The sequence below is a fragment of the Thalia democratica genome, chromosome 2 (genome assembly GCF_965202585.1).
Source record: "Thalia democratica chromosome 2, ktThaDemo2.hap1.1, whole genome shotgun sequence".
Lineage (NCBI taxonomy): Eukaryota > Metazoa > Chordata > Thaliacea > Salpida > Salpidae > Thalia > Thalia democratica.
Genome location: NC_139166.1, coordinates 70,713,304 through 70,785,392, shown reverse-complemented (window position 1 = coordinate 70,785,392; position 72,089 = coordinate 70,713,304). Strand labels below are relative to the sequence as shown.

General features: G+C 25.7%; 1 protein-coding gene and 2 non-coding genes across 3 annotated transcripts; 2 read left to right on the top strand and 1 right to left on the bottom strand.

The window, feature by feature from the left end:
* The first annotated feature begins 13,514 nt into the window (after nucleotides 1-13,514).
* LOC145828906 (mitogen-activated protein kinase kinase kinase 19-like) lies at nucleotides 13,515-25,499 on the top strand. Its single transcript, XM_082936652.1, has 7 exons — nucleotides 13,515-13,605; nucleotides 13,895-13,983; nucleotides 14,399-14,550; nucleotides 15,745-15,924; nucleotides 21,069-21,184; nucleotides 21,402-21,519; nucleotides 25,337-25,499. The coding sequence occupies exons 1-7, from the start codon at nucleotides 13,515-13,517 to the stop codon at nucleotides 25,497-25,499; spliced, it is 909 nt and encodes a 302-aa protein (XP_082792778.1).
* A 1,177-nt stretch (nucleotides 25,500-26,676) lies between these two features.
* Nucleotides 26,677-26,749, top strand: Trnaa-agc (transfer RNA alanine (anticodon AGC)). Its single transcript has one exon. It is a non-coding gene; the product is annotated as a tRNA-Ala (tRNA).
* Nucleotides 26,750-36,383: 9,634 nt separating this feature from the next.
* On the bottom strand, nucleotides 36,384-36,456 carry Trnaa-agc (transfer RNA alanine (anticodon AGC)). The gene has a single exon. It is a non-coding gene; the product is annotated as a tRNA-Ala (tRNA).
* Between the last annotated feature and the right edge of the window lie 35,633 nt (nucleotides 36,457-72,089).

The window sequence follows — 72,089 nt, the reverse complement described above, 5'->3', positions numbered from 1 at the left end:
TTAACAATAAAGACAAAAATACAAATAAAAAAGCTCACAAGTGGTTATAAAGAACATCATTTATGCATTAAATAACTTAAGAACTTTTTATAAATTTGTTTTTAACTACTTAAAAACACAATAAGATAATTTATTAGTTACTGGTTTGTAATAGGAAATTTTACAGCAGTTTAGCTTTACAGAGTTTAAGTGGTTCAATTGTTTAAAATTTTTAACAATAGTAGCAATTAAGTTCTCAGACCAAGATTTTTTGCTACAAGAATATTTAGCTCCATTTTATTTTATTTATAAGTCTTTCTAAAGGCATAGTTTAACTTTTTTTTTATAAAGTCTAAATGCTCAAACTTAAAAGTATTAATGTTTATAGAAATTAAGTCTATATATTTCTAAACAACGAAAATTTGTTTAGTCAAATTTTAGCTTTTATTTTTTGTAAGTAATCAGCTTGTAAAAAGGTTATAAATTAATTCAATTATTTCAAAAAAAATATTTTACTTTTTAAATTTGCTCAAATTTGTCGTTGTTGATAACATTTTGAAAAAAATATTGTTATAAGCATTTAAACAATAAATCGCACAACAAGTTTTACTGTTTTTGAGTTTGAATACTGTGTCATTGTTTAAAAGCTAACAATAAAATTTGATTTTTGTTTTACATAGCGTATAAGCTTAATAAAAGCCAGTACCAATAAGCCTTTAAGATAGACAAATATAAATATGTTTTTCATTCGTTTTATTTAAATAACTTATTTTAAAATGTACACACGTTTCAGAAAACTGTAATGAAGTTATTTGTTCATCTGGTATTATTTATGATATTCATTTTAAAAACGTGCAATACAGCTCCATTTGATCAAGGCTTTCATGAAAGTTTCCATACAACATTAAATACCAGTGATGAAATTTTGGAAAAAAGTTCAAATAAATCTATTAGAAATAAATACAAAAACAACGAAGTTAACAGCAGGTATCCAATGCAATATATAAAATCTTAAGACTAACTATAATTGGCAAAAAAATAAAAATTTAAAAAAGCAATAAATATAAAACAAATAGTTGAACAGAAAATAAGTATAATAACTTTGTATTAAAATAAAACAACAAATGTACTTACAAATTTTTCCTAACAATACATAAGTTAAAAATATATACTATTGGTTTATTTTAAATTATATTTTTGAATTAAGTTGATTAAAGTTTAATTTTCTTTACTATAAATTTAACGTTATAAACTTGTTTGTAAAGTTACACAACAGCGACATTTTGAACAAAAATAAGTACCGTGTTGAACTTAAATGATCAAAAATAAAGCTTCAAGATTTTTGCATTTGTTAAATCTGTCAGATTAAACAAACTAACTTTTAAAGTATTAATCTCATTTAATTACTTAAAATTTATCTAGACAACTTTGCTTAAAAAAAAACAAATCAAAGTTTAGAGAATTTAAAAAGGCTAAAAAGTAAATTAAAACTTGCTTTATAAAGCCATTTTGTTAAAAAAATGTTACAGGATTGATTTTCAAATCAAAAACACAATGCTCGTAAATAATAATTTGTATTGGTTTTCAATTTGCTATTTTTATAATTGACATATTTCGTACTAACAGGCGAAAAAGGTGGTCATTTGGCTGGAATCCATTCGACTGGAATTCCGGTGAAAAAAAAGAAACGACCAAAGTTGGTACAAATGATGAGTACAAGGAAACCAGCATTGAAAATATGGATGATATTGATGATGACACATTTATTGATGATACAATCGATATTTATAAAGACACAAGTATAGAAAATACAATTGATACTTATGATTATACAGACTTTGAAAACACCGCTGGTGAATATTATTACACAAATACTGAAAACACAACTGATGAATATGATTATGAAAGTAGTGAAAACACAACTAATACTTATGATTATGCGAATATTAAAAATATAACTGAGAAACATAATTATAAAAATACTGAAAATACAACTGATAAATATGACTTTACAAATACTGAAAATACGACATATATATATGATTATACAAATACTAAAAATAAAACTTATAGATATGATTACACAAATACTGAAAACACAACTGATGAATATGATAACATAAATACTAAAAACACAACTGACAAATATGATCATACAAATATCGAAAATATAACTCATAAACATGATTATTTGAATACTGAAAATACAACTGATTCTTATAATTATACAACTAATAAAAATACAACTGACAAATATGATTATTTGAATACTAAAAATACAACTTATAAATATTATTATACAACTACTGAAAATACAACTGAGAATTATGATTATACAATTATTGAAAATATAACTGACAAACATGATTATACAAATACTAAAAATACAACTTATGAATATGATTACACAAATACTAAAAATACAACTGAAAAATACGATTATTTAAATACTGAACATACAACTGACAAATATAATCATACAAATATTAAAAATATAACTCATAAAAATGATTATTTGAATACTGAAAATACAACTAATTCTTATAATTATACAACTAATAAAAATACAACTGATACTTATGATTATAAAAATACTAAAAATACAACTTACAAGTATTATTATACAACTACTGAAAATACAACTGAGAATTATGATTATACAATTATTGAAAATATAACTGACAAATATGATCATACAAATATTGAAAATATAACTGACAAACATGATTATACAAATACTAACAATAAAACTGAAATACATGATTACAATAATAGTAGAAGTACAACTGAAATCTATGATAAACGAAACATTAAAGGTACCACTTGTAGTTCATCTTTCAACAAAAGTTTAAATACTAACAGCACAACTGCAAGCTTTTCTACAAGTAAAATCACGAGTTCAATCAAAACAAATTTAAACTCAACTGAAGGTGAAAGTTTGGATAATGAAGTTATAACTCTAAGCACTCTAACAAATCAAAATCATTTTGCAGCAATAATTTCTTCAGCTACAGAAACGAATAATGTCAGTACTCCAAGTCAAAGTCAATCAACAGAAGAGGACGTAGATACAGATATTCCGACTACAAAAGATAATCTAAATGTTGAAAGTTATATTCTTAAAGAGACTAAAGAAGAAAGTTTAGCTAAAGTTAGGACTACTATAAGCCCTATTAAAGAAAAAAGACTAAGTAGTAAAACTGATTTTACAAAAATCGGTAGTTTAACAACCAACAGCAACACGATTACAAATCCGAATTCTATAATTAAACAAAGCACAACATCAATAAGTTCAGTACATGATGTAAGTAACACAACAGCAATAAACCCAAAAAATGTTTTTACTAAAAACACTATTCTGACAAGTGATGAATTTTCATCTAAGAATACTAAAGAAAAAGTACATTCTACTACAATCAAAAATACAACTTCCAAAATGGGAGAAATTGAATTATTAACTATAAAAAAAGATTCTTATAGATCTATAAATGCAACTGATCGTCAACATTTTTCATCAAGAAGTGAAAAAAATGCAACTGTCAGAAATACTGATGATAACTTTAATAGTTCAGCTACATAATATACAACTTCAAATCCATATAGTTCTGAAAAAGCAATTGTCGTAGGTGACATCTCTAGTGTTAATAATGGTAAGTATACAACTCAAAAGCATGTTGCAGCAATAAATTTGACTAGTATCAAAAATGGAAGTTCAACGAAAGCTTATTATGTTTTGAGTACAAACTATGTCACTACTGCCAACTTTGTAAGTACAACAACAGTTCCTAAAATATACGCTAGTAGCACTATTCATGATACAAATAAAACTCATGAAGTTGAAACATTACCGTTTAGTAATTTTAGTTACAACTCTACATCGAATCAAAGTAAAACAACTAAAACCTCAAAAGCTTATCTTAATAGAACAATAGATTTATTATTGAAAAATAGCAATGTTAAAAGTGTAAATAGTTCTACATCTACGATTAAATCTACATTAAAACCAGTCAAAGATCACACTGAAAGCTCAAATGATTTCAGTTCCACTGATTTTGAGGGAAAAGATACTTATTCTACAGTAATACATAGTACAAAAAGAAATGCAAAAAGTTTTAACTTTGAAAAACAAACCGAAAAGTTAAAAATTGACGAATCAAAAAGTATTGAATCAATTACTGGTACATCATCGTTAGATACGAAAGTTGTTTTTGCTAAGAACAGCAATAGAACAAAAGAAAAAGCAACAGTTAACCCTACCTTCACTGAAAGCTCAACTTTGAATAAGGGAGGGAGCGAACTACTTACTACAAAAACCGATGCTTATAGATCTATAAATGCAACTGATAGTCAACATTTTTCTTCAAGAAGTGAAAAAAATACAACTGTCAGAAATACTGATGATAACTTTGATAGTTCAGCTACAGAATATACAACTACTGCAAATCCTTATAGTTCTGAAAAAGCGATTGTTGTAGGTAACATATCTAATGTTAAAAATAGTAGTTATACAACAAAACAGTATGCTACAAAGATAAATTTGACCAGTACCAAGAATATTAACTCAATGAAAGCTGATGATATTTTTAGTTTTAAAGATGTCATCTCTAATGTTGACAACGATAAGTATAAAACTCGAAAGTATACTAAAGCAGAAAGTTTGACAAGCCATGAAGTTACAACCGAAACAAAAGCTAAAAATGCTTTAAGTAATAAATATATGACTTCTGAAAACTTTACTACAAATCAAAGTAAAACCACAAAAGGACCTAAAACATACTTTAGTAGTAATGACAACCCTACTGGTATAAGTTCTGCAAATAAAAATTGGCATACGAATAGTGTTACTCATAGTTCTACAAGTGAGAAACGTACAACTACTGTAAGCTCAGCACTTAATCAAATTAGTACTACGGACCTTGCTTTGAAAGATAGCAAGGGTGTTAAAAATAAAATTAGATCTACAGTTGTTAATGAACTTACACTAAAACCGGTTAGAACTCACACAGAAAACCTGACTTATTTTAGCTCTTCTGATACTGTGAGAAAAACTGTTTATTTCACTGAAGTGTTTAATACACCTATCAATGAAAAATTTAAAGTTTATAACTTTAAACAGAAAAACAAAAAGCTAAACACTGAAGAGCGAAAAAATACTGAATTAATCACTGTATCTAAATTAAGACACATAGTTTTAAAAACAGAACATAGAAATACCCAGTTAAAATCAGTAACAAAAATGCTACTAAACTTTAACCAAACAATGATTACTTATAATGATTATGTAAACAGCTTTTTAGATGAAGAAGGAAAAGTACCGGAGGGCCCACTTACGGATGAACATCTACATAAGAAAATAATCGCACTATCTGTTGTTTTTGTTATTTTCTTCCTTATACAAGTGTTGATTTTGAAAGAGTTTGTTTGGGAGCCTTGCATCGCACATGTTTAAATGTGATATAATTACTTTAAATACGTTCTTACCATTTTATATGATTATGACCACTAAATGTAACTTTAATAAATTTTTCAAATAATTTTAGTGAGATTAAATTATTTTTGGTTTCTTTTACTGTATGTAACTTTATTTCATTTTACTGTTTTAACTAATTTAGTTTAAATAAGTTGCATGAAAAATATTATTTTACGCTTTTTATTTGTTGTTGCAATGTATATAGTTTTTTAAAAAGACTGAATCTATAATGATTGTTGTAATCTTTTTAACTTATTTCAAAAATTAAATATTAAAAAACGGCAAAAGTTACTGAAAATTGTAGCAAAAAAATTAATTTTAAAGAACATCGAGAAAGTATTTTAAAATATCAAAATAAAATATTTACCTTCTACTTTGATAGTTTAAAGTTTTTTTTTTCTAACTAGATTTAAACAACAACATACTTTTTTTACATCCTTAAAGACAATCAGTAAAACAAAATTTACTGCAAATATAATTTCTTCCATAATACGTATCCGTAAAAATATTTATTATTATTTATTTTATTTAATGAACGAATACATAGTAAGTGAAAAAAGAGGAATTAAATATATTACTTAAAAAAATTCTAAAAAACAAAGTTTTTTTTTTTTTACATTTTTTAATTTTTTTGTAGATCAAAGGCCAATTTAAAGTACACAATTGATCATTTTTTTTAACTAGAAACTATAAATTTATCTTCTAATATTTATTTTAAGTAAACTCTTTTCAACTTTTCATGCTTTAACAAACATTTTTTAGGAATAATCTTTTTTTATTAGAAAGTTAAGTTCTTTCAGTCATACCTAACTTAAATATATGTAGAAAAGTAGTTCGTTAAAAATATTAAGAAACATCTGCCTAACCGTTTAATTTTGAAAAAGTATACCATAAAACTTAAAAACACTACTAAACGGGAAAAAAATGTTATAAGACAATCATTAAATAACGCCGTTGTGTACCGCAATTTAATTGAAAGCATTTAAAAACATTTCTTAAAAAGAAATCTTCATATGTTTTGATTTGCTCTGGTAGTTTTGAAATAAAAGTTTTGTTGCGCTGTTAGCGATCAGGATCCGGCGCGCTGTATCTTGCCAATTATTGGTTAAGGATAGTAGTTGGCAAACTGCGGGCTGCGGGCCAAATGTGGCCCTCAAAGCTAAAGTCTGCGGCCCATGAGGTAGTTTTCAACTTAAAACATATCTTTTTTAAAAGGGTGATAAGAAAAGTTTTGTGATAAAAGCTTACAATTAAGCTCTTTATAATTGTTCATTACTAGCGCTTTACTATTGTATTATAGTTTATTGAACAACAAAAAAAAGACGGTCAAAGAATTTGGTCCTAGGACCTGGTGCACAAAGAACTTTTCGGTTATCGAGTCGTACACCACGGATACCTTCTAACGTCTTGTCCAGGACTGATTGCTTATAAAATTGCTTATCACATTTTAGTTTTAAAGTATTATTTTGTTTTAATTAATACAAATATTTTGGAATACATGCGTTAAGTGGAACACTTTATTTGTAAAGTTCGGCTCGCCAATAAACCTTTTAGAAAGATTTGTCTGTGACTTAAAAAAAGTTGCCTACCCTTGGTTTAGAAGGAGAAGAAAGTTTGGAAAAAGTTTTTGTATTTAAGTAAAGTTTAGTTACAAAACTTGTCTTTTGTATACTTTAGGAAAAACTTTTTAAACAATCTCTTGTTCATAAAAGCACGTTTATTTTTTATATTTGAGGAAAAACAGTTGACCAAATACCTTACTTTTTTAGATACAATATTTGAAACAGAAATCTAGCCGCACTATAAAATAGTTTTAAGAAAAACTTGTTTTTAAAAGTCATTATACCACCAAAACTTTCTGCAGATAATAAAAATACAATATAGTAAACGTAATGTGAGCAAAAAAAAATAATTTATGTCATTTGTAGAAAAAATAAATTGCTCTTATACAACAACTCATCTTATCAAGAACATCAAAAAAAAACAAGGAGCAGTTAGTTGTGTTTTAGTTTTCAATCAAGTACCATTTTGTCAGGATTTTAACGAAATCAATTAAAGTGAAAATTTAACTTGGAAAGAAGGTTTATAACCGTTACGAAAAATTTCTTAAGGTGATATTCTACAACCTTCTTGTATTATCGAATATTACAAGTTATTAGTAATGTAACGAAGTCAGTTGCAAACTTTAAATCAAAAAATCCTTTAAATTTCTTTATTAGATGTACTATTTAATAAAAGAAATGCTGTATAGAAATACAGTATAGTTATAACAAAGTGTTTCTGTTCTTTAAGTACAATTTCATCATTTTATGATTTGTTATATTTTTCAAACCTAAAAGAAAACATTTTACTCTTCGTTATTAGTTTATTAAAATTATTTTGTTAGAAAAATCTTTTTATTTATACAAAAAACTACATAAGCTTATAAATACTTAAGTAGTAGAATAAATTTACCAACATATTCTAGTAAATAATTTAAACCAAATAATTGTTTTTCTAATTTCTACTACATTTCAACTTTTAAAATAATCTTAACATTTTAGCGAGAAAGAAAAGATAAAAACAGGTTAAAATATATTTTTAAAAGAAACTAAAACTTTAAATTTGTTTTTATCAAAGTACACTAAAGATTTTCAATTTAACTTATTTTTTCGTTAAGTTAAAGTACTATAATTTTTTAATATACTTTACAACTAGTAGCAAACGTTTAACAACGCATAATGTCATGGTAAAACTCACAAATGAAGTCTTTTAAAATCATGATAAGTAAAACAAGGAAAATAGAAAAAACAATAGATACGGCGATTATTTTCTTATCTAAATGTTCATCTACCACAGGTTTTTCTGTTATTTTTTTCTGTTCTTCTAAAAACTTTTTCATGAAATCATTATAAGTAATCGTTGTCAGTTTTGAGTTTGTTTTGGCTACTGTTTGGCTTTTTTGCTGGATATCGTTCTTGTTCGTTTCAGGAAAAGTTCTTGTTGGTTTAGCACCTTCGGTATCAAAAGTTTGAGAATTTTCGTCAAAGTAAGTAGCAATCGCAGGTGCTTTGTTTGATAAAGTCTTATTTGTCGAAATTTTGGCAGATGGTGGTTTAGTTTTTATTGTGTTAGCAGAGCTATTTTTGTAAGAATTCGCAGTTAACATACTATTAGTTGTATTTCCAACATCAGTAAAATATTCTTTTGATGATTCTGTATTGGTACGTTGTTTAGTTTTTATGCCATCACTAGAATTCGTAACTTTGCTTCTTTGCAGATCGTTTTCATCTGACAGATTTCTGTTAAAATAACTTCTTATTATTGATACACTTAGAGAATCTAAGATTTTTTAACAATGAGATGATAAATTTATTTCAACGAATAGTCTTTATAGTAATCCGCTATTCTATATGAATATTTAGTTTATGTTTTATCGAAAAATGCGTTTAAAAAATTTCTTATTTTCTAAAATATTAACGCTATTTTGTTTTAAATATTTAAAATGTTACTTTTTAAGCAAGAAAAGTTGCACACATTGCTTTAAATTAAAAATATTGCCTATTAACTTTAATTGGATTTATTTTCTAATTTCAGCTTATTTAAATTGTTAAGTTTCTCAAAATAATGACTTTTTTAATTTCAATTTAAAAAATGAGATAAAATTAAGAATGTAGATTGTAAAGGATGCAAGTTTTTTGATATAATATTATAATATGTTGTAACTGTTTTAAAATATAATAAATCCATTTTCTAAATAATTATTTTTTGTACTTAGACAGTTAAATTTTTTATGATAGATGAACAGTAATACCTAAAGTTTATCATATATTTTTTGAGGTAATCATAATGCTATAAAAAAGTTGATATTTTTTTATGATACTAAATTGATTATCAAGTCTTGTGTTTAACGTTTGTTCTTTTAATCACTAAAAAATGACATACAAATATAACACTTCAAGAAGTGAAAGCTATAACTTAATATACCACTTTTTTTCTAAATATACATGTTTTTAGATTTTAATAATCTGATAAATTTGTTATTTTCAACACACCCGATTGCTTTAGCTTTGTTCTTTTTCATGAATATTTCTTTGCTTTTATCTAAGTTACTTTTTCTTAAATGTCTATCGGAGTCTCCATATGTTATCGGTGTCAAGTCGCATGAGTTAAGGAGAAAGAATAAAAGTATTGCAAATAAAAAGAATGATTTCATTATTATGTGCTAAACATAAGTAAACACAGTTTTAGTTTATAAGTAATAAACTAAACTAAAAATAATAAATAATATTTTCAAATAGAATATAAAAAAACTATTATTTCGTTATAACGTGCTAAAAGGAAACCTTAAATTTAGAAACTGAAATAAATTTTTTTAAACACCGTTATTTAAATAAGTTCAAAATGAACCAAATAAAGTTTAGTTTCCATGTTTTAAGAAGAAAAATTAAAAATATAATAAAATAAAATACTAATTTCATCGTTACTTGCTAAAATAACTAAAAACAAATTTAGTTTATAACTGAGTAATCAAAGTACATTCATTTTAAATTTTATTAAAAACAACTAACTTGATTCGGATGTTTCAATGAAATATGTTTAATAATAAATTAAAATAAAACAATAATCACATTGTTACTTGCTATAAGGTAATTTTAAACGTCTAAACTGAAAAATACTTGATTTGAATTTAATTTGAACAAAAAGGGTTGAAAATAATTTAAGTGTTTAATACATTTATGAAACAAAACATTCATTATCACTAAAGTATTTATAAAAGCTGTTTACATTTGAGAATAAAGCTTTCGCTTGTTTTTAACTTTATTTTAGACAATACCAATTGAAGTCGTCTTAAATAAGTTCTTTGTTATAAAAATTGACTTAAAATTGATACTTCTTTCAGTCTAAAAAAACTATGAAAAATTAAAAATAAAAACTTTAGGCTATTTTAAAAGTTTATTTAAAAATAGTTTAAAACATATTTTAGAAAAAAAGAAGATTTTTTGGTAATTTATAAAAGTACGTCTACTAAACCCCGAAAAACTAAAACTTTTAAAATTTCTACTACTTGTAACTTTACAAAAAACTTAAGTAAGCGATTATGCTTTTTTTTTGGTTATTGAATAAATTTGTTAAAAAGTTGTTCATCTTATATTAATAAGTGCTAAAACAGTGTGGTTATTTTACATTTTTAGTTCATGAGTTAATTATCATTACAACTGAGTGATTCACTCTTATGTAGTGAAAGAATTTAAATGTAATTATATCTCAAAAATTTAAATTTTATGACAGACATGTGTTAAACATTTAAGAATTTATGTTAAAAAACTAAAACTATTATTTTATTTGCGCAAATATAGTTTTAATAAACTAGTTGTAAATTTTGATATATAAAATATAAACGTAAAATAAATGATAATTACATAACTATAATTGCTATCACTAATTAAAAGCATTGTAATCTTTACAAAGGTGATTTGCTTTAATGTTATAAGAATTAACAAACAGTTAAAGAAAAATTTAATTTCATTGTTTTAAATAACTTTAATATAATTCAAATAAATTTATAGCTAGTATGTAAAACAATAAACAACTAATTTATTTTTCTTTTCAATTTGTTAAATTTTCAATTTGTTAAAGTTTAACTGATAGAACTTGTTGTGTTCTACAACCTTTAATTTTACTTTATCCTAGAGATTACTTTAGTTTGTTACTATATACTATATTGTATATACTAAAGTTAAACTATACACTCTCATAATAAAAACCTTAAACTGAAAACAAGCTCGAAAACTATAAATAATATAATCTGTTAAACAAATTAGAATTAAAACACTTTTTAATAGTGATAAGTTAGTATAAAAAAATTACATATTACCTTTTTAGTAGTAAAGACGAAATTTATATAACAATCTCTAATGGATTTGTTAATTAAATTTGTTATGTATAACACTTTTTATTCTTTTGTTGAATTAAATGTTTCAGTAAACAAAAATATAAGTAAGCTTTTGAAAACAGTTAAACAATGTATATAAGACCAAAAACAGCTAACTACTAAAAAATGCCTGATTTGTGCAGCTATTTTTTGTTGATTTTTAAATATATGCACCGTAAAACAGAATAAAAGTTGCAATGCTTCACTAATATTCATCTTAAAATGATTTAAGCATATGATAAAATCGAAAACACTCAATGTTAGAAGTTAACGTTTAGTTTTCTTGTAATATCTATTTAGACTCAACTTAAGATTCAGCAACGTTTTATGAGGAACAACAGAAATTTACTAAAAGTAAGTTGTCTGCTACCAGAATTGAAAGAAGGCTTAAATATTTCTACTTTAAATTAATTTATAAAGAAATCATTTTGTAAAAAAAATAAAACATGTAGCGCAGTTTAATAACAAACAAAACAAAATGTTAACTGTTTGTTTACAAATAAACGTAAATTTACTCGTTATTTTTAGCTTAAAATTATGTCGCTTGCAAAAAGGTTTTAATTGGTAATATTTGATCTGTGAGCTCAATTAACCAACCCTCTTACCTGTAAATACAATAAAGCAATCAAATTTAAAAAAATACAAATCTATTAATATTTCAGAAAATATAACTACAGTTAAAGTTTATTTAAATCATATAAAATGTAGTAACCTTTTACAAAATTTGTCAAAATTGCATCAGCAAGTGGTTTTACACTTACCAAGTATAGACTTACAATTTTACATATAAGAAAAAAACGTGTGTTCAGTATTCAGAACTTTATATTTTTAGAGATTTTTCAATTTTAACTAACACAAAACAGTAAACAGGTGAAAATGAGTAATACACAAAAATGATTAAATACATTAAAAATACACTTTATAGAAATATAATTATTTTTACTTTAGTATGTTACATACAGTTTATCGATTTGAATTTATACTGAAAAACGGTACAAATTCTTTATAATAAACAGATGTACAAAAAAAAGTACAGTGTTTTTTAATTTTGTACGATATAGACTAAAATAAATTTTAATTTTTACTTTATCACTACTTATTATAAACTTCCGGAAATAAGCGTTTCCTTTTTATTTTAATCATAAAAACTCAATTTTACATCAAGTTTTATTGTATTTTAGCATAATTTTTTCTTTATTAATTAACTTTATTTTCTGTAGTTTTATTCTCTTAAGTTCTCTGTCTTTATTCACAAATATAAGCACTTTTTGTAGCTTACCTAATGTTTGTAATTAGCTGTACTATTTTATTTATTTTGATCTTTTCATTTTTATTGTTTTGTGTTCTAGCTTCTTTATCTTACTTGGCAAGTTTTAAATTTATAGGCTCTGATGCTCATTAGAATTTAATTTTTTTTGAATACAAAATGTAAAACTTTGTACTCATTCAAGCAATTCAAGCGAATTCAAAATTTGTGAAACTAATTGCTATTACAAGCATGAACTTAGCTTAAGTTCATTTTTTAAGGATTTTATAGAAATGTCTAAACTTAAGACCCAATTATTTTCTTTATCTTAATAGCTAGTTAAATTTTTTTTTGCTATCTCCTTTGTCTTTAATATAAAAAAAATCCATTGAATTGAAGTTTGACTTTTTGAAGGGGGGCCCCTTTAAAAATTTTGAGTGATTTTCTATTTTGTTATTTATACAAGCTTTTCTCTAAAAATAATAATAACATTTTTTTTTTACAAGTTTATTAAAATGAGTTTAATGATGTTGTAATTTTTTTTTTCAATTTTTTTTTATACCATAAGCCTATATAAATTTTTCAGAAAATTTCCAATTTTGCACGATTTTTTGTTTTTCAGATATACAGCTTATTATTCAAAAATAAAATATTTTTTTGATAATTTTTATTTTTAACAGACTTGTATAGTTATTTTTTATGATGTTGTGATATTTTTTCCCAGTTTATTATTGTTTTTAAAATATATGACCCATACAAGTTTTACCTAAACTCTTAGCACTTGTTTACTCATGATAACCGTTTTGTAAGTAATAGCAAGTGGTTTTATTTAAATACTAAAAATTATAAATCACAGGGTGTTTTAAAAGTTGTAATAATTTAACATTAATTACTGAAAAAACATAATGTTCAGAAGTAACAAAAAGAATGCTCCGCAAAAGTTTTTGGAAAATGCTCTGAAAATCACCACAAGTGTGATTCAATCTACAGATAAAAGTTTGACTTTTTCTTATTAAAAACATGTTATATAAAATGCTCACAATTTATGTGTTTAATTTTCTGATTTTAGTTAAAAGTTTCATGTTGTACTTGTCTTATTTATTAAGGCTTGTTTTTATTTAAAGTTTAGTTTACACTTAAATGAGTTTACTAAAAGTATGATATAATTGTACAATAAATAATATGACTATTATAATTAGATTAATTCCAAATTTGATAGAGTAAATAAAGCATATTTATACCAATTTTACAAATTAATTTTTAAGGTAATTATTTTTGTTTACAGAAGAAGCAGAAAGCACACCCAATGAAGACATTTCTATTTATTCAAATTTAAAGAAAGGGCCATTGATTGGACAGGGTGGCTTTAGAAAGGTTTCTGAAAAAATGATTACCAAAAAACTTATTAAATGTACAAATTACAGTCAAAACTTTTATAATACATAATACATAATGCTAATAATAATAATTATAATAGTAAAAAGGGTATATAGATTTTTAAACCTTTAAACTGTTTTGTAATATAAAAATTTGTCTACTTTACTACATTTTAAGTTGAAAATACTAAAACAAAAATAACTTGTGGTAAGCCAAACTAAAAAAAAGTTCGGTGTTTATTGATATATTTTATAATTTTAAAAATTGTTAATCAGTTTTATTTTGCCAAGGTATGGCAAGGGAATTCGCTCAAGCTATAAACCAATACTTGCATCTATAACCACATACTTTTTAACAGTATGTGTTTTAATGGACGTTAAGTACAAAGTAAAATATAATTCTTATTTTAAAGGTGTGGCAAGGAATGACACGGGATGGCAGGTTAGTTGCAATAAAAGAAGTAGAACTCACACTAGTTGATAGAACAAAAGCAGTGAACGAATGTAAACATTTACAGAGGGAAGTTAATATACTAAAGAACATGCAACACCGAAATGTTGTCAGGTATTTAAACACATAACTATAAAACACTTTTTATGATAAACATGCTACAGAAAAAATGCTGGTCCATTTTATAAATCCAATATCTTATAGGCAAAACTAGTATCATAAATATTAAGGTCATAGGGGGGTAATTCACTTATTTTAAATTTTAGTTTATTTTTACAAAGCACTTTGCTAATAGTTATTTTTGTCTTTGAAAAATTCTAAGTAACTTATGAGATATAAGTGGTCAAAAATACAGAGTTCAATAGGACCATTAAAAGAGGCACAAACTAAAAAGGCAACAGTAAAATCTCATTAAAAATTTATTACATCTTCAGTTTTTGAACAATTGTTTTAAAACTTTCTCAGTTTAATCTTTAATAAATGTTTAAACATCTTGTAATAAACCAATTTATTTTCATATAAAACAAACCAAATTTTATTTTTGTATTGGTCATATTTTCTTTTTAAAAATCCGTTTTCTACAAGTTGTTTGCCGTATCAAAAAGAACATGTCCTAAAAGCTTTTCGTAAATTTATTTTAAATAGGTGGTGAAGATTGATTTTTAATAAGTTTGTCATAACATCAAGAACATTGGCCCTGATTTTTTTGTTTCATATGGTTGTATCAGACTTTTTTTTACAAAAATGGTTATATTTTTAAAGTTAATTTGTTTTTATTCTATAAAGCTTATTTTATAGTATACACTCTCAACTTTCAATAAAAGTTAATTTTAACGTGTATAGAAAACATTGTACTCCCTCTCCATGGACTTGAATATTTAAATAGTAAAATATAGTTGTTACATGTGACAATGATGAATTTTTTATGTTTTAAGTTTTAGAGATAAAAAAATAAGTGATATAATAGTTGCCTAATATTCTAGAATTCTTTTCCACTTTATCTGTAAGTTTATTACTGGAGTAAAAACTGTGATGACCTAAAGTTAATTTAAATGTCAAGAAATGTGACTTGTTTTATAACATTGATCTAACTTAATTTGAAAAAATATATGAATTTAGGTATTTTTATTTACTGCCAAGTTTTTACAACTATGTTTAAGTAAGTTAAGAGTTCATAAATTTAGTTGTTAAACTGAAACAGTTCGTTTATTTATATAATTTGTTGAAATACACCATTACATTAAAAATCAGCACTAAAAATATTTACTTAGTTTTAATACTTGTAAGAAATTTTTGTTACGCTTTTAGCTTCTTTGAAACTCATCTTGTCAAGAATGTGGTGAAAATTTACATGGAATTTTTAAGTGGTGGCTCCATATACAAAATACTTGAAACTTATGGTCCTCTACCAGAAGAAGTGTTCAAAAACTATTCAAAGCAGATACTGAACGGTGTTAAGTATATACATTCCAAAGAAGTCATTCACAGGTTAAATTCTTAACTGTATAATTTTTTAATTTGATAAAGTTTTGTTATTAAAATCATAATTAATTTTTAAATAGTAAGTCATTTAAACCTGCATTATAATTTTTTTTATTAAGTATTAAACTCGTGATATGGCATAATTATATTAAAAAAGGCTACTGGCTCCTATAATTTTAATTCAAACAAGAGCTGTTATAGTTATATTTATTGTTTTACTTATTTAGGATAAAATTATTAAGTAATTTACTTGTTTTTTTTATAACTAACCTAACTTCATTTAACTTTTATCATTTCTATTTAACATTTACTCATAAAGGACTTAAATGTACTACTGTATGAACTAAGATTGTCTAATTTTTAAATTGTTTATGCAGGGTCTATTTAATTGCAATTACTTTTAAAAAATGCTTTAAAAATATATATCACTACATAAACAATAAAAATCAGACAAATTAGATTATGTTGTTGTGTAGCACAAATTTTTTGATATTTTGTCATCTTTAATGCAAAAACAAATAAATAAAACACTCTCTCAAGTTTTTGTGATAGTTTATACGTATTACACTACTTTTCGTCAGAACTTAACAGTAGAACAATTCTAAAACTATGAATAAGTTTTTAAACAAAAACACAAAAAGTTAAAACTAACAAAGTAATAAGCACAACAAATAATCAGTGTAAAGTAATAAATAATTAAACTCAAATACTACTAACGGATAAAAAATAGATAATTTAACTAAATAAAGACACTTTATAATCAAATTCCTTCTGTTTACACAGTTCTGGTTTCTCCAAAAATATAGAGATAGCCTCCAACTTCACGAGATCAAACACACTATTACAATGATGGATTATTCTAAATCTGGATATGTCATATTTCCTAGCACAATCTCTATTATTTATTAGATGTTCTGCAACTGAAGATCTTTTTGCTGCGTTTTTTGTTGCTATTGTCTTTATTTCAGGTTCTTGTTCGATGAATTTCAATACACAAGCAGGTAGATGTTCTTTTATCCTGGTTTTTAAGTGCCTAGAGGTCTGCCCGATATAGCTCTTTTCGCAAGAGCAATTAAACTTGTATACTACACAACTTTTGTCTTTGTCTGGTATCGGGTCCTTCAACTGCACTTTTAATAAAGATTTTGAAAGAAATATAACTCTTGGAAGCACTTGATTGTAGGATGTTTTTGTTAAGTCTTTTAGTTTGCTCTCAAATACTCTCAAATACTGAATACTTAGATAAAATGAACAAAATTCTAGATGATTCAACAAAGTTTGTAAAGTTGGGACCGACCAGTAAATTTGACAACTTAAATAAAATAGAGAAATCAATTATTGATTTCCTAAAAAAGTTGGTTTATAATAAAGAAATAGAACAATCTGTTTTTAATGCCATTAAACCTATTGGTTCAATTAGGCCAAGGATGTATGGCCTTCCAAAACTACACAAACCAAATATTCCTTTTAGACCTATTCTGTCGATGATCAAGTCTCCACAACACAAATTAGCCAGATTTCTTAATTTTTTATTAGAACCAGTTTTAGCTTATTACTCAAAATTCGTTGTAAAAGACTCTTTTGAAGTTATCGAAAAGATCAAACATGCTAAATCAACTAATACAGTTTTAACATCTTTTGACGTAAAGCAATTGTTCACAAATGTACCACTAGAAGAATCAATTAAGATAAGTGCTGACAAATTATATGAAATAAGTAAACCTAATTTAGAGAAGAATAATTTTATAAAGCTGATGAAAATAGCAACGAGTGATGTGCAGTTTAATTTCAACAATACAATTTACAGTCAGATAGACGGCGTAGCCATGGGGTCACCTTTGGGTCCTACTCTAGCGAATATTTTCATCGGATATTTAGAATCCAAAATTGCTGACGACTTGTCTTCACAAGTTGTCTACATAAGATACGTCGACGATTGTTTGGTCATATCCAAAACAGAAAGTGAAAATGAAGATATTTTTCAAAAATTAAACTCTTTACATAAAAAGATTTCTTTTACTAAAGAAGTAGAAGAAAACAACCAGCTGCCATTTCTGGATATATTAATAATAAAAGATAAAACAAGCTTCTTAACGAATGTTTATAGAAAAACAACTTTCACTGGGCAATACTTACACTACCAATCGTTTTGTAGCAAGAAACGAAAAGTAAACCTAATCAAAACGCTGTACCATAGAGCATACAGAATCTGTTCGAAAGAATTACTTCATTCAGAGGTTGAGAGAATAAAAGAAATTCTAATAAAAAATGGTTACCCACCAGATCTGATTAAGAAGGTGATAAAATCACACCACAATAACATAAATCAACCTAGACTATTTGGACCGGAGAAGTTCCCAGCAATATTAAAACTACCTTATATTGGAGAAAAATCACGAGTATTTGAGAGCAAACTAAAAGACTTAACAAAAACATCCTACAATCAAGTGCTTCCAAGAGTTATATTTCTTTCAAAATCTTTATTAAAAGTGCAGTTGAAGGACCCGATACCAGACAAAGACAAAAGTTGTATAGTATACAAGTTTAATTGCTCTTGCGAAAAGAGCTATATCGGGCAGACCTCTAGGCACTTAAAAACCAGGATAAAAGAACATCTACCTGCTTGTGTATTGAAATTCATCGAACAAGAACCTGAAATAAAGACAATAGCAACAAAAAACGCAGCAAAAAGATCTTCAGTTGCAGAACATCTAATAAATAATAGAGATTGTGCTAGGAAATATGACATATCCAGATTTAGAATAATCCATCATTGCAATAGTGTGTTTGATCTCGTGAAGTTGGAGGCTATCTCTATATTTTTGGAGAAACCAGAACTGTGTAAACAGAAGGAATTTGATTATAAAGTGTCTTTATTTAGTTAAATTATCTATTTTTTATCCGTTAGTAGTATTTGAGTTTAATTATTTATTACTTTACACTGATTATTTATTGTGCTTATTACTTTGTTAGTTTTAACTTTTTGTGTTTTTGTTTAAAAACTTATTCATAGTTTTAGAATTGTTCTACTGTTAAGTTCTGACGAAAAGTAGTGTAATACGTATAAACTATCACAAAAACTTGAGAGAGTGTTTTATTTATTTGTTTTTGCATTAAATATGAATTAGCTGATAATGTTTGAAGTATTTTGTCATCTAACAACCTATTGAATTTTTACCCAAATACTTAAAATTATCAAAATAAAATTGACCTATTTTATGTAATATAAATAAACCTTATAATTTTGTAGCACACTTTACTTTTTAGTTTAAAAAAAAAAGTGTACTTAAGATAACTGTAGTTAGAAAAGTACACAAATAAAGTTGGGTGATAAATAAAGAAGTTATAGCTTATAATTTTAACCTTTTATTTACTATGATAAATTTTATTATATTGTGTGAATCAAGTTGTAAAGTAAACAATCGATATACAAAATATATGTTATCTATCAAACTATAAAACAAAAACTAAACTGTTCGTTTGACCTTCTGTGAATAAATGTACAAAGTTACTTTAAATCAAGTGGATAACAAATAAAGATAAAAATTGATCAAATAACAAACAAGTAAAGACTTGATTATTTACATAAAGTTAAGTTTTTAAAAGTATATCAAAAACATTAGTATGTGAGAAAAAAAAAACATATTCTTCAATTAGTATTGGCAGTGACTTTAAGTTTGGAATGTAGTTTACAAAAATATTTAATTAAATAAGTTGAAGTGTAACATAGCATAAACAGATATATAAAAAAAAATTTATATTTAATGCACTTTTCTAGGGGGGAAATTTTTTACCTAGATTTACCACAAAAAAGTCTTTGATGGGTCAGGATAGTTAAAAAGAAGTTTTAATAGATCATAATAAAAAAACTTCAACAGCAAATTTGTATTTAAATGATCATTTATTAAAAACTATCTAGTACTTAAAAACATATTTAAGAGCTCATTTCACAATATTCATTGTACAAAAGCTTTATTTTGTTTGTTTTAAATATTTGATTGTAATAAACTTGAATCCTTTCCTTCAGTCGTACCCTAAAACCTAAAATAAAACTCTAGTTTAGTATGTATTGCTACCCCTAAATCTAAATGTATAGCTCAAGTTGTCTATACTTACCATTCATACTTCAGTACATTGAGCATATTTATTACAATACAAAGGTTATTTGTAGCTTTTTAAAGATGGCTGCACCATTATTTATCAGTCAATATATACTAGCTAGAGTACAACTTGTAACACCTAGATCAGGGTTTCCCAAAGTGGGCCAAGTAGCCCCCTTGGGGGCCATGACAGATACTCAAGGGGCCACGAGCAGCAAAGGGGTAAGAGGAGAGGCCATGAGCAGTAAAGGAGCCACAGGGGGCCCAAGAGGTCATAATTTGAAATTTACACTAAATATTCAGCAGTAATAAAAAAAGGTCTTGGTGTATTTTATGGTAGTTTAGAAACTTACACTAGATATTCTTGAATTGCAGATGTAGAGCAAAAAAAAAATTATCCTAGTTTATGAGTAATCTTGTTTAAGGGGGCCATGGCTTTTTCAATTTCTTTAAAGGGGGCCATTTGCAAAAAAGTTTGGGAAACCCTGACCAGACATGTTAAAAAGCTCTGCTTTGTTTACTCGAGCGTGAAATTACTAACTTAAAACAAACCAAAGTTTATACGCTTCATTGCTGAATTACCATAGTAACTATTAGCATTTTACCAACTCTGACCCTGACCTAGATTAAAGTTGGGTAGGCTTACAAAAAAAAAAGTATTTTGCAGGCTGCACAATTTTGATATTTACATAATATGAATAAATTAAACAATTTAAAAGTGAACTATAAAGAAAACGATTATATAACAAGTACCATTGAGTTAAACACGTTTTTTAACATTTGTTATAATAAGCACATGCTGGTTTTTTACAAGTTTTCAGCTAAAAAACCTCTTGCAGAACAGGTTTCTGCTCGGAGGGTCAGGTCATAACATAAAACATCATATTGGTGAAATTTTCGGTTTATAGTATTTCCTATAATTTAACTATTACATAATTCCTTTTGTTTCATAAGACAATGCCATTGATACATACTATAAGTACACAAGCTGTATTATTTTTTATTTTGGTTACTATTTATTTTAAAACGTTTAACTATTTTGATTTACAGAGACATCAAAAGCAACAACGTTATGCTTCTTCCAGACGGTACAGTGAAGCTCATTGATTTCGGATGCGCCAAGCTCATACAAACGAACACAATAAAAGTATACCCTTACATTAGTGGTCAGTTTACAAGAAACATTTTCAAAGTACAATGTTATTATAGTATCATTCAATATTTTACAAAATTGTCTAGCTTAAGACATTAAAACTTGCAGTAAATGAAAGTGAAAGAAAACTTAAGTATGAATATTTTTCTATAAATACAATAAGTCGCAAAAGGTAAACAAGTAGCACAAATAACCTTACAACAACATAAAATACAAAAATATACAAACAGGAAACCAGGTTAAAGATTCTCCATCTATTCTGAGCGGTTCCGCCATAATCGGCACACCATACTGGATGGCACCTGAGGTTATCAAGGACAGCAAACACGGACCCAAAGCTGATATCTGGTTTGTTTACAATAAATATAAATGAATTTACATTAGAGTATATACACGGTCCTACAATAGCTGTAACATTGACATGTAGACTTAGTAGGTATTCACAGTTTTATTACCTTAGCTATAAGTTTAATAAAGGTTTAAAGATAAAGTTTGATAAAACATTTTACATTGGCCTAAAGCTGATATTTTGCTTATTTTTTTATTAGTTTATCTGATAAAACTAGATTTTTATGAGTTGCGTAATAATTCTAATTCAATAATTTCAAGAAAAGTTTCTCTAAAAATTTTTTGAAACCAAAAAATTAAATATACTTAATGATTTAATAAATAAAGATTAGGATAGTAAAAGAGTTGACAGATACTTAGAGTAACAGCTCACAATAAAACAAAAAAGTTTAAGTTACCAAAAATTAAAATGTTGTCTTTCTGGGACAAGGTTACTGCTTGCTTGGGCTAATTTGAACTCGTTTTTGCTTTAAAGAACGACAACGGTTTAAGTGTGAAGTGTTAGAACTACTCTAAATTCATAGCTTTTAATTTTTATTGTTTCAGATAAAATAAATCAGCGTTTAAACGCTTTTTGATTTTACAGTTTTTGTTGATATTATAATTTACATTAAAAGCAACTTACTGAAATAGTTTACTTCGTCTCAAATATCATAGCTACAGTATTAAAATTATTTTTGTACACGTTAATAAACTAAGATTACTGTTCAATAACTGTAAGCAGTTAAGAATCGTTTTTTTTTATTTTGCTTAGTTTTGAACCATCCTTGTTAAGTTTTTTAGGTTATCTACAGTAAAATAATAACCTTTGAACAGTATTTTTAATCTTTGACATAGTCATACAAGTATATAAACGGTTTTTTGAAATTTATTTAGTTCTGCAGTATAGGCACTTATTTTTGTATAAAGTTTGAAAATTATCAATGAAGTTAGTTCAACTGAAAGAGGTGTGACTTATGTACATATTTTTTTTTACAAAATGCTAAAGTAAGTAATTATTTTAAATTAATTTAGTTGTAGACTTAAAGTTTCGTTCCTGTTTGTTTTATTTGAAAACATCATCATCATTTGAAAACAGTTTCAATTGGGCGAAAGTTAGTTTTTGTGTTAATTAAACAGTTTCACAATTTTTTCTTTTGTTTGCACAAAAGCAAACTGAAGCTCATGTAGAAGCCAGCATCACGCTATCTAAGAAATTGTTTATTTTGCTGATAAGTTAGTATAGTTTTAGATTTACAATCTTGACATTTGAAGCAGAGTCGAGATAATTTATAAAGTTTGTTTTAACTAGTGATGTACCGGACCCACAATTTCGGGTCCGGCCGGACCCGGATCCGGACTTTTATTTCAATTTAGAATCCGGCCGGAACCGGATCCGGACTTTTTTTTCAAATTAGAATCCGGCCGGAACCGGATCCGGACTTTTTTTTCAAACTAGAGTCCGGCCGGAACCGGATCCGGACTTTTTTTTCAAATTAGAATCCGGCCGGATCCGGATATCAGACAAAAATGGCAATATCCGGCCGGACCCGGATAGTGAGTCCGGTACATCACTAGAATAAACTAGCCTGAGTCAGAATGAGATTTTTAAAACCTGAAAAAAAAGAACTTTAATCTAATAATAAGTAGAACAGCAAGCCACAAGGTTTACAAATTTAGGTGTTATTTACAATTAAAAATCTGAAATCAAGTTCTTGAACAAAATACACTAGAAAACTACAAAATATTGAAAACTGGATCAGCTCAAACTCATTCAAAATCTAAAAGAAAACTAGCCTGATTTTTTATAAAAAACTAAACTAGCCTGAGGCAGTCCAAGATTTTATAAAATTCCCAAAAATTTTCAAACTAGCAGGGTTTCCACTGTTTAAGTTAATAAAACTAGCTAGAGTGAGTATAAACAAGCCTGAGTTAGAATGAGGTTTTTAAAAACTAAAAAAAATTACTTTAATCTAATAATCAGTAGAACAGCTAGCAAAGGTTGACAATTTGGTAGTAAAGTTGTGGACTGATTGTGGCACACTTAACTTATTTGCACTACCCATCATAATTAAATCCTACTTTATTTAATTAATATCTAACAAATACTAAATTCTAACTGAGACTTCTTTCTATAATCAGACACGACAGTTTTGAATGATGAATCTTTTATATGAAACACAACAAGAAATACTAGCATATACAAAATTATTAATTACTTTGGTAACACTTTAAAAAGTGGAAGCTATTTAAATCTATATCAAAAGACTTAAAACAAAAAACTAAAAATTAAATAAAACTTTCAGTAAACAAGAAACTGTAAAATTTTTAATAAACTATTAAACTATAAACCTGGCTTAAATATTTAAACAATCAGTTGCAACCAAAACAATCAAACACCTGTTGAAATATTCACTTTTAAAACAAAACACTACTTACAATAAGCATTCACAAAAACGTTCAAGATATTTTGTTGCTTCAAGCTACACACCAAACTAACTAACTGCTTACATATAAACTGCCTGTCATGTTCTGATGTTTTGTTGCATCAGTATTTAGTTTGAAACATTTCGTCATATGATTCTCATTGGCTCATACATTCAACCGTATTAACTCTTAATATTCTCTGAGCTCAACTTTAAACAATAAATAATACAAGTATTCATTCCAAAGTTTTCAATTTTACAACATATGTAAAGAGTTGCATTTCATGACTGTTTATTTCACAGTTTAAATTTAAACAAATGTAAATTAGTCACGTGTACAAAATGATCCAATCACGGTAGGTGTTTAATTTTAACTGACGAAGATGACTCTTATTAATTTACACTGGGTTTGTTTTTGAAAAAATACTTTTCAGTATGCTCTTTTTTACTAACTAGATCCGGGTCCGGCCGGATCTCTGTTAGGATCCGGCCGGAACCGGACCCGGACTTTTTTTTCAAATTAGAATCCGGCCGGAACCGGACCCGGACTTTTTTTTCAAATTAGAATCCGGCCGGACCCGGATCCGGACTTTTTTTTCAAATTAGAATCCGGCCGGATCCGGATATCAGACAAAAATAGCAATATCCGGCCGGACCCGGACCCGGATAGTGAGTCCGGTACATCACTAGTTTTAACCACATTAGTTTCATTTGAAATAACATTTCTTATTCACACCTCTCTTGTGTAAATTTACTTAATTTTTTTTGCAATATCGCATTTTTAACAAACAAGTGCTGGTATTGCAGACTTTATTTTCAATTAGTTTGTTTAAAAGTTACCATAAATTTAATAGTTACTCACCTTAAAGGAGTTCTGTTTTTCGGATGTTATTTATAACTCTATTGCTATATTTCTGATGTCCTAATTCACCTACTTAATATGTAAACATATCAGAATATTTTTGGTTTATCGTATAATAGCACTATTTCCAAAGCGCATATATTGTATAAGAATAAATAAAACAGCTAACTAGGTTAATAAAGTAATTTAATTATTTAATAAACCTGCTTTGTAAGTTATTTTGATTTGCAAAACTTCACATAGTGGCCAAATAAACATCTCTGAGGTTTTCCATATTTGAAATCAATTTTATATGTCAACGCATAATTTTTATGTTTAATTCTAATCACAAGCTTCTAAAAGTTATTAAGTTATACAATAAAGTGTAGCTTCAAAGTTTTATATTTTTTGAAACTGTAAAGAGCTAATAGATATTACACGGTTTATTTAAATAAGTTTCAGCCGGTTATAGTATGTATTTATACTGACAAAACTTATTAAAACTCACTCCACTTAGCTTTAGTAGGTCAGTCGGATTTACAATACATTTATATTTTAAAAATTTTCACAGGTCAGTAGGATGCACGATATATGAGATGGCAACAGGGAAACCCCCTTTGAGCGACAAAGAGCCAATCAGTGCCTTGTTTCACATCGGTAACAACCAACCAATGCCCAAGTTGCCTGGCACTGATGAAGCAATCAAGCTTGTTGACAAGTGTCTTCAGTTGTAAGTAATTAGATAAATATTGATGCTAAATATATCGTAGTAATTGGTACAGGGTTGCTAAAAATCTTGGAAAACTGGAAAAAACTGGAATTTGAGAAATTAAAAAAAAAAACCTGGAATTTTGAACAAAAATCACTAAAAAACCAAAAATTTTCAACTAAAAGTTAAATTGAAAAATTTTGGTTGAAACAAAAAATCTACCATATAGATAACTTTTTTTGTCAAAAACAATTTTTTTTTATTAAAAGACACATTTGAAGTAGCTTATCAGTATATTTTCAATGTTTTTATGCTATTTAACACAGTTTTTTTTTACCATAAATTAAACTTAAAACTAAAAATAGACCAAAAAATATTAATCATTCAATACCCAAACTGATAATAGGTATCCTGATAAAACTATTTGAATTGTGAGTATGTGTTTGCAATCGTTAGTAGTATTATTAAATTTAGTAATAGCAAATTTAATGTTTTTTATATGTTGCCCATCCCTACACTATGGCCTTAAAAGGTTTTAAATAAAAATTGTTTGAATTTAGTTAAAACCTTTAGTTTAGTATTAAACTTGTATTTTTTAAAGTAAATGATGTGAGCAATTATTAGTAACTAAGTTTACAAGTAAATTATAGTTAAATTTTTTTGATTCTCATTTTTTATTTATTTTACAGTTGTATTGATTGACATATAACTGTTTTAAATTATTTTAAAAATAAAAGTTTATGAAATTGTAAACACAACAAGTTAAGCTTAGTAAAAACTAAAAGTCTAGCTATATTTTATTATCTCGATATTTTTTTATTTACTTAAATACAAAAAAATCAGTTATATTTAGTTTTATAAAAACTATGTAGTATTCACGATTACTAAACGCAAACTATTTATATTTACTTAAATTTAAGCAATTTGTTACTACAACAATTAATTTTTCAAACGATAAACTCGTTTGCACTGTTCTACTTTGTTACGTCATAACGACTATTTATACATCACAATATCATTTTAATCGTGTGGGGGTGTAGCTCAGATGGTAGAGCGCGCGCTCCAGTTTTCCAAGATTTACTTAAATTTAAGCAATTTGTTACTACAACAATTAATTTTTCAAACGATAAACTCGTTTGCACTGTTCTACTTTGTTACGTCATAACGACTATTTATACATCACAATATCATTTTAATCGTGTGGGGGTGTAGCTCAGATGGTAGAGCGCGCGCTTAGCATGCGCGAGGCACCGGGATCGATGCCCGGCACCTCCACTTTCTTTAAGTATTTTTAGTTGTTGGTTGAGTGGTTTAAATTAAAATGTTATAATTGAAACGAGATAATTATAACACAGCTATATTTTTTTCGATAAAGCTGATACCAATAGCGGTATCTAAATCAAAACCAAGTAGTTTTGTAACAATTAAAGTTTAACTCAATTCTTAAAAATAATTAGCTACTAGGAAACGATTTATTTTAATTCTTACAAAGTTTTTTGGAGAAAAAAGTTGTGGAATTTTAATAACGCTAATTTGAAAACATCTACATAATCTTTAATTATTTTGACCAACAAAACAATTTTTTTAGCAATAAGGGAAATAGACCTACAGCATCTCAATTATTAAAGCACAAATTCTTCAACAAATCTTCCTAGTAAATGTTTTTCAACAAATTACCAAAAACACTGATGGTTATTAAATGCCAATAAAATCAATAGCAACAATGGTCATAGTGCAAGTAATAAAATGAATATTAAAATGTCTAGTATTAATTGAATATATTAAGAACATTTTAAAACGTTTTTGATTACATGTGCCACAGTTATTAACCAATCCTATTAGTTTAGAAATCTTATTTTTACACTTTTTAAGGTTGGTTTTTAAAATTTTTTCAGAGCATTACTTTTTTATAATGTTTCGAAACAATGATACTATATGCTTACTGATCAATATGCTTAAATAATTTTAGCTTGTTTTAATATTTTTTTAGTTGTGACAACCTTCTAGCTTTTTAATTTTTCTACCAATTCTTTAGGGTAGAAAAATAAAAAAATCCAAATAGTTTTTATGTTAGTACTTAATACCAAATAACACTAGTTTTGGTAGCTGAGTTTTATCTTGAACTAATTGATGCATTCGTTTTAAAATGCCAACAATTAGTTAGAATTTGTTTTTACTTAATATCAGAAAAATTGTAACGTAGTTTTAATTGTTTTATTAAAACTTTTTATGTTACGCTGTAAAATCTTAGAAATGAAGCTGTTACAAAATTAATTTTAATCACACTGTAAATTTTATAAATGTGTTATCACTGCCTTTTTTATTAAAAAATTTGTTTAACTAACTAATTAGCTGTTAAATTGTTTTTTATTTAGTCATAATTTGTTTCTACCTATTCTACTTTTTATATAAAATTTGTTTTATAATTGAAATATTTAAACTTTATTCTCAAATGAGTTAATATTTTTTTTTTCTGTTTATATGCCTAATAAGAAAACTTAATTATTTTGTTTACTTATTTTTTAAAGTATTAACAATTATGAACTTCGTAATTAATAAAAATTTATAAAACCTGAAGTTGTTGTTGACTTATAGATAAATACGTACTAAAATAAACAAAATTTAACAATGTTTTGCTTTCATCAGATCTTTATGTTTAAATCAAAAAACTCAATAATTAAAAAAGCTACTATTGAGTATTACGTTTAGTTTCCTAAAAATTTAGCTGCTTAATAAATATATTGAAAAAAAAAAACTTCAAATATTTCTATCACAAGTATTTTTACTGTACAGTAACCTCTCGCATCTTTACGCACTTTCGTTTAGTTACGCATTTTAGAATTCTAAAAAATTCAAAAATCAAAAAACTTATTTTTTTTAAATATTGCACAAATTAGGTTTATTGTATATTTTTGATTTAAAATATAATTTTAAATGCTAACTCATCTCTCTATATTTTAGACTTTGTGAACTTATGTTCCTTGACTAATTGATAAACATTTAGTTATACCTCAGTATATCAGAAATTTTGTTAACAATAAGAATTTAAATTCTGAATGACTGTGTTAAATAATGAAAATATAATGAAATAATTAAAGTTTAAAACACAAATAAATAATACAGCACTCTTGCCCTGTATACGAATAAACATATAAAAGAGAAATATAATTAAACTTCCTAGCAGAAAGTATAGCTTTTCTTTATAGCTTAGGTGTCTTAATAACCCTCCTTTTATACCTTTAAATAAATAGAAAATTTCAATTCCACAAATTTTTGTGGCAAAAATTTTATTCCTACTCAAAAAATCCATTAATGTATCTTTAATACAATGCAAGTCAAGTTTATCCTTATGTGGGCAAACGTCAAATTAAATAAAAGTTCAATTGTTATTTTTGTTCAATAGAAAAAATCCATTACAGCACCAAATGCATATTTTTGTAAAAGGCTATAGAAACAAATTTTAATATAGACAGCACATCATTTCTTAATTGTAAACAAATGCTTAATTATAAATTGAGTTTTCTAAGTAGAATTGAATACAAATACTAAGTATTAAATAAGTCACATATAAATAAAAATAAAATCTACTTATTATTAAATTAGTAAAAATTTTCTACAAGTATTATTATTTTATATAAATTTAAATCATATATTTTTAATATATGTATAGTTTTATCTTTTGTTTTCATATATATAATTAAATAAACAAATTGTTTAAAGTAGGAAAGTCCCCAGTCTGCTTTTAACTAGAAGCAATATCAGAAAACAGTCATTATAGGAAGTATACTTGGTACATCTCGTATCTTTACGCATTTTTTATGTGGAAACAATGTGCGTATATAAGCAATAGGTTACTGTACATGTAAAATAGTTTTAGCCGTAATATGCTGTATCAATAATCATATTTAAAATGTGATGTTTATGTAAACCAGGGTTTACCAATTTTTTTTTTCATAAGGCCCCCTTTAAAAAAATTAAAAAAAAACTATGACCGACAAAGTTTTTCTAAAAACTACCATTAAATACGCCCAAGACGTTTTTCTTTTTGCTTACTTTCACCATCAACTCAAAAAATATACTGTAAGTTTAAAGTTATTGCCTCTTGGCTCCTCCTTTTTCAGCTCATGACCCCCTAAATTTCAGTAATGGCCCACTTTGGGTAACCTTAATATACATACTTTAAGAAAAACTGACACAAATTATAATTTTTAGTAGTATTTATATAACACATCGTAGATAAAAATAAAATATAAGTCTAATTTTATTATCATGCCACTTTTTTTTTTGTAAAAATGAACTACTGTTGAAAAGCATAAAAGTAAATTTAAGTACCTTAACAAGATTAAATATATGCTCCTAAAGGTTTTAATTGTTTTACTAGAAGAGAAAAAATGATCACAATAAAAATTTAGTCAGTTTTTTTATTGGTACATGGTGTTTAATTAAGTTGTTGGTATTTATCACTTTGCTTTAAAATGTGAAGTTTTTACAACTATGTATACAAAAGCCATTATACAAATTAAAAAACTAAAAATAATTGTTTATCTTTTACAATCAAAAGTTTTTCACTATTTTTAATATATATTTAGGTCTGAAATTTAATGAGAAAATAAATATATAACTACACTGACAATAAAAGTTGAATATTGTTTTTCGAAAATTTATTAATTTGTCTTCATTAAAGTGTTAGACTATAACAATAAAATTTCAAAACGAATTCAAATGTATAATAATATTGTAAATAATATTTTATAGTTTTAGTTCAAGATTTTAAATATTGTTTAATAATACTAATTCAAACTAGTCAAGTTAAAAAATTAAAAGGAAACTGAAATTCTTTTGTTTTAATTTATCAAACACATAAAGTTTCAGTATGAAAAGAACTAGACAGGGCTAAAATACAATGAAACGTAAATCAATTGACAACAATTTTTTAAAGTTAAATACATTGGATTAAAGCAAAATTTGTTCTAAACATTGTTCAATGATTTAACTAATTTAAAAGAAAGAAATTTAATAAATTAGTAGTTTTCACAACTAACTACATTGGATCCACACAACGCGCTAGATCGCGGCAGCACTCCGAAAGGAAAAATTGTAGAATAAGCACATAAAAGAAGAAAGACAAAACGACAAGGATTAACACACCAATAAAATTAACCAATTCCAAACTAGGATCGTCATCCGCTAAGGGTCGCTCTGGAAAATTCTGTTTGTGTTCCAAAATGCTGATTACATAATCATTGTAAGTTATGGTTGCTGGTTCAAAATATGGTGGTATTTTTGTCACTGATCCAGGTTGGTTGTTTTCTCGGTCGTTTTTATCTTTTGTGGTTATATCATTGTTCGTCGATTTTGGAGCGGTTATTGTTTCAGCACCATCTTTTTCTTCATCAAATCCTCTATGGGGAGCAGATTTGCATCCATTGATTATAAAGATTGAAAAAAGAACAAACCAAATAATTTGTTTCATTTTATTTTCTAAAATAAAGTTTGCAATTAGAAACTACAGTAAATTTGTTTAGAATTATTAAAAAATATTTGCAGTCATTGTAAAATAAAACAACAAAAAATACCAAATACAGTAATAATAATGGGGTATAACTTTTAGAAATTTATGTATTTTGTTTTATTTAAAATTTTAAAGACTTGTTTACTTGAGTTTATTTAACAGTATTTAAAAGTAAACAAAAAAGTTTCTTTAAACTTTTTTAAACATAAAGTTAATTTCTAGAAAAAAAACGCAATAGTTATACAAAATAGTCAGCTAAAATGTTTTATAACGTATTAAGCATTCAAAAAATCGACCAATGGCTATGGACAAAAAAAAAAAAGATCACTTAACAAATTTGCTACTAATTAATTTGTTTTGTATTAAAGTTATTTAGAACAGCGTTTATATATTTTTTAATCATTAGTTAATTATTATCACATTTAAACAAATGACTATAGTGAAAATTAAAATATTTTTTTTATTAGCGATATCACTTAACAGAAATTATCTAACTATCAAAAAAACTAAAAGATAAAACCTAAACGTTTAAACATCTTTTTTATTAAAGTAGACAAAATGTTAGGGTTAAAAATACATTTTTTTCTTAACACTAAAACCTATTACATCGCACCTAAAGCAAGCACCATATCACACACCAGTTGCAGCCAAGTTCTTTTAAAATCATTATTTTAACAATTACACCAAGCATAGCAACTAAAACAACAGCCAAAGCGATTATTTTCTTGTAGCAATGTTCATCCGCTAAAGGGCGCTCTTTTGCATTTTTTTGCTCATCTAAAAAGTCGTTTACGTAATCGCTGTAAGTTATGGTGCTTGGATTGAAGATTTCCGGAATTTTCGTTACTGATTCTGTTTGACTGTTGTTAGTCGTATCGTCAATTGTAAGAGCTTTGTTCGTTTTTGCATTATCATCTTGACTTTTATCAAAACCTCTGTTTAATGGAGCTGCTTTGCTTATTTTGAGAAGAAAGATTGAAATTAGAACAAAAAGTATCAGTGATTTCATTATTACCTGCTAAAAAATTATCTACATGAGGAACTAAAAAAAAATTGTTGTAAACATTAAAAAACCAGCTAAAATTGTTGCAAACAAACAAAGTTTATGGTAGAAAAATATATTTTTACACGTAAGGCCTGATATATACATCCTTCTTTTAGTTTTTTTAATAGTTGAGAAAATAATTAGATTTTCGACTTCGTTTACAGCATAGATTTAAATATATATTTACTTTTAACTTTCTAAAGAGAAGTTTGATGTGAAGTAAAAAACTAAAGCAAACTCTAAAAAAAAACTAAAATTCGATGTTTCTATAATAAAAAACAAACCAAATCAGTGATTTCATTATTACCTGCTAAAAACAAGTTTATAATTAAGAACTTAAAGTACATTAATTTAAAAACTAATTTAAAAATAACTGCAGTTGCTGCGAATAAATAAAATCTTTGATTCGAAATACAGTAATAAAAATAAAATAAAGTTATAAATACTAATTTCTTTTAATTTAATTCAAAATTGGTTAAGACTATTTATTTTATTCTACTTGACAGCATTGCAAAGTGCAAATTTAATCTAATAAATACTTCAAACTTTTTTAAACATAGAGTTTGAAAAAAAATCAAAAACTAATGCGAACTTGCTTCGAACTTAATTAAAAATTGTTTACAGTCACTACAAAAAAAAATTATTGATACAAGTACAAACTCCCAAATAAAAAATAAGTTGTAACGTTTCTTTATTTCAGACTTATCTTAAACATTTTGAAACTTTTTTGATAAAGTTTGTTAAACAGTGTGGCAAAGAACAAATTTAAATAAATAGCTACTTAACACGTCTTCAAACATAAAGTTGGCTCTACAGTAATACACTAAATCAAACTCTAGAAAAAAATAAGGTTCTACAACACAAAAAATATCTGTCAGCTAAAGATTTATAAAACAATAAAAAGTCAGCTAAAGTAAACTTTTTTTATATCGACCAGCTGTTATTAAAATAAAAAAACAACTGTTTGCTAGTTGTTTTACAAACTAGCTATAAATTAACTTGTTCTATATTAAAGTTTTGTAGAACAGTGAATTTAAAAGTTTGTTAATCATTAGTTAATTAGTATTACTTTTAAGCAAATTGCTTTTGTGATAAATTAACATATTTTTAACTAGTGGCAGCGTTTACAATTATCTAATTATTTTCTTAATTTCATACATTGTTGTGTTGTAAAAAAAATTGCAGTTTTTTTTAATAAATCTCTATGTTTAATAAACAGTTTTGCGCTAATAAGAACGGTGCATTTTTTATAGCTTTCGGAAAATTATCATTTATTCACTTTTTAGGAAGCATACTACAGAAAGAAATGACACAAATTAATTTTTTGCAAGTTTTTTACTACAATACTGTACAAAAAAAAGTATAAATTATGTTTAATTAAGAGTAATTCAAATTTTCTATATAGTTTATAAAATTAGTCAAATTTTCGAAAGTTTAATAAGTAAAATAGAATATTTTGCATTCTTATCAGTAAAGGGTTTATTTTTCGGTCCAATATTAATGAAAATATAAATTGACTTAGTCTTGTAATCATAGAAAAAGTGTTTTTTTGTTGATTCTTAAAATACTTTACAATTTAGTTTTTTCACATGTTGACAAAAACTAGTAAGAAGTAAAAAATTTTAAGAAACGCTATTATTCAGCATACAAAGTTGAAAATATTTTCAAAACGTGATTATTTTACGGTTGCTTTATACTTGAATAAAAAAAAAAAATATTTAATGTTAAGTATGTTAGATGAACTCTATATAAGAAATTATTCAAATTATTAAATTTTGTTCTACTTGTTAACAATTTATCTGAAGATAATTATTACAACCGAGGATCTCATTAAAAGTGTTTAATAATGAAGTGAAACATTTTTTCAAAAATAATTCGTGAATCAATAAATTAAAGGTTGTTTAACTTGCTTAAATTCATTATTTTTAAAACTGTTAATGTAGACTCTTATTAGAAACATGTTTAATAATTTTTATAAATGATATTTTCAAATCATGGTTTCAAGTTTTTAAAATTAATATAGAAAAATATAACAAGTTGGAAATAAAAAGTAAATGAATTACTTAACTTGCTTTAACTTGTAAATCTTAGAACTGCTAAAGTAGCCTTTTAATATAAATATCTATCTTTATATAAATGTGATTTTTGGATATGATACACGACAAGTGCTTTATGATTTTCAATTTTTTAGTACAAAATCTTACGTTATAGAGTTGCTGTTTAAAGAATTTTATTGTTCGTGTGAATTTAATTTAAACAAACTTCTTTTACAAAACATAATTATTATCTAATAAACAAATTAACACAGAAAGTAAACAATTTTTTGATGAGATAAAAAAGGCATTTGTTGTACAGTTTAGTTAGCATCAATATAAATCCGTTTCAAATTTATTACATATAAAAAGCTACATTTTACAAAATAAAATAGTTTTAGTAGAAAATAGTTTTCTAAAATTTAGTTAGCTTTTATATTGATTTAAAAAACAAATATTACATTAAAACTTGATTAATTTATACAAAATATGACACTGACTAGTTATATGTAAACACTAGCAAATAGTTTTAGCTGACTACTAAAAAAAATTACCACAAAAAACTTTGATCTTTAGTACATTGACTAAGTGTTAAACATGTTTTAAATTTTTGATTTTATTTACACTTAGCTGAACGATTGTTAATACAAATTTGAAAAATTAATTAGTGTTTTATTTAAGAAAAAAGTTTTTATACAGTATTTCACAGCTATAACAATTTTACATATACAGTGAAAGTTGAATCAAAACATTTAAGAAAGTTTTTTTAGTTTTATTTAATCAGCATCTAAAGTTACAAAACATTTACATTCATAGTTAATAAAACATTTCTTAATTCTTTAGTTTATAATTAGAACATATAAACCGTACGAAAACAAAAACATTATCAAACTTAGCTCAATATTTAAACATATCAATAATAAGTCACGGACATTTTTTAATTTTATTATCATTTACACATTGTAAAGGTCTTAATTGTCAAATTTTTGCGAAAAACACAACTAAGTCAAAAAACAATTAAGTCTTCAAACCAGAGAGATATAAAATGTTATAAAAATTTTTTAAATTTTCTCTTACAGTGCAAAGTTACTAAATTATAAGTTTAAGTAAAAAAAAGTTACATAATATAGTTATATAAAAAATGAAAAGTCATATAGGTAAAGATTTAAATATGTACAAAACGACAAAATTTTAAACATAACAGCTATTTAGTTAGTGAAACAGTTCATTTGATATAAAAACTATGGCAGTGATAATATATTTAAAAAATTTACAGTTTAATTAATTTTTCTAACAGCTTGAAACTTAAAATTTTACAGTGTAACTTGAAAAAAGGTATAAAATAATTTAATATGAGTTTATAATACTCTCTTTTGTTAAAAGATGAAAAAAATGCATTTTGAAAACGAATGTATTCATAATCTTCGACATGGAAAAACTTATTAAGCAAAACACAGTTGTTAATAAAAACAAAAGTGAGGTTATAAAAACTAACAGTATTTGGTATTGAAAACTTGCATAAAGACTTTACAAAGCACTTTTAGGATTAGTAGAAAGATAAAAGCTAGAAAGTTGTCACATTAAAAAAAAAGCTAAAAATCGAAAAAAGTACTTTGGTAAACATTACTTTGATAACATGATAAAAAAGTGATACTCTTAAAAATTTTAAAACCAATGTTAAAAAATGTAAAGACAAGTTTCTTAAAATAATAGGATTGGTTAATAATTGTGGCACATGATAAATAAATCAAAAAAATTATACGTTTTATAATACTAATTATATTATATAACTGGCACTTTCAGGATTGTTGTTGCTGGATTTTTTGGCATTTGAAAATCAGCAGTATTTTCACTTGAAAGGTTTGTTGAAGAATATTTAAACTTGGAAGATTTGAAGAATATTTATTTGGAAGATTTGTTGAAAAATATTTATTTGGAAGATTTGTTGAAGAATATTTATTTGGAAGATTTGTTGAAGAACTTGTGATTTAACAATTGTGATGCCGTTGGTCTGTTTCTCCTCTTACTGCAATATTGTTTTCGGTTAAAAAAAGGTACTAGAATATGTAGGTACTTTTAAATTGGCTTTTATACACTTTTCACCACTTTTTTTTCTACAAAGCGCTTGTAAAATTTGAAAATTTGATATCTCGTAGCTAATTACTTTACATATTAGGTCAAATTTTATTGTTATAAAATTACTTGGTTTTGATTTTGATTCAACCCCTAAAATAAGGTTTGTAAAAAAAAATACATTTTAATAATTATATCGCTTTAGTTCAATATACCAAACAACAAAAGTATAGAATAATAAAAAAGTGGAGGTGCCGGGCATCGATCCCGGTGCCTCGCGCATGCTAAGCGCGCGCTGTACCATCTGAGCTACACCCCCACGCAACTTTAAGGATATTGTGATGTATAAGTAGTTGTTATGACGTAATAATACAGAGCAGTACAAACGAGTTTATGGTTTAAAAAGTTCAATGTTGTAGTAACGTGTTGCGTAAATGACAGTATAAAAAAAAAACAGTTTTCATTTAGTAGTCGTGAAGACTAAATAATTTTCAAACTAAAATAACCTTAAATTTGTTTTTATTACTTACAATTAACTATAAAAAAAGTTCAATTTAGTAGATTATAAAATATTGTGATATTTGCGTTTAAAAAAGGTTCTTAACTTGGGCAGAGATTAGCTAGTTTTGTTTACTATCTATTTAATATTTGTTTTTTTAATCAGTTAAACTATTGGTTTGCCAAGCTTTATATTTGTAAAAGCTGAGAATAAAAATAAACTTTTAGCCAAAAATTACAGGTAACTTGCTTAACAATTTATAATTGCTCACATTGTTTTCATTTAAATTGTACATTTTTAATAACAAATTAAACATTTTTTTAAAGATTAAAACCATAGGGAATGTTTAAGGTTTGGCATTCGTTGATTATTAACATTTTAAAAACTTGCTCATTTACAGTTACTTATCATGTTTTACTAACTTTATTACTAATATAATAGCTATCACTTACAATTGCAAACAAAAATTAACTAATTCAATTGCTTCATCGGAACAATTATCAGGCAATTGAGGCATTTCATGGTTGTTACCGATGTGAAACAACGCGCTCATTGGTTCTTTTTCACTCAGTGGGGGTTTCCCCGTAGCCATCTCATATATCGTGCATCCGACTGACCTGTAAAAATGTTTAAAATATAAATGTATTACATGTTTTGATTTTTAGAAAACAAGTTAAGAGATCTCAGCTACTATAGGAGAAATAGTATATCTATTATTTCAAATCTGACGAGGTTTTTGACCAAAACTTAGTTTGCATCATGAAGAAAGAATATAAATGTATTGTAAATAATATACTATTATTTAACAGCAGATCCTAACTAATAACTTTCAACTTTTAATAATACAATTGACTTATTAATAGCTTGCCATCAAAAAAAAATCGTGCGACCAACTAACTTGCAGGGTGGGAAAATTTTCACGTTTAAACATGTTTTTAAATTGTATAAATAAGGCGCATATTAAAAAGACTTGTTTCATGTCATCATATGTTAGCATTGTACAATCAAGCTCTTATAAAATGTCTTGAAACTAATAGTTTCCAGTTACGCTTTATTTTACAACTTTTTGGGGTTTGTAACTTTTAAACACAAACATTTTGTATACATATTGTAGATTTAAAAGTTATTAATTTTGTGAACGATTGTTTTGAAAATTAAAAGAACTACAATGTAGACTTTTATATGAACTGTTTCTACCAACAGACTTGGGTGGGAAATAGTTATGTATTTTATATGCATTATTTTAATAACAATTTGGTGTGGTGTTTTATACTTTACCGAAAATTTAAAATTACTTGTATGTTTAGTTGGGTAGCTTATGTAATTTTATAAGTTAAAAAAGATACAAGTAAGGTACACTTATTTATCAAATATATTCTTGATCAACTTATATATAGTTGAATAACTTACTTCATTGTTGCTACATATATACTAAAAAAATACGATTTACAAAAGTTGAATGATAAACTTTAACCATAAAGAATGTTCTTTTGTAAAGTTATAAAAAAAATTTTTTTAATGTATGAAATAAAAATATACGGTGACTTTTAGCATAATTACTTGAAACAAAGTCTGCAATACTAGCATTATATTGTAAAAAGTTGCAACATTGTCAATAAAGTTTACTTAAAGGAGGTGTGATTTCAAAAAGCTGTACATTTTAATGAATTTAAGGTGGGTAAAACAAACTTTCTGAACTACTTTGAGTTTGCTTCAAATATCAAGATTATACAATTTAAACTACATATATATATTTTTTAGAAAAATAAACAGCTTTGTTTTATCAGCTTGAAGTTGACATAAACTTTGTTTTTTTAGTGCAAACGAAAGAAATATTTTAAGATACTTCTTAATTAATACAGAAGTTAAGTTTATCCAATTAAAACTGATAATGTTTTCAACTAGAACAAACTTTGTTTAATTTTTAAACAAACTTTTGATACTTATTCACGTTCAAATTTTATTGATAAACAAATAAAAAATTACACCTCTTTTAAGTAAAGTAACTTCATTGTTAATCTTAAAGCATTTATCAAACCTATTTGTTTTAATTGCAGATTTAAAATCATTGCAGAATATATTTTACACCTTGTTATGATTTTTTCAAAGGTTAGAAAACAGTAAAAAAGTTAAAATTAACTGCAGATAACAAACTATCTCTATTAAAGAAAAAAAAAACATGAATAAAAAAAACCAAACGTTTCATAACTGATTAAAGTTAATGAAAAGTAGTTTTTTATTTATTGTCTTGTATAAACAAAAGCTTTCTTAACGTAACTTTTTTTTAATTAATAAATTAAATAAATCGTAAAATAGCAAAAAAGATAAAACTAAATTCCTGACAATGTCTTTGATAAGGCAGAGTAATGAATAACTTTAAACTATAAGCATAAATGGCTAAATACTGATTCATTTTATCTAAAAAAAATTAATTAAAAACTATAAGTTTCAAAAAAACTTATTACTTTAAATTTTGGATTTTACAAGAAGTGTCTGATAAAGTTAAAAAAGTGTTATGCTTTAATAAAAGAAGAAGTATCAGTTATGTTCCATTTATTCAATGAAAGTAAAAAAAAACAAAAGTAATAAAAACACATAACTAATCAAAAAATATATAGAAAAAAACTTGATTGTCAATTAAACTACAACATAACTAAAAAATGATCTTAATGATAGAACATAGGAAAACTAAAACTAAGAGAAGTCACATAATTTCGCAACACTAACTCAAAACAGATAAAACAAACCTGAGATGTTAATAAAGTACAATAAGCTGTAGCTACAAATAAACTTGCTAAAGAAAGGATTTTCATGACATTTAAAATCATGATAATTCAAGTTCTGAGTGATTGTGAGTTGATTGATTTGCTAATTTTATTTTGAATATGTTGCCATCATAATCTTACTAATTTGACCTTTTTGTACATGTTATAATATTCACTTTAAAATATATTTTTTAGACTGTGACGCCTTGAAAAATTTCAGTTGAAAAGATCTTGCAATTTGAACTACCAACTAACTTATAGAAAGTTTAAGCTTAAATATTACAAAAAAAATCAAAATTAAAATTTCAACTTTTATTGATTGATCCTTCTGGTATATTTATTTTCAACTTTTAAATTACTGTCTGAGGACTGGCTTCTTAAAAATCTTGAGTTAGAAGGATTTTTTAATCTGAACTGTCGTGTAACCCATAGAAAGTATTAGCTAAAAATAAAAAAAAAAAACATCACCTACAGGGTATACAGTATTTTATCAAACTATAAAAATTTATAGCTAAGGTAAAATAAAACTGACTAAGTCTAGATGTAAATGTTACAGCTATTGTAGTACATTGAAAAACCTAATGTAAATTCATTAATAATCAAATAAAAAACCAAATATCAGCTTTAGGCCATGTTTTATGCTTAATCAAGTCATAGTAAATTTAAGCAGAGATAAAAACTGTAAAAAACACCTTTTAAAGTATGTAAATGACATAACTGTAGTAAAACGGTGTGTAAACACTCTAAAGTAAATTTAAACTTGTTGAATACAAACCAAATGTCTGCTTTAGGTCTATGTTTGCTTTAATTTCATTTTATATTAGTTTATGGCTTAAGTAAAAAATACAGCTATTGTAAGACGGTATAAACTCTACCGAAATTTATTGTAAATAAACCATCAGCTTTAGGTAGCAGCTATAGGTTCACGATTGATGTAATATCAAACTAAAACAACGCATATATAAGGTAAAAAACTAAAAAAACCATTTAAGTCTAAAAGGAAATGAAGGACATTATGCATTCTAATATAAATTTGCTGATAATTTCTGAAAACCAACCAAATATCGGCTTTAGGCCCATGTTTGCTGTCCTTAATAACCTCAGGTGCCATCCAGTAAGGAGTCCCGATGGTGGCGGAACCGCTCAGAACAAATGGCGATTCTTTAAGCTGGACTGAAATTACAAATGACTGATGTTATATATGATGTCAAATTTCTACGGATGGTTGTAATAAGATATTTATAAAACATTTTGTATAGTTTTTTTTTGGACAATTTATGTAAACTTTTTCAAATTGTTTGTAATCGTCAGTTTTTAAACTTATTTCATTAACAGTTGAAAAAATACACTTATAAGTAGACTAGTGGTGATCTTATATAGTCCACGGGTCGGCAAACTGCGGCTCATGGGCCGCATTAACTTTTTTAAACTAGTTTAACATTTTAATATTCTAAAAAACAAAAATTAAATTTTAGTCTTATCTTAAAAGGATAATCTATCGCCTAAATTATTTTAGTTCAAAAAATTTTATTTTTAAATATGTTTTTTAAAGCACATAAAAAATGTTACTTTTTTGATCTGTCGACCCCTGTTATATACAACGGCAACATGATTTGATGTGAACTTACCACTGCTGAAGGGAGATTGAGTTTGCATTGTGTTCGTTTGTATGAGCTTGGCGCATCCGAAATCAATAAGTTTAACTGTACCGTTTGGTAGTAGCATTACGTTGTTGCTTTTGATGTCTCTGCAAGTAAAACTGGTGTTGATTTTATTTGAAGCAAACAAGTATATGGTAGGTTTAGTAGTGTTAAGTGTGTTTTGTATATAGTTTCTCGCGACTATTCCTGCCTGATGAGTCCTAATAAGGACGAAACCGGTCGTAGGATTGTCTCGGATGCTGTTGTTGTTGATCTTGCGGTAAAGTTCATTGTTTATTATTGTATATAGTAAGTAATGATAACGAAGTAAATCGATTTTTCTGTACCATCTGGTAATAACATAACATTGATGCTTTTTATTTCTCTGCAAGTTAGAATTGTTTTAGTTAGGATAAACAGTAATCACAAACAATATAATATAATTTGTGTATCTATAACTTGTGGGAATGTCAAATCGTGATGACAGAATAGGGAATTAATTACCTGTATTGTTATGTCTTATATAAATAATTCATTTTAAAATGACTTTGCAACTTAAGAAACACTGAATTTATTATCATTGATGTTTACCCCTATGAAATCTTCATGCTTTCCCTTGGTATGATTTAATATGAACTAAAAGTTTTATAGTTCATTTTAGTATCACCATATTACATTTAATATATATGAGCTGAAAAAAAAAGCTTAAGCATCAATCCGACCTGCCAAGCAAAAACGTCTGTCCCACAATAATATTTTGGCTTAAATAAAACCTAGTACAAAAATATCAAAATTATTTTTTTATAGCAAATACTAAACAATGTGTTCATAATTTTTTTGTCAGTACTCAGTGGTACTCATTTTATTAAAACTTTATAATAAATAGTTCTTATTTAATTTTTCAAATCTGTGCAGCCCACAAAATACTTTTTGTGGTGAACCTGCCATCCTTAAAATATGCCCACCATAATCTAAATTTTACAAGCTAATATTGGCTAAAAGATATGATATAGCCCTCTTCAATTGCTACAATTAACTTTTGTATTATATTAAATTTGTTAAATCTATTTCGATTTATGTAGGTTGACTATAAAATGTCCTATAAATATACCTATATACATAAATATAAATAACCAATATTTTTAGTTTAAGGGGTGTTATCATACTTTATACTAAAGTTTATTGAAGTTTTTGTGGTAAGGTTGAAAACAAAGTATTGAGGATTTAACTTTATAATATAACTAAGAATTTTTTGATTTAACAGTAAATGTTTTTACAAATGATATAAACACACAGTACAAAGAAATTTTCCAATTTTTTCATTAAATAATGTTATGTTACACTTAAATTTTTTTGTACATAAACTTCTAAAAACTTCATTCTGAGTTTAATAAAATTTATCACTGTCAATGTAATTTTTATCTCACGTTCGTAATGAATAGTCTTTATTTTATGTAAATAGTCAAGTCTTTACTTGTTTATTATTTAATTAAATTTTACACTTTATTTGTTAACCACTTGATATAAAAAACTTTGAATTGTGCATTTATTCTTACAAAGTCAAATGAACAAACTTTTGTTTGTTTATTGTTTTGAAGTTCAACATAAATAGTTATTTTGTTGACTTTAAGAAACTTATTCTGAAAACTACAAGTATAATGTAGTATAAAACTAAACAGGTTTACTTTATAGTTTAAATTTTCTAGTTTAAAAACATTTTTATTTAATATGTATACTACGCATGTTTATCTAAATACTTTTATTATAACTATACACTTTTTAACAAAAAGTAACGTACTACAAATTTATTAATCGTTTGCTAGAAGTAGTTGCACTTCTTTATATATATATATATATATATCTTTAGTGTGCAGTTAAAAAGTAGAACTTGTAAACTGTGACCAAATTTTAGTAAAAACTTATTAAATTAGATTTAAGGCCATAGGGGGGGTCCAACATTTTTTTTTACAAAAATTGAATTTGGCTTTTATATGAAAGCTTTAAGTTCAAACTACAAGCCAGTTTTTATAGAATTCAAAAATATTATTTAAATTTTGAGATATTTAATTTTTTGTAAAATTTTTCTAGTATAAACGTATGGACCGCAAATTTTTGGGGTCAATTTTATCGTAAGTTTTAAAATTCACTAAAAATCTATCTTCTCCTTCATTTTTCATGCAATCTTCTTCAAATTTTCAGGAAACGTTCCTTACAATAAAAGAAAAAAACATTACTTTAGAATTTTAATAATTAAAAAAAATAAAAATTTTGTCACAAAAATTAAAAAAAAAAGTGTTTTTTTTTTCATAAAAAATATATTTTTACATAAAATTTTTTAAATTCCAAAGTAACGTTTTTTTTTGTTATTGTATAAAGATTAGACTGTGAAAGTTTGAAGAAGATTGCTTGAAAAATGTAGGAGGAGATAGATTTTAAATGAAATAGTTTTTTTTTGCTGTTTTAGTTTTCCCTTCCCATAGGGAACCTATTATGCGGCCCGACTTTGACTGGTCATATCTCAAAAAATAATTTGAATTTTTTAAAACAATAAAAAGCATCTCAAAGCTTAGAAAAAACTCTATAAAATAAGATCAACTTGTAAAAAACATGGTTTACCCCCCCCCCCCCCCCCCCCCCCCTATAGCCTTAACTAACAACTTTCAAAAGTAAAAACTTTTTTTTTGTAGAAATACTTATCTCATTAAACATTTGTTTAAGTTAGACTCTACTTAACGAAAACAAAAGTTACATTATTTTAATTTCCATAATAACGAGGCTTAAATATTTATGAGTAGAAATTCCAATTAAATAACAAAACTTGAAAAACTACATGAATACCATATCCTAACTTATGAAAATACCAACAAGAGTTAAATGTTTAATTAAATTCTCTTTACTCAGCTAAAGGTTTGATCACTGTGTATTGTCTGTTCAATTAAATGTTTTGTAACTAAACTTAAAACTTTAATATTTTTATTCTATCACAAAAAAACACTAACCGATGAATGACTTTTTTTGAGTGTATATACTTCACACCATTAAGTATTTGTTTTGAATAATTTTTAAACACTTTCTCAGGCAAGGGTCCATAGTTTTCAAGTATTTTGTATATGGAACCACCTGATAGAAACTCCATGTATATTTTCACCACATTCTTGACAAGATGAGTTTCAAAGAAGCTAAAAGCATAAGGAAAACGTTAAAAAAATGTTAAAAAAAGTAAATTCCTCTAGAGTTGGTTATAAATAGAATGATGTGTTTAACAAGCAACTTACTTTGAATTTATTTGTTTCAATTTGGCTAATTATTTAAAAAAGTAATACTAAAATTTATACTTAATTTAAAAGGCTTTGCTTTTTAAGAAAACGCTAAGGTTTAAGTGTTTTTTTTTTAAATTTAAATATTATAAAACAAGTCATGCTTAACAACATTTTAATTTACATTCATCGGTTCTTAATCTTTTTAATGTTTTACCTTTTTTTGGAAGGTTATTACTAAATTTACGCCCAATATACAAAAAAGTGTTTAATTTTGAGGAAAAACACTAGATTGTTTATCTTTAAGCTTATTAAATATAAAAAATTGTAAAATTTAAACAGTTTATTTAACTTAAATAAACAGTTAAATACAAACTTGTAAATTAAAAAGACAACTAATAAACAAAAATTTACATGAACTGTAATCAAGAACATAAGCAAAGTAATTCACCCCCAGGGGTAAATTTACCCCAGATTAAGAATCGCTGCTTTAAACTATCACAGTTTTTACTCCAGTAATGTAATTACAGATTAAACGGTAAAAAATGTAGAAGTTTTAGGCAAAAATATTAACATTTCTTTATCTCTTAATGCTTAAAATATGAAAAGTTTACCATTGTACATAATGAAGTCATACTTTATTATTTAAACAATTAAGTCCATAGGTGGTCTGTAATTTCTTTTTACAAACAATAACATTAAGACTTAATTTCTTACTTAAAAGTTAAGAGTATATAAGGTACTTTTTATAGGTAAAAACAAAAAAAGTTTAAAATCCAGTTAAAAAAAAACAATACAACCGCATAAAACAAAAAAATTTCAAGACCAATTTTCTTGGAATCATGAAACTTTCTTCTTTTTCATTTTTAAAGCAGTTTACTTCAAACTTTCAGGAAATGTTCTTTTTAGTAATACAAACAACTTGTACAAAGTGGATTTAAAAAAAAAATATTTTTTATGAGAAAAAAAATAATAATATTCAAAAACTTTTTTTTAGAAGTTTTATAAAAACTATCAAAGACTAGACTGAGAAAGTTTATAAAAATTGCTCAAAAACTGAAGGATGAGATAGATTTTTAGTGTAAAAGTATATCTTCCCCTTTTTAACTTACGCCTCCCACCATAATAACCTACTGAATTCTCTATCTTTGAAAAGTTACTTTGAATATTTCTAAAGAACAAAAAACAAATAACAGTTAGTTTTCTTTGTAAAAAAAAGACTGAAATTTTAAAATAACTTATTTAAACCCCCTTTGGCTTAAATAATTATGATATTTATTTGCCCACAAGGTATTTATCTTAAAACTTCATTATTTGTTAGTAATTTTATAAAATATTGTATTTAATTACCTGACAACATTAGGGTGTTTCATGTTTTTCAGTATGTTGACTTCCCTCTGCAGTCTCTTGTATTCGTACATTGCTTTCTTCCTGTCAACTAGTGTGAGTTCTACTTCTTTCACTGCAATCAGTTTGCCATCACTTGTCATTCCTTGCCACACCTTTAAGTAGTAACACTTGAATAGTTTTTTTCTACTTATTACCGCTTATTAAATGCATACTGCTTTGAGGTATGTGGGTATATATGCAACTGTTGGATTACAGCTTGAGCATATTAAGTTTCACTCTATAACACTGTTAGTAAAAAACATGTACTTTCTAGTGATGAAATATATGTATAAGATATTTTTACAATACTTGAATCTTAATAAAGGCATCATAATTTTTGCGTTGATAAATACCTGAAGCTTTATACAAAAATTTGAGTTGTTCCTAAAAAATTTACCTTTCCAAAGCCTCCTTGTCCAATCAATGGTCCTTTCTTCAAGTTTAAATAAAGTGAAAGATCTTCATTAGGTGTGGTTTCTTCTTTGTCTGTACAACATAAAGAAATGATACATTACAACTTATTTTAAAATTTTTATAACAATTTGGGTGTAAAATACTTTGTTTTAATTTAGTTTAGTGATAAAAAGTTTTACTCAGATATTTTTTGTGCAAATACAAAAATACAAGCTTTCTTAAATAATACAACACTAAAATAAAACTTTTAAACTAAGTCTAAAAGGTAAGAAATTTAAGTTGTCAACTTATTATCCAACAAAGCATATCATACTTTTATTAATGAGAACAAAATTAAACCTTCATCACTAGACGACCAGACATTAGATTCCTTGGCATGTCCTGGAGATTTCTTAATTTCATCAACATTATCATTTGTAATGGGTTTCGATGAAATTTTTGCATCTTTTTGACTTAATTCAGCAGTTTTTTGAGGAATTTCTCTTAGAGGTGTTTCAATTTTATCATCATTTGTATTTGTTTTTGATGGAACTTTCTGACTTAATTTATCAGGAGTATTTTGGTTTTTTACATTTCTGTTTTTCTCTTTATTTGGCTTGCTAAAGTTTTTTAGTTGAGTTTTTTTGCTGCTTTTATTATTTTCAATGCTTAATTGGCTAGCTTCAGGACCTGAAACAAATTCCTCAGACTCAATTGCATCGTTACTTTCTTTAGGTACTCCCTCTGATTTATATGTGGACTGTTTTTCAGGTTGTTCTTTCTCATCATTTTCAGGTACATTGTTTTCATTTTTATCTGCAGACTTCAAAGCAGATTCTACATTTTCTACTGTGTCTTCACTATCAGGGACTTCTCCGGAACTGCTGTAGGACCAACTAATCTTTTCAGAGTTTTCGTCGTCAAAAACTGCATCATCAACTTCCGACTTTTTGTAGTCATCAACTAAAACATCCACTTCATCAAAAAACGGAAACAGCTGACAAAGTTTTAAATTTTCCTCATCAGAACTCAGCTTCTTTTTGCCAACATTTCTAACTTTCCTTGGAGTTTTGGGCTTGATTTTTTTCACCCCTGTTGGTGGTCTAGCTCTTACCACAGGGCTTGCATACATTGACTTATCCTTTGACTCATACGGAAAAGCCTCTATCAAATTGAGTTTGGAAGACCCTGGCCTGCTGTCAATTGCGTAACCGCACTCCACTTTAGATTTATCTTCATGCTCTTCTGGTTTTTTGTCTTTAGAAGGGTCTTCATGTGAGGCTTTGTTAGTCGATTTTTCAATTTTCTGGCTTGGATTTCCTATTTTCACACTGCCAAGCTTCCTATCGTAAGCATCTGATACAGAAATGGTTTTTTGCTTCGTCTTGGTTTTTTGATTATTTCCTATGTTTGGCAGGGAAGTCTGTCGTTTCACTGATTTCTTTTGAGTTTTAACCTTTGAAGGACTTTTGTTTATCACGCTACTACTGTTGAAACTAGTCACTACAAATGGTGTTTCCTTTTTAAGTGACTGTTTGCGAATATTTTTACTGATTCTTGGTTTGTCTTGTATGACTTTGTCGTTCACCAAGCTAAATGTGATGTCCAGAGCATTTTCCAAATACTTTTTTGAAGCATTCTTTTTGTTGCTTTTGATCATTTTGTTTTGTCAGTCACTTACGTTAAACCATTAGTATTGTTAAAAACAACCTGAAATTTATAATTTGAAAAAAAAGTATTGTTAAACAAGGTGAAATATATATTTTGTTTCTATTAAATTGAGTAACTAGTATTAAAGGAAGTAATACTTACAAAAAATTATAGAATTAAAATAAAATTAAAAAGCAGAGAACAAAAATGTTCTGTACAATTAAAAACAAAGCAAAATTTCTAAACAATTATTTAAAAGTTGAATTTTCATGCAGCACATTTGTAGTATACTAAATTGATATAAAATAGTAAAAAAACGCCTTAATCAACTACAAACAAATCTACACAGCAGGTTTAGCTGAAATTCAACAATGTTTTTTTAAGAATAAAATAACTAAAAGTTAAAATACAATAACAAAACACATAATTACTACAATGTTTAAGAGCAGAAATCAGACAAATTTGCAGCAAAAAAAAAGCTAAGTACAAACTCTCATGATTATAACATTTTTAACAGTAGGTTTGTAATAGTAATAAATTAACAGAGAAATAGTTGAGTTATAAACAGTTTTAAATTTAAGTTCTAAAAATAAATCGTTTTTCATTTACTTATCAGTATAAAATGCTTTATTTTTTAATCAAATTTAAAGCATTTTGTACTGATAAGTAAATGAAAAACGATTTATGTAGCTTGTACAAAATTAAAAAGAGTATTTTTTAATCAAATTTACTCTTTTTAAGTTTGTAGTAATATTTAACATAATTCATTAAGAACATATTATCAAGGCCATAAGGGTTCGTAATTTAAATGTTAAATTTTGGTAAAATTATTTTGACCCCACTATAGCCTTAGTAGAATGTTATATAAACATACTCAAAAGTTTTACCCACTTTGATGCTAAATATTAATTGGTTTTTAAAGAGATAAATAAAGTATTGTTATAAAAACCAAAAACAGATAAGAAACATTTAAATAAATTTTATCAATATTCTAGTTGTTGACATTATGTTAAATTAACTTAATAAACAAAATTCGTTTTCAAATAACTTTTAAGTTCATTTAAAATTTATTTATGGTTTTACCTATCAACCATAACAACATACTTTAAATTATTCACACAGCAGAATTAATTTAATGTAATGACTAGCTAAAATTAAAACTTTTTTTTTGAGTTTTAACTTAATTTAAATTAAAAAACAAACAAAAGCAAATATAAAAACTCATTTTGACAAATATTTTGTCTAAAGTAAAAACATAATAACAAAGAGTATTATAAACTATTCATCTGACCTTTATTGACATTAAAATTTTAATTTGTATATTGTACTATCAAAAATCGATTTGATTATACAAATTAAGATATAAGATTTTAAAAACTTCTAAAAATTTATTGTAGTTAATCAAGTTTTAGAATTTTGTCTGGGTGGGAGTCAAATATGCACGAAATGACACTTTTACATTTTAGCGCAGGTTGATTTTTTTTTAAAATTTATTTAAATTTTTTGTTAACTTAATTTTTTTATGTTTACCATAACTGTTACCCCTAACCCTTACTTATTTTTCTTTGTTTTTTTTAAATAAAGTATATTATCATTATTTTATTTTTCTATTAACTTTTAATACTTAATATTTGTTTTTTATTTTTACTATTGCTGTTACTTGTAACCATTACACTTGGTTGATAACCATTTTTTTTCTTATTCTTTTTACTATTTTATATTTTTACTCTCTGCAAAAATGACCATGTGTGCAAAAGTGACCCAACATACAAAAGTGTCTTTGTGCATATTTGACCTGTTCCCATTTCGTCTATACCCTCATAACCAAAAAGTTTATACCTTTACTTTCAGCTCTCTTATTTGTTTCAATCTTTCAACCAACTGTTTTCTTTTCAGCCTCAGTGAAGCCAGAACCTCATCTTTGTCAAAATCATCTGAGTCACTACCTTCTTCTGCATACTTGATGATTGTTTCTATGCAGACTTCATTAGTGTTCTCACTTATAACTGAACGTGTATCGTTTGGTTGTTTTGGTTCAGTTGACCTTTTGCTCTGACTATCAGGTTGTAACGTTTTAGAATCATCTTTTAAATTTTCATCCTGACTGTTACCTGAACTTGACTTGGCAACACTGTTGGTTGATTTTTTATTTTGAGTTGACTTAGGAGTGCTACTAAAATTAGACTCAACATTAGACTTTAAATTATTGGTTTTAGTAGGTTTGCTGCAGCCAGGAATATCAGGTTCTGTACTTTTAGAAAGAGTTTTTTCAGGCTTGCTATTTTTAGATGTAAGATTCTCTGTACCAGTACCTAGATTTTGTCTTACATTTTTGGTCACAAGCTCTTTGGTTAATTTTTTGTTGCTTTTTTTGTTTTGCTCTTCTTTAAAACCAGCTTCTGAGTTTTCTGAATCATTTGATAAGTCAGACATTGAGTCAAGTTCAGAAATGTCAAATAGGCGTTTGCTGATGACCTTTTTAACCTCTTTATTTGTAGACTTTTTGTTGCTTTCAGTTTTATACATATCATCTTTATTTTCATTAGTAAGCTCCTTGATAATTTGAAAACTATTTCTATCATTTTTTACTGAATTTTTATTTTGATGACATGTTTTACGCCTGTTTTCACATTTTTCTTCATCTGAAAAAGTAAGGGTTTCATTTCTTTCACATTCTTGATCAAATACAGTTTGAACTGACTGAGTTGTTTTAGAAGTTTTCTCCAGCTCTGATGAGGAATCTGCTTTTTCTTTAATTGAATCTCTCAGATCATTTATGGTTATTGGAGAGCAAACTACTTCTTGAGGTTGTGCATCTTGTTGAATTAATGAAGTGTTAGTTTGAGTTTCAATAGAGTTAGTTGGACAGGTATTAAGTTCTTGTTGGTTGGTAGTATGTGTTGTGGAATATATTTTAGTTGAACTGGTGTGTTTATTATCATAAGTAGCTTGGTGGCTGGCTGCTTGGTTAGACACTGACTTATTTAAATTTAACCTAGTTGAATTATTGTCAAAAATTTTGTTATTTTGATAAGCAGATTCATTCTTCCTACCAAAACCACCCAAAACATTTTCTCCATCTACATATTTTCTAGCATTTTCCAGCTTTCTTTTTAGTCTCCACTGGAACAAAATGTCATCGTTGCTTTTCATATTGCCACCCAACTTTACACTATCTGGTGCTGGTGGTTCTTTGTAAAAACTGTTGTAAGAGCTCACTGGTGTAACTTTTGCTGAACGTAGTGAGTCAGACAAAGAACTTGAGACTTGCTCACACTCATTTAAAAGACTGTTGACCTTTGAGTCAAACATCCGTTGGTTCAGGTCTATTTTTTCAAAGGGCTTGGCTGGTGATTTTTTGACTGGGTCCTTTTTTTCTTCACCCAGGGAAGGTTTTAGTGGTCTGGAAGGTTTCAGCTGAACTTTCTTAGATTTTTGTTGTGATGGTTGGTTTAATACATTTCTTTTAGATTTTTGTTGTGAAGTCTGTGGTGGTCTTGGGTTTCCATTTCTGAATCTTTCCAAGAGTTTTGTGGTCTTTGATTTGTCTGACTTGTTCATTTTAGCTAAAATGTCTAAAAAGACACTTGGATGAGTTTACTTTTAAAAACTTATATCTTATTTTAAAACCAAAACAATTTATCTATCAACAAACTATTATTACTTTAACTAGAAAAAATTATCAAGTAACTTTGAAAATTAATTATAATTGTTAATTTATTATTTGTACATACCTAAAAATCAGCTAGTTTTAATTGATTAGTGTTAAAACATTCTACACAAAAATTAATATTTCACAGCTTATAATTTTTGTGGCAGTAATCACTTAGTTGGGATGTTCAGTGTAATTAAAACTGTAACTATTAAAAGCAAAATACCAGCCTTTGTAACCAATAACTAGCCAGAGCTACATCAAACACTTAAATTAGTCTGAGTTTATGAAAAAAAAATTTTAAAAAGTGGTACTAGTAATAAAGTTGTTGAGGCAATTGTGATTTAATAAGACTATCAAAATGAGGTGCAAGTAAAAAGTACAAATCATAAATTTACTATAAATCTATTTTAATTTTAACTTTTAGTTTTTTCAAAGCTTAAAGTTAGTTCATTACTATAGATAATTTCCGTAATACAATAGTTAAAAACAATCTAATAGCTTACAATCACTTTAGTTTTAATTTTTTATACATAACTTTAATTTTACTATCTTAGAAATTAAAAAATCATTTTCTGAAATCTTAAAAAAATTTTCCTGAAAAATTGAGTCTTTAGTAAGTCAAAAATAAGATAGACTTTATTTATTATAGTTTTACTTTCTGGGAAAACTGATTAAAAAATAAAAGATCTCCATTCTTGTATTATAATTTTTTTTTTAAATGGAATTTCTATATTTTTAAAAACTGGTTAATAGTTTATACTTATATTAATTCATATACAACCTAATATTAATTTATTTTTAGAAGTTTTGTAAAAATTTACTTACTTCCCTAAGGCCTTAATCAAACTATAATATATTGAAATCAGTAAGAAAATTATATAGCTGGTTTATTCATAAAATTTCAGCTTAAGATAAATATTTAACTTTCAAGTCTAAAGATTTTAGAAAAAAATCCAATTCAGCCTGAGTTTTGAGTAAAAAAACTTTTAATGAACAGGAGTCAGCTTTTTAGAAAACTTTAAACTATCTCAATGTGTAGCACACATGTTTTATTTTTAGCTGAGGAGTTGCTAAATCATTTCTTTGGGTTTGAGCTATAGAATTTTCCCTCACTTAAAAGTTTTTGATTCCAATATTTTAGCCTTGTAGATATAAACCAAAATGACATGCCATGATTTTTTTTTGAAAACATAGTTGTTTAAATTCATTTATTTTTAGATTATTAAATGTTTTAATCATTTAAAGATAAAATTATAGTACATAGATGTAGTTTGCTTTTGTATAGAAGTTGTTGTTTAAATAGAATGAATAAATACCATAGTATTTATTTATTCTTTCTGTAAACTGTAGTGCAAAAACTTTAGTACCAGGACAAGAGGTTAAAAGGTATCTGTGGTGTGCAACTTGATAACCAGAAGGTTCTTTGTGCACTAGGTCCTAGGACTAAATATTTTGAGCATTTGATTTATACTAATTTTGTTTTATGCAGAAAGTTTAAAGTTTATATATTTTGTTTTTTTAATACAAATTACAACAATCATAACCATTTATCTATTTATACAAAACTAAATAATATTTTCACTAATTGAAGTAAAAATAACAATATGAAAGACCAAAAACTAAGCTAAACTACATCAAACTAGCTTGAGCTTAATGAGAAAAATTAAAACACAAAAGACAAAAGCTGAACAAACAACTGTTATTTACGTATATTATGTTTAAATACTTGAAAATATCATAATAAAAAAATAAAACCAAATACTTTTGAATAAAAAAAAAGATTATAATGTCATAAATTCTAGCAAGAGTTTGAAAAAAACCGTTTGTCCTAGCTTGATTATTATACTTAAAAGAAAACTAAGTTAGTCTGAGTTTTTCAAAGAAGCTTACATGCAAGAGTGAGATTTTCTTAAAACTTAAACTAGTCTGAGTCACTTAGTGTGTGGCAAACATGAATAAACAGTTTATCTAATAACAGTTTTTGATTTTATAAATAGTAGGTTACTTTGATAGACAAAACTATACCAGTGCTAATTCTTTTTTTTTTTTTAATTATAAAATCTACATCCACAACATGTTTATATGCTATGAAACCATATCCATAAGCCTTTAAGAAGTTTCATCCATTAAAACAGATAAAAATACAAAGTGTTTCTATTATAATTAATGTTTCTGCAGACAACTATTTCAATTAGAACACTGAAACTTGAAACTTAGCTATTTGTAATTTGCAGTTGAAAGCTTTGTTTATTTAGATATTTCAAGCTTCTGTAGTGATATAGCGAATAAATAGTGTTAAGCTAATTTGTTAATTTAAACATCTTAGTTTTGCCTCTAAAAAAGTGTAAACTTTTTTAATCAAAAAGTACAGCATAACTTGGCAAGGATACAAGGCAAGGATAACTTGGCAAGGAAAGTTAACTTTTTTCGCTCAAAATCCAACAAAGTATAAAAGCTAATAAAATTTTTAGAATTGACATATTGGAGTTATTGAATTACTTAAGAATATGTAAGACCTGTTGAGTATTTTGTAAATAACCAAACATAAAAAGTAGTAAATATTGGAATCAGGAAGTTTTAAGTGTGACTAATCATTATTGATAACACTAAATTCAAAAACTAGCTTTCATTAAATTTTTTTACACAGCACCTTAAAAAAATAATTATTAGATTATATTAGAAAAATAAGTCAAGAATATTAAGAATTGATTTGATAAGAAAAAAAAGTATTTACAAAAAAGTAAATGCATGCTTAAAAAAATGTGTTTGACAATAATTTTTGATTGAATAACAAAAACATACTTTTAATGTTTTTTACAGTTAATAAATCTACTTAAACACTGTTTGACTTAACTTTAACTTTTTGCAATTAAAACTAAAGACTCTGATAAATAACTAAATCTAAAACACTTAAATGTTATATTTTGTACTAAATTAATTGAAAATTTAGTATAAGCACATCTCATACATAGCTTCTATAAAAAATATGTTTTAAATGTTTTAAAAATGTTTTTTTATACAGATATAATACAAAGTTAATTCCTTTAATTTACTTGTTTTAATCTTTTTTCTTTTTATGCTTTTACCTTAACTTGACAAGAACAAACATTTGAACTTTGAAGAACAGCTTTTTATAAAATAAAGCATTAATAACCGCTAAATACCCAATAATCGAATATTAAACACAAAAAGTAAAAAAAAACGTTAAATTTTTTTTAAAACTTTAAGTTAGTTTTACTTACAAACTATTTCTAAAAAAAATAACTATTAAACTTAACAGGTACAGTAACCTCTCGGATCTTTACGCACTCGTGACGTTACGCACTCTCGTTTAGTTACGCACTTTAGAATTCTAAAATATTCGAAAATTAATTTTTTTTTTTAATATTGCACAATTTAGGTTTATTGTATACTTTTAATTTAAAATATGGTTTTAAATGCGAACTCACCTCTCTATATATTTAGAATTTGTAAATTTATGTTACTTGACTAATTCATAAACATTTATACCTCTGTTTATAAGAAATTTTATTAAATTAAAAAAAGTTGTAGTAACATGAACAATTTTTATCAAACATTTTAAATATATTTTATATATTTTTGTTCAAAAGAAGAAGTCCATTACAGCACCAGATGCTGATTTTTGTAAAAGGCTATAGAAAAAATTTTTAATATAGACACCACACCATTTCTTAATTGTAAACGAAAGCTTAATTATAAATTGAATTTGCTAAGTACAATAGAATATAAATGTTAATTATCAAATAAGTCACATATAAACAAAGATAAAGAAAAAATCTACTTATTATTAGAGTTAGTAAAAAGTTTTCTACAAGTATTATATCTTTATAAATTTAAATATTTTTTTATGTATAGTTTTATCTTTTGTTTTCGTATTTATAGATAAAGTAAACAATTATTAAAGTGGGAAAGTCTCCAGTCTGCTTTTAACTAGAAGCAATATCAAAAAACAGCCATTATAGTAAGTATATTTGGTATGTAACCGTCATCAATTACGATGTTGTTAGGTTGGTTTAGCTGCTCTTAAATAAGATAACAAGAAACGGTTATTTAAAGTATTACAGACGTTCAGATGGAACGCAGGCTTAATTTGATATACTAGTACTTACCATGAAAATAATAATATAAAAACTAGTTATTAGTGCACGTGATTTTATATACAACATTAATAAACACATCGTGAAATAAGTGAAAGAAAAGAAATTAAAACCAATGACTTCTGATAAGAGCCCAGTAGGCACATATACTAACTACTAAACATTTTGTTGAAATGTACAGAAAGTAGACTGGACGATCAAGTATTCTATCCACATTCTATCAATAAAACCCTTCTCGATTGTTCATCATACGATTCGCAATCCTATAGTCAACACGTCGTTTTGTGCGTTCTCTCCCCCGGTAGTAATACGCCGACTCGCGTCTCTCCCGTCACTAATCCGCCTACTCGCGTCTGCAAGCTAAGTTTTAAACTCTTTCTCTAAAATTTACTTCACGCTTCTTTTTCTCATTTTCTCTTCTCAATACTAGTTGTGACGTCACTGAAAACATTGAAATTCTTTAACTTTAACTCTTCTGAAATAAAACGAAACATAAAATGTAATGATTGGTTCGTTACATTTTCTTTTGCTTAAATTTTTTTTTCTTTTTTTCTTGCTTTTTTTTTTATTTTTCTAAATCTGGTCTCTTACCTTACCTCTCTATTTTGTCTTCATTTTAAGATTTTTTTTTTTCTATTTCTGTCTAGTATCAGTTTCTATCAACATTTTTATACTTAAGATTGTTATATCAACATTACCTTTTAATGTATCAATAATCATTTACGTCTATCATTTAGTACCTGTACCCACAAACTCCTTCCGAAACCATTGGTAGAATAAAAAAAAAGAAAAAAAGATAAAAATACAAGTAAATAGAAAAAAATTTGTACATAAGTTAATTATTTAACAAGAATATGGTATTTTAATTACATGTGTATATACTTTTCTTAATTAAAATTAATTAATTAAGTCAGTAATTCATAAAAAAAACTATAAACTTGGTGTTTCAAAAATTATAAACATAGACAATCATTGTTTAACATACATATTTACAATTATTTTTTTTATTTACTTGTTTGCAGAGCAGGAGTTATGTAAGTAAAAGTGTATGTAGAATTAAAAATCTTATTTTGAGCTAATTAAATCTTAAAAAAAACTGATGTTTATGTTACTTTGAAAATTGAATGTTATTTAAAGTTAAGTAATTAAAAAAATTACATAAAAAAACTTATAACAAAACCTAAATATTGTTTTTCTTAATTTTTTTGATGCAATAAACTCAATGTAAGTTTTTTTTTTTGTGAATTCCTCGTCAACTTCTTCGTTTCCACCCATCATCTTCCATATCAACTTATTCGTCCACACATCATCTTCCATATCAACTTATTCGTCTCCACACATCTTCCATGTCAACTTATTCGTCTCCACACATCATCTTCCATGTCAACTTATTCGTCTCCACACATCTTCCATGTCAACTTATTCGTCTCCACACATCTTCCATGTCAACTTATTCGTCTCCACACATCTTCCATGTCAACTTATTCGTCTCCACACATCTTCCATATCAACTTATTCGTCTCCACACATCTTCCATGTCAACTTAATTTTTCATATTTAACTTAATGTCATGACTTGACAACTTTAAAACACTTGATTTGTGGTTATTCTACTGGCTTAAAAAAAAACTATATTTATATTATTTTTATGATATACAATGCATTAAGATTAATATAATTAAATAAATACTGAAACTTTTTTATTTTTTATAGTTTTATTATATTTACTTACAAATGCATTTTTTAATGTAGAAAATGTGTTTGGCGTTCGTAAGTTAATTTTTGTAATATAAAACATTTTTAAAGACAAAAGCAGGTAATGCTTTTAATTTAAACTATCAAAAATTTAAGGAAACTTTACATACTTATAAATTCTAAAGGAAAACTTCAAACGTAATTATGTAATTGAACTTGACATTGACTTTAATAACAAAGATTTAAGATTCATTTTTGCCATTTTACGAGCAGTAAAAGAAACTGAAATTTCACTGTTAACATGCCATGCGAAGTTGCTTACGAGTTAAGTAGTTAAACTAGTAATTTAAAAAGGACCAGAATTTTTGCGCTTTCTTAAAAACCAAAAATATATATTGTTTAATCAAATAATGTAAACAATATACATATACAAGTAAAAAGAATATAGATAATTAATACGAAAACTACAACAGACAGACTGTACATATAGTAACTGTAAATCATAAAATACTTCTAAGCATGACATAATGAGAATAAACTTAATAAGTAATTTGTAATTTAAGACAACGAAAGTCCTACATCGATGCTTAAACCCATAAAATGCCTTACGCATAATATCAACCTTACCGTTACCGCAACAAATCACAACTGCTCGTGAAACTACAATCAAAAGTTTATATACCTATTGTTTATACACTTTTTAAGCAAACATTAGTGGACGTTTTTAGGCATTAAGTAAGATTGTTGAAAATAGATAAAGCTACTCATAATTTATGTTTTGATATAATTTATTTTAATAATCTAAGTTAATAAGTATTTAAAGCAATGTATTTATTTTATTATTTAAATAATTTATTTAAATTAGCTAAATGATAAGAGTTATTTTTAATTTATGTTCACAGAAATATGTTTGATAGTTATTGTATCATTATAGAAATTAATAGTTAAAGATTATTTGTATTTTGTAACTTTTTTACTGAAAAATTATTATAACTTTATCAATAGATATAAATCACTATAAGTAATCAAAATAGCTTTAAACCTACAGAGAAAACTAATTATTAAACTACAAGTTTGCCGTACAATGTGACGTAATATATCAACAAATTGAGTTAAGTATTTCTTTTCAAATTATGTTACAAGAGACTAATAAGACAATTAGTTAATAAAATTAAGTGTTTTGGTAAGAAAAACTTCATAGTACTTTTAGGTTCTGTTTTGTTATAGATTTAAAGTCAAACGCCATACTAAATAAATTAAAGCCAGAAGTTATGAAAATTTAACAATTGTTATTTACTCCTAACGTTTTAGATTTTATCGATAAAAAAATAAAATCCAACTGAAAATTAAATTGATAAGAAAGTTTAACTTTTACGACAGTAACTATAAAAAATTATCAGATGCTTGTAAAACGAAAATAGCAAGTTTTATTTTGTTATTGTTTGAAAAATTTATTTTTGACAATTTTTTATGTGAAAATTTTCAAAAACTGTCAACCATTACTCCTATTTGTTTATGATTAAAGTACATTTTTACTGCTAAAAATTTATCTTAAGAAAATTCGATTTTTTATACGACGGGAATTTTATCACAAACAGGTGCGGTTAAATAATTTAAACTCCTTCTGTTGTGTTAACAATCTTTAAAACATTGTTAAAAAAGATTTAAAGTTAGGCTATAAGATTGTATCGTAATAATTTAAAGTTTGAAAATAAACATTCTTAAAGTTATTAAGTATTGTGTAGTTATTATACACAAATTGTAGTTAGAATATACTAAAACATTCTAAACTTCTTATACTCTTAATAAAACCACACTAACAAAAATAATAGCAACATAATAATACACATGACATAGTTAATTAGTTTGTAAATGTAAACAAAAAACTTTTTTTTATTTTTTTATTATATAATATTTGCAATTTTTTTATGGTTTTTTGTCATATCTTTTAATTTTATGTACTTTTCATATTTATTTTTTATTTTACCAACTAAACATATAAAAATAAAATAACTTAAAATTTAGTATATGGTAGTAACAAACAAAAAAAATCCTTTAATTGTTTCGATATTTTGAATAAAAATAGTTTTAACAAAACTTTAAGTATAGATGCAAATTAATCCATATTAATAGTTTCCGAATTAAATAGGGAAAATTTATAACCTACACCGCAAACACTTGAACAAATTTAATTTGCACTTAAATCAATTCTGAAAGTTATTTAACTACACATTATGTCACTTCTTATACAAAAAGTTATTTTCGAAATGTTATAACTTCACTTGTTTAATTGTTATTATCTTAAATACTTCTCGTTTAAACTTATTGTTTTATAGTTATGATGTAAAACACATACAAAGTATCAAAAAAATCAAAAACCTGATTTAAGTGATTGAAGTTTTAATCTTAAAACCAATAATTATTAGGTGAAGTCATTACTGTTAGTATTAGTCGAAAAATAAGATTTGTTTTAAACGAAGGAGTTACTTTAAGTGTCTTTAGAATTTGTTTTGAAAATGTTTTGTCTATTTTTAAAATCAAAATATTTAATTTTTAACCAACTTAAATAACATAAATGAAAACCATATAAATTTTACATTTCTAATTTATAAGTTACATTTTAAGGTATTATAATATAAAATTCTAAAATATGTAAAAAATTAAATATTTATTATTATGTAATTATTGTAACAAGTAGTGGTGATTGAAAAATAATAAACAAATTTTAATTAATGGCAAAAAATGTAGTTAATATGTATAAAATGTTGAAATAGTAACTAACAGTTAGATTGATGTACATCCGAATGAGCTGAATTATTCAAAGAACATCTTGTTATAGTTGAAAATATTTGGTCAAACCTCAAAAAATCCCATTTACAACCTCTTCGTGGCCGTCCATTCACAATTTTGACTAGCATTCACAATCTCTTCGTCCACGAAATCGGTTGGTTTCCTGGATTCCCATGTCCAGTCCCTGGCCGGGTTGGTTGTACATTCCTCTGAGCGGTTCCGCTGTCCATCTTTTATGTTCTAGGTTGTCAGTTTTTGCGTAATTTGATTCTCATTTGCTTGTGGTTCGATAGTTATTTGTCTTCGTGGGCGCATTCGACTGTTAATCTTAAAGGTGATAGGTTTGTAGGCCGTTGTGGAGTTACGCCATGTAACCGTCATCAATTACGATGTTGTTAGGTTGGTTTAGCTGCTCTTAAATAAGATAACAAGAAACGGTTATTTAAAGTATTACAGACGTTCAGATGGAACGCAGGCTTAATTTGATATACTAGTACTTACCATGAAAATAATAATATAAAAACTAGTTATTAGTGCACGTGATTTTATATACAACATTAATAAACACATCGTGAAATAAGTGAAAGAAAAGAAATTAAAACCAATGACTTCTGATAAGAGCCCAGTAGGCACATATACTAACTACTAAACATTTTGTTGAAATGTACAGAAAGTAGACTGGACGATCAAGTATTCTATCCACATTCTATCAATAAAACCCTTCTCGATTGTTCATCATACGATTCGCAATCCTATAGTCAACACGTCGTTTTGTGCGTTCTCTCCCCCGGTAGTAATACGCCGACTCGCGTCTCTCCCGTCACTAATCCGCCTACTCGCGTCTGCAAGCTAAGTTTTAAACTCTTTCTCTCAAATTTACTTCACGCTTCTTTTTCTCATTTTCTCTTCTCAATACTAGTTGTGACGTCACTGAAAACATTGAAATTCTTTAACTTTAACTCTTCTGAAATAAAACGAAACATAAAATGTAATGATTGGTTCGTTACAGGTACCTCTCGTATCTTTATGATCTCTCATATCTTTACGCACTTTTTCTCTGGACACAATGTGCGTAAATAAGCGAGAGGTTACTGTAAGCAAAAAAAAATCTATACCATATCATATAGCACTTATTTATTTTAGGATTTTCTGTTTTAGAAAAGTAATATTAAATGTGTAAGCTATAAAATGTACTTTGTGATCATACTTTTACAGTTTCCCTCTTTTATTGTTTACCTCTGTTTATTCAAAATATAAAATTTATATAGTTTTATTTACTATAAGTTAAATAAAGATTTTAACGTTTTTCTTTTTGTAGAATTACAATAGCTTAAATATTTTTACCCGTGTTAGAAATAGAAAAAGAAATAACTAAATCCGAGATTAATTTTGCTTATAGTGGTTAGCTTTTAATTAAATATAAAAATACAATCAAAAGTTAGAACAAAATAAACAAATTGTCTCTGTTTATTGTATGTTTTGTATAAGTACAAAAGTTAAGTTTTAATCGCTTGTAACAAGGCATGTAATATTTTAGGCATTTATATATTTTAGAAAATAAATATCATTAAGGAGAACAAAACAATTAATATGATAATAACGTTAATTTTATATTTAGTGTTATTTAACTCTTTTACAAAAACAAAAACGTAACGATAATTGCACGTTAACATTAATACACACATTAAAGTAGAATTAAGCGTTTTTGTTCAATTAAAAAAAACAGCTTTAATTTTGATTCAAAACAATAAGCAGAATTTTAAGTTTTACTGTATACAACGATTTTTGTTAAAATAGTTTGTAAAAACTACTGGTCTTTTATTTTTTATTTAGTTAAATTTTACTAACTATTTAAAATTTATTTGTAATATGTTATTTAGATTTTGATTAAATGTATCAATTTAAACTTTACCGAAATAAAACTTAAATAGTTAAAAGAAGAATCAACCTTAGTTAAGCTTTCAATTTACCCTATTGAATTCAAATAACCTTGATAAATTTCATAAAAGCAGTAATAAAATAATTGTTTTATTTTAGCGGAAAAAACTAAACTAATGTACAAAAGCATATTAATCTAAAAAAAAAATTAATTCATGTTTCGCTTGTGGAAATAAAATATTTTTTTTTCAAATAGTTTGCAAATAAAAGCAATAATACTTCGTGATTTTTTACATAACTTTCCATAATGTTAAGTTTTTAAAGAATAATGAGAACTTTTATTAAATTATGAATACTTATACTATAAGCTTTTTTTTTTACATAGGAAATATCTTTGTTTACCAAATCAAAAAAAATACTTTTTTGTGATAGTTTTTTGATGAATTACTAAAAATAGTTACACAATAAATACATTTTTTTGTATTGTATAAGTTGAAATCAATAGTATCAAAATAGTATATTTCAAAAATGCTCACAAACATTATTTCAATATTATTAAAGGATTGTCTGAAGGAGCTCTAAACTTAAAAAAAAAGTTTTTATACTTAATAAAGAAAATAGATAATACCAATAAAAAGTATAGTAACTAACAGATGTATTTATAATATTTTGGTTAATGTTAGAAAAACAGTTAAGTAAATTCTAAAATTGCTATTACCATTTTTACCTATAAATCAAAACTTATAAAACTGTTATCATTTCAAAGTTCCGAACATCTTGAAATCGAAGGTCAAAATAAATGTTTCTTAAATCTTTTTATATATTAAATTATTTTACTCTTTGTACAGTTTTAATATAAGTCCTAGATAACTTTGCTGTAAATAGCATTATTGTAGTTTTTTATAAAAGACGTTTTTATTTATAGATAAACAATGAAATACAAGTAAAATGAAAAAGTCTTATACATTTCTACCACAAATATTTGTATAGTTAATTTTTTGTACTAACTGATTTCTTAAAGTTTTTACAGTTATTTTTGAACAAAATTTTGTTCTTCATTTAAGAATTTATATTAATAGATACTATTTTACAGCTCACTTTTGATATTTTATTGATAAAGCAACTTTTGTACAAATGAGTTTTTCGTTACTAGTTTAAGTAGAAAATTTATTTTTATATAAAATTAAATACCCATTCTTCTTTTCAAGGTCTGTAAAACAAATAATATGAAATTCCCTGCTAATAAGAATGTTTTACTTTTCAAACTTTAAACGAAGTTAGTTAGTAACATTTTTAGGAAGCTAAAAGACTATAGATTATTTAACAGCATATGTAGTTAGCTGTAGTCTTTAATAAACTAAAAAACTTTAAACTCAACGTTTTGAAACAAAAATACAAACTGTAAATGTAAACTGTAAATTATTTTTGATAAGTTAGAATTAAATTTAATTATTTTTTAATATATATTTTTTGTTTTTTTTGTGTTAATTTATTACATTGTTTTTTGTTATAAGTTAGTTGATGTATATAAACAGTAATGAAAAGTTTTTTTTTTATCTTGTAGCTATAATACATTCAAAATAAACATCGAACATATATTTTTTTTAATTAATTGAAAAATTCTTGCTTTAGTATAAGCAATAAAAATAAAAAGTTAGTACATATTGTAAACAGATAGAAAACATATTCTTTAAAATTTATACTTATGATCCTTGCTTATAGCTAAAATTTTCACTAGTAGTCTAAGTGATAGACTTTCACTATAAACAAGTAAAAAATACTGGTTTATCTAAAGTATATTTTCAGTTTTCTTTTGATTTCTAACAAATATAAAAGTAGTTCTTACGTTGTTATTAAAATTTCAATAGTAATTATATAAACATCTAAATTTAATTTAACAAACTATTAAAACGATGAAATTAGCATTACAATGTCAAAGTAACTTTTAGAGCTTTTAAGCTATTAATTTTAATAACATTTTCATTAATAAGCGAATGCAATGTTTTAATAAAGCATTGTTGTTGTTTTTTAATTGTTAAACTAACAGTTATTATATGAATTAATTTGTACTGTTTAAAGTATTTTTGCAAACAAAACTAATACAGTGATTGTAGATGAAATTTTAAACTTAATTTTTTTTTCTGATTTGCTCTACTTGTAAGTTGAGTTTGACGAAAACCAAGCGGTTATATGTGCTTTATTTTCTTAAATTAAGATAAAAAACTGTTTAATTTTGACAAGCTTAGTTTGCAAGTACGTATTTTTCTATTTAAAATCTTTTAATCTCTTGTGTTAATACTTTTTAAGCTTCACACATTTTGGTTATTAAATAGTAGACTTATTTCCATTAAATATAATTAAAATTAAATGAAACAGTATATAATTAGGATTTTGAGCCCAAAAGACCGAAAAAGTAAATTTTGAGGTATTTATTAGAATATGAATGAAAAACTACAGTATTCAAACTTCGTATGTTATAGTTTCAGAAAACTGCAACCTTCTAAGCAAAAATGTGCGGACTGCAGTGTAATTTTGAACAAAAAATTCATATTCTTATAGTTAATAAAAAAATCGTTGTTGTAAAAACTTACACTTAAGCATTTAATTTAAAAATCAATAGTGGGCTTACTTATTTTATAGTTATACATCATTTATTTTATATAACGCAGGCCCGTGAACATTTTAATTTTTAAAAATTGACCCTAGATCTTAAAATGCTGCCGAAACCCTAATTTAAATTTAACAGTAAAAGTTGCTAGTATTGATTATAAAAAAATTATCTTTAGTTTGTATATTTGACATATAACTTATTTAAAAGCGTATCTTTATGTTTTTGCTTTTAAAACCTATTTAGAATATTTTTATTTCAAAGTATTCTTTTATTGAAACCCTATCAAAACTTGATTACTATTTCCTATGTTTATACACTTAATTTTTTGAAATATTTAGTTGTTGACTATAAACTTTTTCAGTTGTTGATTATTTTAAATTAACCTTGTAGATCTAGTATATAAATTTATTTACTTTGTCAGTACTTTTTAAAAAATGTTTGAGCGATAGAAATGTTCATCTTTATCAGTTGATCCTTTTTCTGTTTACAAAAAAATTATAACTCTTTACAGTTTTTTAGCGGTAAAACTAAGATATTTGAAAAACAAACAGTTCAGCTGCAAACCATTTACATTAGACATATCACTACAGAAGCTTAAAATATCTGAACAAACAAACTTTTCATTAATGCAAAATACTAGAAACAAAGTGCAAGCTTAAGTATTTTGTAGTCAAATAACTCTTCAAAGAAAACATTAGTAATCCAACAGATCATGTGTTTTTATTTTTTTAGATAAAATAGTAAAGTTGTTAAATGGTATGAATATTTTTAAATTATAGTTGTATTTTACATTATTATTGTGGCCTGATTGCTTTTGAGTCCTAATGACAGATTTGGAAATTTCTCAAATTTTTAGGAAATGTTCTTTGCATTGTCAAGAAAAACCTAAATAAAAAAATGAAAAAGAAGTTAAAAAATAAAACTTAATAACAAAGAAACAAGAACAGTTTTATTTTATTTGTTTATGTTGGAAAAAAAAACAAAGTTTTATTATTATTTTAAGAAACATATCTTCAAAATTTTATGTTTTCATCTTAACAATTAAAGGAAGAGATAAATTTATATTTATTTTCTCTTAAATAAGAGACCTTTTCTACTATTTAAATTTTACCAGCTATATCTCAAAATTATTTTGGAATATTTAAAAACTGTAAAACAAAATTTACAGTTTAGTTAAAACTCTAAAAATTAAACCAAGTTGTAAAAAAATGATAACCCCCTTATATAAATTGAAAACTCTTACAAATTTTGTTCCTTTAATAGTAAAGATTGCATAATGACTCTTTTAAAAATCAAATCAATGTAAATTGAATGTTTTTTAAACTGTAATATTTTTACTTAACTGTAAGTTGTGTATAATAAAAAAAAACCTTTAATCACTTTCCTAAATCTCAGATTGTGTTCTTAAAATTGATAGAAACACATAATTTTTTTTGTAAAGACTAAAATCATCCATAATGCAATTTACATTTGTTAAAATAAATAAAATTGTACATTAAGTATAATTACTAATAGTACGAATATACATTTATATTCAATATTCTTAAAAGTTATACCTAAAAAATATAAGTTTTTCTTCTCCTTATAAGAGTCAAACTTTTTGCAATGCAGTAAGTATAAAACTTGTTTATATAAAATTTCATTAAGGCTAGTGGCTCAATATATTTTGTATAAAATCAAAAAGTAGCATTTTACAGCAAAATAGCATCCCTTAACATAAAATATATTCTATTCTTAATGTATATCATTAAAACTATTGAATGTGTAAAGTTTAGTTGAAATGGTTATAATTTTAAGTATTTGTACTACTATTAGTTTTTAAGGTGTATTTTGATAATTATCAAAAAAAGCTGTCCTAACTTTTTGTTGACTTAACTTGAAATAGTTTGTACAACTCAAGCAGTTGTTTTGGCTGTACAGACCTTTTGATGTATGTATAGTTTGTCATGAAAATTTATTTGTCCTTTACTGCTGCAAGTTAGTTAGTTTCTGCTTTTAGTATAATAAATATATGTTTTAATTCTAAACTTTTCACTTTTTTTTTGTTTCTTAATTTTTGGATAAGCACAAATTGAAATTTTACTTCAAATTGTTGTGTAGTGTTATTTTTACCAAAAGGAAAGTCAGTAACTTAAATAGTATACTGATGTAGTGCATAAAAAGTCAGTTCAATTATTATTTTTTTCTTAAATATTCTGATCTTTCTGTTTTCTGACAGTTGTTTTCAATAAAACAATTTTTTATAATCTGCTATTATTATTTTTCTTTTGTAGAAGCTTGTTACTTATGATTAAAGTCACTGAAATTGAAAAAAAATCTTGTTTAGTGTTAACAATAACTTTTAAGATAGTTTCAAATAGTATAGTACAGTACACAACAGTGCTTTTTCAACAGTAGTAATGATCTAACACAAGTTACTGAAAAACTATAATGTCCAAAAGAAACAAAAAGAAAAACCATTTGGAAAGTGCTCTGAACATCACTGGAAGCGTTGTTTTGAACAACAAAATTGTACAAAAACATCCTCTGCCCCTAAGCAGGCAGACCTCTGTTCCTAGTTATATACAAGATGTATATTCTGAAAAAATATCTAAAGAAAAAACTACTTTAACATCCAAAGAAAAAGCAAAGAACAATACTGGCAACAAAGTATACCCTTCTAAAACGTATCTGAACAATGCACTGGACATCACTTACAGCATAGTGAATGATAAAGTAATACAAGACAAACCGCAAGTTAGCAAAACAGTTCAAAAAGAATCGCTTAAAAATGACAAGCAGTTTGTGCTGACCAGTTTTAATAGCAGCTCAGTGCAACAGAGTTCTTCTAAGGTGAAAGCTCAAAAAAAATTAATGAAAAAACAAATTTCTCTTCCAATCATTGGCAACAATGAATATCCCAAAGCAAAGCAAAAAACAGTCTCAGTATCAGATGCTCACAATAAAAAGCTCGGTAGTATAAGAATAGAAAAACCAAGCCAAAGAAATGAAAAATTGATTGAGAAAGTTTTACATGAAAACACTAGTTCCCACAGTCCTACTGTTTCTAGGTATAGTAGTTCTGAAAAAATTCCTGAAAATGAAGACATAACAGAGGATAAAGACTCTGTTGTAAAGCTTACTGATAAAAATGGGAATGGCTCTGAAAATGTTGATAGTGAACAATCTGGAGATAAACTCTTGGATATTTCAGAAGATAGTAAAGATGCAATTGAACCTGAAAAAATGATTTCCGATGCTATAACTAACCAAATAAGCAAGGACGTACAAAATAACAAAAGCACGACAGTTAAAAGCAATAAGAATGTAGAAAAAGATAAAAGTGCAGACAGAAAAAGTGATCCTGATGAGTTAAACCAGAAAGCTGCATCAAAAACAAATAATAATGCTAATGAAATTGAGACAGCTCAAGGAGAATCTTTTCAAAAAAATTTTGATGCTGAAGAACCCAGTGTCTGGTCATCCACTGATGAAGGTTTATGTTTTTTTTATTATTCTAAATAGATAGCTCACAATTTATGTTTTTAACTTTCCAGACTTTAGTTAAAAGTTTCATGAAAATCTTTTGTTATATGTTAAAGCTTTTTTTTTTAAATTTATTTTAAACACATTTAAGTCTGTAAAAAAAGGATGATATTATTAATTAACTTATTACTCAAAGAATAGAATAAAACATTTAGAATCAACTTAATGGAAAAGTGATAAAATGTTTAATGTCTATTTTAATGTAAAATTTTATTGTTTAGAAGTAGAAACTACACCTAATGAAGACCTTTCACTTTATTTAAAATTGAAAAAGGGACCTCTAATTGGAAAAGGTGCATTTGGAAAGGTTTTGAAATATTTTATTGTAAATTAGATTGTGAGTCTATTGGTATTCAAGTAATGTAATACACTTCATATATGAAAAATAAAATACAGTTTAAAACCTAAACTTTTTTTACAACATCAGTATTAATTGACAACACTAATTTTTAAATTGAGAAAAATAAACTTCAACATAAAAATTTTTATAATGATTTTAATTACACCTCCTTAAAAAAGGGTTGTTAGTCGTTAATTAAAGTAGTTCACAATTTTAGTTATTTTTAATTAGTTTTTACTTTGAAGGTATGGCAAGGAATGACAAGTGAAGGTGAACTGATAGCAGTGAAAGAAGTAAAACTCACACTAGTTGATAGAAACAAAGCTATTTATCAGTACAAAAAACTACAGAGGGAAGTTGACATACTGAAGAACATGCAACACACTAATGTTGTCAGGTAAAAAGAATGCTTGTTTTAGCGAGTGACATTAAAAGCCCTGGTTCATTTACCAAGTTGACTTACTAAAATTAGACTTTGCTACAAATATCTATACATATTGATAAACTTGGTAAGCTGTTTTTTTTCTAGTATTAAAGTTGACTTTTAAGTTGATATCGATGTTTAGAAAACCCTTTAGCTTCCTTACAGGTTTATATGTGCATTAGGGTTAAAAACAGCAACTTTTGAATTTCTGGCTAAAAAAGTTTTAAGGTTTTTGAAATACTATTTTTGAAGTTAAATTTTTTTTAAGCTTAAAATCAGTACTGTATTCAATATGAAGTATTTTTGTGCATGATTTATAATTTGAGTCTTTACGAGCAGTTAACACAACTACTTCATGTTTTTGCAGTTTTATTGGAACTGATCTTGTCAAAAATGTGGTGAAAATCTACATGGAATTTCTAAGTGGTGGTTCCATATACAAAATACTTGAAACTTATGGCCCCCTGCCTCAAAAAGTGTTCAAAAAGTATTCAAAACAAATACTGAATGGTGTCAAATATATACATTCCAAAAAAGTTATTCACAGGTACTTTGTTTTTTTTATAGTAAAGATTCAAGGTATATTGTTAATAATTAAGCTAATAAACTAAAAAGGTTTTTACTTTAAGCAAAAAAGGGGTACAAAGTTTTTTTTTTTACAAAAATTAAAATTGGCTCTTACTCCAAATCTTGAAGTATATATTTTAAGTTCATTTTTATATAACAATTTTTTTTTAGATTATAATCTCTGTGTTAAAATTTACCATTAAAAGAAATTATATATAAATTTTTTATGGCACATTTTCTTGGAGTTGTAAAAAACTTAGCAAAATTTTATGTGCTTCTTAGTGTTTAATGCAATTTACTTAAAGTTATTAGAAATGTTGTTTCTAATATTACAATATCTTGTACTATAAGGAGTTTTTTAATAAACTAAAATGAAACATTTTTATGACCATAATTGAAAATATTTTTTCTACAAGTTTTTTATAACTTATTTTGTTAGTTTGATATATGATTGTTTTTTATAAGGAAGCAGTTCATAATATGTGCTTTTTAGATCGATATCTATCCCCAGCTACTAATTTTTAAATGCACTAGTCTTTTCAAACTGATAAAAATTTTTCTCTGTATAAACATTATTTTTACTACCCTGTGTATGAGTAAGAACACACCACTTAGTTTCAATGGAAGTTATTACACAAAAGACCCTACTGAAATTATTAATTTAAATAGAATAATCTTTGAGATTATTTTATTCAAGTAAGTAAAGTTTAAATTCTTCAAATGCACACCACTTACCTTAAGCAGACTTAGTTGAAGAAAAAGCTTTTGAAGCTGCTTAAGAACATATTAAAAATTTTTTCAAAAAAATTCTGCTATGATCACTTCATTTATATAATGAATTTTGTGTTGTTTGTTTATAAACTATTTTTTATTTAGTAGCATTTCAATCATAAATACTTTACATTGTTATTGAAATAAAGGTGTAATAGTTTTAAAATCAGTAAAATAAAGTTTGATTTAATTTCATGTTTGATAAGATAAACCTAAAGCACAAAAAACTGTACTACTTTTTTAAAAACTATTACTAGTAAGTCTTATTTTTTAGTTTATTGCTAAAGTTTAGACTAGTAATATTTTATGAGCTTTAGTAACTGTGTACCTAAAATATATTACAGAAGAAAGTTTTGTTATTATAGATGTAAAACTATCATCATAATTTTAAGTATTTCCAACTATAATTAATAAATAAATTTGTAATACAGAAAAAAAAAATTTAAATAAAACATACTTAAATTTATAGTTTTAAATTATAGAGTAGTTCTGTTTTATTAACTTTAGCTTCTAGTTTTCCGAATAAATCTATAAGATTATAAAATAATACTTTTTCTTTTAAACTTAAAAATAAATTGCAAATATATTACTGTACGTTTGACTTTATGTAAACAAATAAATAGAACAAAGTTACTTAATATCAAGTGGTTAACAAATAAAGTGTAACATTTAATCAAATAGTAAACAAGTGAAGACTTGATTATTTACATAAAATGATAAGTTGTAAATACTATCAAAGTCATTAGCACGTCAGATAAAATACATATTGTTCAAGTAATATTTGTGGTGATAAACTAATGTAATAAATCAATAAATAAATCAAATAATAAACATGTAAAGACTTGATTGTTTGCATAGTATAAAGACTATTCAGTTAGCACACGAGATAAAAAAAAGCTTGATATTGTCAGTCGTAAAGATAATAAAATTTAGTCTTTTATTTTATAAAATTTATGTGAAAAAAATTAAAATATAAAATATTAGTTAAATGTAAAAGTATTTGAGATTAGTGCAAAATTAAATACAACCACTCTGTACAGCTTGTTTTAAGTATTTGTAGAAACATTTTTTCCACACTGTCATACTTAAAAATATTCATTTTAATTATAGTTTTTAACTCCTTATCTCAATCTAATCAACAAACCTTTAAAAACTCTAGTATAGTAAATTATTCTACCCCTGAAGCTTAAAATATAAACTGAATATAAATGTATACTTTTTCGTACATAAACAGAAGTAAAGTATATTTAATACAATAAAATAATTAGTTTTAACTGAAGCTTTTTAAGAGGACTACACCATACTTATTAGCCAACATAATCTAGCCTTTAAAAGTTAGATTAGGGTTGAGCAACTTTTTCTAGATGGTAGGCTAGGTTTACAACAAGTTTGTTGTATGTGCTGTATAATTTTTTGAATTTGAAAAATGAAAATAAAATCTGTTTAAAAGCAAAATTGGAGTATTTTTTTTTGGATTTTGAATGATTATTTATGTTTTTTAGTCTTACAGCTAACTCTTGACTGCAAACAGAGATAATGTTGCAGTTTTTCTAATAAATCTGAAAATTTATCTTATTGGTTCTTAAAACTCAGGATGGCTCAGGACATGTAAAGATCACACGGGACAGTTAATGGTGACTCTGGATAGTTTTTGTCTCAAAGAGTGGAAACCATGTATAATGCTAGAAATACAATGTTACCAGATGTTTGATTGATAAACATACCATTACTGCGAGCTTTATCTAAATTAAACCTAAGTCTGCAATACACATTTTTCATTTACAGAGACATCAAAAACAACAGTGTGATGCTCCTTCTAGACGGAATGTAATTTACTTTCAAAATTGCAATCCACACATAATTCTACACTCATCCAAAAACATTGCTTAAATTAATATCAACACCAGTTTTACTTGCAGAGACATCAAAAGCAACAACGTGATGCTACTACCCGACGGCACAGTGAAGCTGATTGATTTCGGATGC

What these genes read in the sequence shown, in the direction of transcription:
- LOC145828906 (XM_082936652.1), top strand. Translation starts at nt 13,515, where the DNA reads ATGTTCAGAAGTAACAAAAAGAATGCTCCGCAAAAGTTTTTGGAAAAT. An exon ending in GATTCAATCTACAGATAAAA is followed by an intron (nt 13,606 to 13,894) that starts GTTTGACTTTTT and finishes TTTTGTTTACAG; the next exon opens with AAGAAGCAGAAAGCACACCC. An exon ending in CAACACCGAAATGTTGTCAG is followed by an intron (nt 14,551 to 15,744) that starts GTATTTAAACAC and finishes TTACGCTTTTAG; the next exon opens with CTTCTTTGAAACTCATCTTG.